The 72,089-nt window shown below is 46.8% G+C and overlaps 1 protein-coding gene across 4 annotated transcripts; it reads left to right on the top strand.

Moving 5' to 3' along the window:
* The first annotated feature begins 13,886 nt into the window (after nucleotides 1–13,886).
* Nucleotides 13,887–51,516, top strand: LOC109881793 (rho GTPase-activating protein 8). 4 transcript variants are annotated; one of them, XM_031815494.1, is made up of 13 exons: nucleotides 13,887–14,017; nucleotides 19,023–19,095; nucleotides 26,651–26,794; nucleotides 30,800–30,887; nucleotides 34,566–34,697; nucleotides 34,828–34,914; nucleotides 40,543–40,641; nucleotides 42,646–42,756; nucleotides 42,885–42,958; nucleotides 43,306–43,383; nucleotides 45,159–45,287; nucleotides 46,058–46,161; nucleotides 51,203–51,516. In XM_031815494.1, the coding sequence occupies exons 2-13, from the start codon at nucleotides 19,056–19,058 to the stop codon at nucleotides 51,398–51,400; spliced, it is 1,284 nt and encodes a 427-aa protein (XP_031671354.1). In that variant the 5' UTR covers nucleotides 13,887–14,017; nucleotides 19,023–19,055; the 3' UTR covers nucleotides 51,401–51,516. The 4 variants fall into 4 exon arrangements, with proteins under 4 accessions (XP_031671354.1, XP_031671357.1, XP_031671355.1 ...); XM_031815495.1 differs by having other exon boundaries at nucleotides 13,905–14,017; nucleotides 19,032–19,095; XM_031815497.1 differs by lacking the exon at nucleotides 26,651–26,794.
* The last annotated feature ends 20,573 nt before the right edge of the window (nucleotides 51,517–72,089 follow it).

The raw sequence follows: 72,089 nt of genomic DNA on the forward strand, positions 1-72,089 counted from the left end.
ACAATGCAGACTGAGAAGACAACTACACAATGCAGACTGGGTTAAAGTTTAATCAGGTCTACAGTTGAGACAACTACACAATGCAGACTGAGAAACCAACTACACAATGCAGACTGAGGAGACAACTACACAATGCAGACTGAGGTAATGTGTAATCAGGTCTATAGTTGAGACAACTACACAATGCAGACTGAGGAGACAACTACACAATGCAGACTGAGGTAATGTGTAATCTGGTCTATAGTTGAGACAACTACACAATGCAGACTGAGAGGACAACTACACAATGCAGACTGAAGTCATGTTTAATCAGGTCTATAGTTGAGACATCTAAACACTACAGACTGAGGTATATAATATAATATATATATAATCATTGTGTTATACTAGTCAGAACAGTAATCATTGTGTTATATACTAGTCAGAACATTAATCATTGTGTTATATACTGGTCAGAACAGTAATAATTGTGTTATACTAGTCAGAACAGTAATAATTGTGTTATACTAGTCAGAACAGTAATCATTGTGTTATATACTAGTCAGAACAGTAATCATTGTGTTATATACTAGTCAGAACAGTAATCATTGTGTTATATACTAGTCAGAACAGTAATCATTGTCTTATATACTAGTCAGAACAGTAATCATTGTGTTATATACTAGTCAGAACAGTAATCATTGTGTTATATACTAGTCAGAACAGTAATCATTGTGTTATATACTAGTCAGAACAGTAATAATTGTTATATACTAGTCAGAACAGTAATCATTGTGTTATACTAGTCAGAACAGTAATCATTGTGTTATATATAATCATTGTGTTATATACTAGTCAGAACAGTAATCATTGTGTTATATACTAGTCAGAACAGTAATCATTGTCTTATATACTAGTCAGAACAGTAATCATTGTGTTATACTAGTCAGAACAGTAATCATTGTGTTATATACTAGTCAGAACAGTAATCATTGTGTTATATATAATCATTGTGTTATATACTAGTCAGAACAGTAATCATTGTGTTATATATAATCATTGTGTTATATACTAGTTAGAACAGTAATCATTGTGTTATATATAATCATTGTCTTATATACTAGTCAGAACAGTAATCATTGTGTTATACTAGTCAGAACAGTAATCATTGTCTTATATACTAGTCAGAACAGTAATCATTGTCTTATATACTAGTCAGAACAATAATCATTGTGTCATCTGCAAAATTGTAATTATTTGCCTACCTCCTCATGCCTTTTGCACACATTGTATATAGACCCCCCCCTTTGTTTTCTACTGTGTTATTGACTTGTTAATTGTTTACTCCATGTGTAACTCTTTGTTGTATGCTCACACTGCTATGCTTTATCTTGGCCAGGTCGCAGTTGCAAATGAGAACTTGTTCTCAACTAGCCTACCTGGTTAAATAAAGGTGAAATAAAAAAATAAAAAAATATATATAATCATTGTGTTATATACTAGTCAGAACAGTAATCATTGTGTTATACTAGTCAGAACAGTAATCATTGTGTTATACTAGTCAGAACAGTAATCATTGTGTTATACTAGTCAGAACAGTAATCATTGTGTTATACTAGTCAGAACAGTAATCATTGTGTTATACTAGTCAGAACAGTAATCATTGTGTTATACTAGTCAGAACAGTAATCATTGTGTTATACTAGTCAGAACAGTAATCATTGTGTTATACTAGTCAGAACAGTAATCATTGTGTTATACTAGTCAGAACAGTAATCATTGTGTTATACTAGTCAGAACAGTAATCATTGTGTTATACTAGTCAGAACAGTAATCATTGTGTTATATACTAGTCAGAACAGTAATCATTGTGTTATACTAGTCAGAACAGTAATCATTGTGTTATACTAGTCAGAACAGTAATCATTGTGTTATACTAGTCAGAACAGTAATCATTGTGTTATACTAGTCAGAACAGTAATCATTGTGTTATACTAGTCAGAACAGTAATCATTGTGTTATATACTAGTCAGAACAGTAATCATTGTGTTATACTAGTCAGAACAGTAATCATTGTGTTATACTAGTCAGAACAGTAATCATTGTGTTATACTAGTCAGAACAGTAATCATTGTGTTATACTAGTCAGAACAGTAATCATTGTGTTATATACTAGTCAGAACAGTAATCATTGTGTTATACTAGTCAGAACAGTAATCATTGTGTTATACTAGTCAGAACAGTAATCATTGTGTTATACTAGTCAGAACAGTAATCATTGTCTTATATACTAGTCAGAACAGTAATCATTGTGTTATACTAGTCAGAACAGTAATCATTGTCTTATATACTAGTCAGAACAGTAATCATTGTGTTATACTAGTCAGAACAGTAATCATTGTCTTATACTAGACTAGAACAGACTAGTCTATTATCATCTCTATTCTCTCTTCTTATCTTTAATCCAACCCTCTCTCTCCCTCCATCTCTTTTATCCAACCCTCTCTCTCCCTCTCTCTCTTTAATCCAACCCTCTCTCTCCCTCTCTCTCTTTAATCCAACCCTCTCTCTCTTTAATCCAACCCTCTCTCTCTCTCTCTGTGTTCTAACCCTTTCTCTCTTCTTCTCTTTAATACAACCCTTTCTCTCTTCTTCTCTTTAATCCAACCCTCTCTCGCATCTCTTTATTCCAACCCTCTCTCTCTTTAATCCATCCTTCTCTCTCTCTCTTTATTCCAACCCTCTCTCTCTCTCTTATCTTTAATCCAACCCTCTCTCTCTCTCTTTATTCCAACCCTCTCTCTCTCCCTGTCCCTCTTTAATCCAACCCTCTCTCTCCCTCTCTCTCTTTAATCCAACCCTCTCTCTCCCTCTCTCTCTTTATTCCAACCCTCTCTCTCTCCCTGTCCCTCTTTAATCCAACCCTCTCTCTCCCTCTCTCTCTTTAATCCAACCCTCTCTCTCCCTCTCTCTCTTTAATCCAACCCTCTCTCTCCCTCTCTCTCTTTAATCCAACCCTCTCTCTCCCTCTCTCTCTTTAATCCAACCCTCTCTCTCCCTCTCTCTCTTTAATCCAACCCTCTCTCTCCCTCTCTCTCTTTAATCCAACCCTCTCTCTCCCTCTCTCTCTTTAATCCAACCCTCTCTCTCCCTTCCCAGCCTGTGCTGCTGTAGTACAGATGATCAGAGCAGATAAAAGACAAAGCTCCTGTCTCTCTGTAACGTCTCCCCGTTGATGTGAACAAGGCAGCAGTCTTGCATGTTTATATCATAATGTGTTTGTTTGTGGTTAAATCCTGCCCTCCAGGGTGGCGTGCTGCTCAGTACTCAGCCTTGCAGCTCCACAGTACGTCTGCATACAAAATGGCACCCTATTCCCTACATAGTGCACTACTCTCAACCCGAGCCCTATGGGTAAAGGGAACAGGGCACCATTTGGGACGCAGTTGGAGCCATTAGAAGCAGCAGCTGTTTGACACAGAGTTTGATAGCAACTCATGCATATTCATTTCTGGCTTATTGAGAGGATCAGGGAGGCGGAGTCAGACACAAAGACACATTCTGGAAGGTGCTGGTTGTACCCTCTCTCTCTCTGTGTCTGTCTCTCTCACTCTACCTCTCCCTCTCTGTCTCTCTCTCTCTGTGTCTGTCTCTCTCACTCTCCATCTCTTTCTACCTCTCTCTCTGTCTCTCTCTGTCTCTCTCTCTGTGTCTGTGTCTCTCTCTCTCACTCTCTCTCACTCTGTCTCTCTCTCTGTGTCTGTGTCTCTCTCTCTCACTCTCTCTCCCTCTGACTCTCTCTCTCTCTCTCTGTGTGTCCCTCTCTGTCGCTCTCTCTCTCTCTCTCTCCCTCTGACTCTCTCTCTCTGTCTGTTTCTCTATCTCTGTCTCTCTCTCTGTGTCTCTCTCTGTCTCTCTCTCTCTCTCTCTCTGTCTCTCTCTCTCTCTCTCTCTCTCTCTGTCTATCTATCTCTCTCTCTCTCCCCCCCATTCTGCTTTAAGCCAGGGCTGAATCCAACACACGCTCTGTTTCAGCTGGATGTCTCCAGACATCAGAAGGGAGAGCTTAGCCATGGTGCAGGTGTGTGTCGGCACGAAGCAGGCGTTGTCAATGGGCTTAGAGCTCTGCGTCTTGCTGTGCTGCGATTGGTCAGCGGACAGTCATGTGGAGCAGGTCTCTGATGTCACTGCATCCTCAGGAGCTCAGTACCAATCAGAGAGTGTGGAGGGGAGGGGGGTAGCGAGAATTATAGTTTGGCGTGACTGGTATGAGGTGTCATGGGTGTTTGTGTTGAGCTAGTGCTGATGGTTTTGGAGAACAGTCCCCAGGCTAGGTGGTAAGCCAATATGGAGCCAGCCATTCAAACCCACTACTGAGCACTGTGCTGTTCCTCATCGCGCCACCAGGTGTCAGGCTTTCTCTACATTTTTACCCCAGCCAGCTCTGAGGAGCATCAGAATGTCATGCTGAACAACGTATTCCTGTCATGTAGTATTCTGAAGAGGACAGAGAACGGTCAGACGACAGGCTGCCCTTGAACAGGATGTGATTCAGGGGGAAAGGGGCCGTGTCAGGGAGTGTAAAGACAAAACACACGTGAATTCACCATGTGATAATCCTTGAGCATCAATGTTTTCATCAGGTCTCTACTACACTACATTGGTTATGAGAAGTGTCAGATGAAGGTTTTAGGGGTCTCTACTACTCTACATTGGTTATGAGAAGTGTCTGATGACAGCTCATCTGTCTGTCTGACTGACTCACCTCTGCATCCCAAATGTCCCTATTCCGTATATAGTACACTACCTTAGACCAGAGCCCTATTCCCTATATAGTGTACTACTTTAGACCAGGGCCCTATTCCCTATATAGTACACTACTATAGACCAGGGCCCTATTCCCTATATAGTACACTACTATAGACCAGAGCCCTATTCCCTATATAGTACACTACTATAGACCAGGGCCCTATTCCCTATATAGTACACTACTTTAGACCAGAGCCGTATCCCCTATATAGTACACTACTTTAGACCAGGGCCCTATTCCCTATATAGTGCACTACTTTAGACCAGAGCCCTAGTCTCACTGCTGGGTGATAGGGGGAGACAGGCCAGACTCTCTCATGGCTGGGTGATAGGGGGAGACAGGCCAGACTGTCTGCCAGACCTGAAGACAGTCTCACTGCTGGGTGATAGGGGGAGACAGGCCAGACTGTCTCACTGCTGGGTGATAGGGGGAGACAGGCCAGACTGTCTCACTGCTGGGTGATAGGGGGAGACAGGCCAGACTGTCTCTGATGGGTGATAGGGGGAGACAGGCCAGACTGTCTCACTGCTGGGTGATAGGGGGATACAGGCCAGACTGTCTCACTGCTGGGTGATAGGGGGAGACAGGCCAGACTGTCTCACTGCTGGTTGATAGGGGGAGACAGGCCAGACTGTCTCACTGCTGGGTGATAGGGGGAGACAGGCCAGACTGTCTCACTGCTGGGTGATAGGGGGAGACAGACCAGACTGTCTCACTGCTGGGTGATAGGGGGAGACAGGCCAGACTGTCTCACTGCTGGGTGATAGGGGGAGACAGACCAGACTGTCTCACTGCTGGGTGATAGGGGGAGACAGGCCAGACTCTCTCTGATGGGTGATAGGGGGAGACAGGCCAGACTGTCTCACTGCTGGGTGATAGGGGGAGACAGGCCAGACTGTCTCACTGCTGGGTGATAGGGGGAGACAGGCCAGACTGTCTGCCAGACCTGAAGACAGTCTCACTGCTGGGTGATAGGGGGAGACAGGCCAGACTGTCTCACTGCTGGGTGATAAGGGAAGTCAGGCCAGACTGTCTGTCTGACCTGAAGAACGTCTCACTGCTGGGTGATAGGGGGAGACAAGCCAGACTGTCTCACTGCTGGGTGATAGGGGGAGACAGACCAGACTGTCTCACTGCTGGGTGATAGGGGGAGACAGGCCAGACTCTCTCTGATGGGTGATAGGGGGAGACAGGCCAGACTGTCTCACTGCTGGGTGATAGGGGGAGACAGGCCAGACTGTCTCACTGCTGGGTGATAGGGGGAGACAGGCCAGACTGTCTGCCAGACCTGAAGACAGTCTCACTGCTGGGTGATAGGGGGAGACAGGCCAGACTGTCTCACTGCTGGGTGATAAGGGAAGACAGGCCAGACTGTCTGTCTGACCTGAAGAACGTCTCACTGCTGGGTGATAGGGGGAGACAAGCCAGACTCTCTCACTGCTGGGTGATAGGGGGAGACAGGCCAGACTGTCTCACTGCTGGGTGATAGGGGGAGACAGGCCAGACTGTCTGCCAGACCTGAAGACAGTCTCACTGCTGGGTGATAGGGGGAGACAGGCCAGACTGTCTCACTGCTGGGTGATAGGGGAAGACAGGCCAGACTGTCTGCCAGACCTGAAGACAGTCTCACTGCTGGGTGATAGGGGGAGACAGGCCAGACTGTCTCACTGCTGGGTGATAGGGGAAGACAGGCCAGACTGTCTGTCTGACCTGAAGAACGTCTCACTGCTGGGTGATAGGGGGAGACAGGCCAGACTGTCTGTCTGACCTGAAGAACGTCTCACTGCTGGGTGATAGGGGGAGACAGGCCAGACTGTCTCACTGCTGGGTGATAGGGGGAGACAGGCCAGACTGTCTCACTGCTGGGTGATAGGGGGAGACAGGCCAGACTGTCTGTCTGACCTGAAGAATGTCTCACTGCTCACTGTATTGATCCTATACAAAGGAGAACAGAGGTAGAGGTATGGTATTGATCCTATACAATGGAGAACAGAGGTAGAGTTATGGTATTGATCCTAAACAACAGAGGTAGAGTTATGGTATTGATCCTATACAATGGAGAACAGAGGTAGAGGTATGGTATTGATCCTATACAATGGAGAACAGAGGTAGAGTTATGGTATTGATCCTAAACAACAGAGGTAGAGTTATGGTATTGATCCTATACAATGGAGAACAGAGGTAGAGGTATGGTATTGATCCTATACAAAGGAGAACAGAGGTAGAGTTATGGTATTGATCCTATACAACGGAGGTAGAGTTATGGTATTGATCCTATACAATGGAGAACAGAGGTAGAGGTATGGTGTTGATCCTATACAATGGAGAACAGAGGTAGAGTTATGGTATTGATCCTATACAACAGAGGTAGAGTTATGGTATTGATCCTATACAATGGAGAACAGAGGTAGAGGTTTGGTATTGATCCTATACAATGGAGAACAGAGGTAGAGTTATGGTATTGATCCTATACAACGGAGAACAGAGGTAGAATTATGGTATTGATCCTATACAATGGAGAACAGAGGTAGAGTTATGGTATTGATCCTATACAACGGAGAACAGAGGTAGAGTTATGGTATTGATCCTATACAATGGAGAACAGAGGTAGAGTTATGGTATTGATCCTATACAAAGGAGAACAGAGGTAGAGTTATGGTATTGATCCTATACAACAGAGGTAGAGTTATGGTATTGATCCTATACAATGGAGAACAGAGGTAGAGTTATGGTATTGATCCTATACAATGGAGAACAGAGGTAGAGTTATGGTATTGATCCTATACAATGGAGAACAGAGGTAGAGTTATGGTATTGATCCTAAACAACAGAGGTAGAGTTATGGTATTGATCCTATACAACAGAGGTAGGGTTATGGTATTAATCCTATATAATGGAGAACAGAGGTAGATTTATGGTATTGATCCTATACAACAGAGGTAGAGTTATGGTATTGATCCTATATAATGGAGAAAAGAGGTAGATTTATGGTATTGATCCTATACAATGGAGAACAGAGGTAGAGGTATGGTATTGATCCTATACAATGGAGAACAGAGGTAGAGTTATGGTATTGATCCTATACAATGGAGAACAGAGGTAGAGGTATGGTATTGATCCTATACAACAGAGGTAGAGTTATGGTATTGATCCTATACAACAGAGAACAGAGGTAGAGGTATGGTATTGATCCTATACAATGGAGAACAGAGGTAGAGTTATGGTATTGATCCTATACAATGGAGAACAGAGGTAGAGTTATGGTATTGATCCTAAACAACAGAGGTAGAGTTATGGTATTGATCCTATACAACAGAGGTAGGGTTATGGTATTAATCCTATATAATGGAGAACAGAGGTAGATTTATGGTATTGATCCTATACAACAGAGGTAGAGTTATGGTATTGATCCTATACAACAGAGAACAGAGGTAGAGGTATGGTATTGATCCTATACAACAGAGATAGAGTTATGGTATTGATCCTATACAATGGAGAACAGAGGTAGAGGTATGGTATTGATCCTATACAACAGAGGTAGAGTTATGGTATTGATCCTATACAACAGAGAACAGAGGTAGAGTTATGGTATTGATCCTATACAACAGAGGTAGAGTTATGGTATTGATCCTATACAATGGAGAACAGAGGTAGGAGTTATGGTATTGATCCTATACAACAGAGGTAGGAGTTATGGTATTGATCCTATACAACAGAGGTAGGAGTTATGGTATTGATCCTATACAATGGAGAACAGAGGTAGGAGTTATGGTATTGATCCTAAACAATGGAGAACAGAGGTATTGATCCTAGTGCGGCACAAACACAGAGTTACGCAAACAAACGTACAGTCAATAACACAATAGAAAACAAATAGAACAGAAAGATAAAAATGTCATCATGAAATACACTGGAGCCTATTGAGGCCCTAATCATCATTAGTCATAGAACACTTCCTGCTGGAGCCTATTGAGGCCCTACTCATCATTAGTCATAGAACACTTCCTGCTGGAGCCTATTGAGGCCCTACTCATCATTAGTCATAGAACACTTCCTGCTGGAGCCTATTGAGGCCCTACTCATCATTAGTCATAGAACACTTCCTGCTGGAGCCTATTGAGGCCCTACTCATCATTAGTCATAGAACACTTCCTGCTGGAGCCTATTGAGGCCCTACTCATCATTAGTCATAGAACACTTCCTGCTGGAGCCTATTGAGGCCCTACTCATCATTAGTCATAGAACACTTCCTGCTGGAGCCTATTGAGGCCCTACTCATCATTAGTCATAGAACACTTCCTGCTGGAGCCTATTGAGGCCCTACTCATCATTAGTCATAGAACACTTCCTGCTGCAGCCTATTGAGGCCCTACTCATCATTAGTCATAGAACACTTCCTGCTGGAGCCTATTGAGGCCCTACTCATCATTAGTCATAGAACACTTCCTGCTGGAGCCTATTGAGGCCCTACTCATCATTAGTCATAGAACACTTCCTGCTGGAGCCTATTGAGGCCCTACTCATCATTAGTCATAGAACACTTCCTGCTGGAGCCTATTGAGGCCCTACTCATCATTAGTCATAGAACACTTCCTGCTGGAGCCTATTGAGGCCCTACTCATCATTAGTCATAGAACACTTCCTGCTGGAGCCTATTGAGGCCCTACTCATCATTAGTCATAGAACACTTCCTGCTGGAGCCTATTGAGGCCCTACTCATCATTAGTCATAGAACACTTCCTGCTGCAGCCTATTGAGGCCCTACTCATCATTAGTCATAGAACACTTCCTGCTGGAGCCTATTGAGGCCCTACTCATCATTAGTCATAGAACACTTCCTGCTGGAGCCTATTGAGGCCCTACTCATCATTAGTCATAGAACACTTCCTGCTGGAGCCTATTGAGGCCCTACTCATCATTAGTCATAGAACACTTCCTGCTGCAGCCTATTGAGGCCCTACTCATCATTAGTCATAGAACACTTCCTGCTGGAGCCTATTGAGGCCCTACTCATCATTAGTCATAGAACACTTCCTGCTGGAGCCTATTGAGGCCCTACTCATCATTATTCATAGAACACTTCCTGCTGGAGCCTATTGAGGCCCTACTCATCATTAGTCATAGAACACTTCCTGCTGGAGCCTATTGAGGCCCTACTCATCATTAGTCATAGAACACTTCCTGCTGGAGCCTATTGAGGCCCTACTCATCATTAGTCATAGAACACTTCCTGCTGGAGCCTATTGAGGCCCTACTCATCATTAGTCATAGAACACTTCTTGCTGCAGCCTATTGAGGCCCTACTCATCATTAGTCATAGAACACTTCCTGCTGGAGCCTATTGAGGCCCTACTCATCATTAGTCATAGAACACTTCCTGCTGGAGCCTATTGAGGCCCTACTCATCATTAGTCATAGAACACTTCCTGCTGGAGCCTATTGAGGCCCTACTCATCATTAGTCATAGAACACTTCCTGCTGCAGCCTATTGAGGCCCTACTCATCATTAGTCATAGAACACTTCCTGCTGGAGCCTATTGAGGCCCTACTCATCATTAGTCATAGAACACTTCCTGCTGGAGCCTATTGAGGCCCTACTCATCATTAGTCATAGAACACTTCCTGCTGGAGCCTATTGAGGCCCTACTCATCATTAGTCATAGAACACTTCCTGCTGCAGCCTATTGAGGCCCTACTCATCATTAGTCATAGAACACTTCCTGCTGGAGCCTATTGAGGCCCTACTCATCATTAGTCATAGAACACTTCCTGCTGGAGCCTATTGAGGCCCTACTCATCATTATTCATAGAACACTTCCTGCTGGAGCCTATTGAGGCCCTACTCATCATTAGTCATAGAACACTTCCTGCTGGAGCCTATTGAGGCCCTACTCATCATTAGTCATAGAACACTTCCTGCTGGAGCCTATTGAGGCCCTACTCATCATTAGTCATAGAACACTTCCTGCTGGAGCCTATTGAGGCCCTACTCATCATTAGTCATAGAACACTTCTTGCTGCAGCCTATTGAGGCCCTACTCATCATTAGTCATAGAACACTTCCTGCTGGAGCCTATTGAGGCCCTACTCATCATTAGTCATAGAACACTTCCTGCTGGAGCCTATTGAGGCCCTACTCATCATTAGTCATAGAACACTTCCTGCTGGAGCCTATTGAGGCCCTACTCATCATTAGTCATAGAACACTTCCTGCTCTAGCCTATTGAGGCCCTACTCATCATTAGTCATAGAACACTTCCTGCTGGAGCCTATTGAGGCCCTACTCATCATTAGTCATAGAACACTTCCTGCTGGAGCCTATTGAGGCCCTACTCATCATTAGTCATAGAACACTTCCTGCTGGAGCCTATTGAGGCCCTACTCATCATTAGTCATAGAACACTTCCTGCTGCAGCCTATTGAGGCCCTACTCATCATTAGTCATAGAACACTTCCTGCTGGAGCCTATTGAGGCCCTACTCATCATTAGTCATAGAACACTTCCTGCTGGAGCCTATTGAGGCCCTACTCATCATTAGTCATAGAACACTTCCTGCTGGAGCCTATTGAGGCCCTACTCATCATTAGTCATAGAACACTTCCTGCTGGAGCCTATTGAGTCCCTACTCATCATTAGTCATAGAACACTTCCTGCTGGAGCCTATTGAGGCCCTACTCATCATTAGTCATAGAACACTTCCTGCTGGAGCCTATTGAGGCCCTACTCATCATTAGTCATAGAACACTTCCTGCTGGAGCCTATTGAGGCCCTACTCATCATTAGTCATAGAACACTTCCTGCTGGAGCCTATTGAGGCCCTACTCATCATTAGTCATAGAACACTTCCTGCTGGAGCCTATTGAGGCCCTACTCATCATTAGTCATAGAACACTTCCTGCTGGAGCCTATTGAGGCCCTACTCATCATTAGTCATAGAACACTTCCTGCTGCAGCCTATTGAGGCCCTACTCATCATTAGTCATAGAACACTTCCTGCTGGAGCCTATTGAGGCCCTACTCATCATTAGTCATAGAACACTTCCTGCTGGAGCCTATTGAGGCCCTACTCATCATTAGTCATAGAACACTTCCTGCTGGAGCCTATTGAGGCCCTACTCATCATTAGTCATAGAACACTTCCTGCTGGAGCCTATTGAGGCCCTACTCATCATTAGTCATAGAACACTTCCTGCTGGAGCCTATTGAGGCCCTACTCATCATTAGTCATAGAACACTTCCTGCTGGAGCCTATTGAGGCCCTACTCATCATTAGTCATAGAACACTTCCTGCTGCAGCCTATTGAGGCCCTACTCATCATTAGTCATAGAACACTTCCTGCTGGAGCCTATTGAGGCCCTACTCATCATTAGTCATAGAACACTTCCTGCTGGAGCCTATTGAGGCCCTACTCATCATTAGTCATAGAACACTTCCTGCTGGAGCCTATTGAGGCCCTACTCATCATTAGTCATAGAACACTTCCTGCTCTAGCCTATTGAGGCCCTACTCATCATTAGTCATAGAACACTTCCTGCTGGAGCCTATTGAGGCCCTACTCATCATTAGTCATAGAACACTTCCTGCTGGAGCCTATTGAGGCCCTACTCATCATTAGTCATAGAACACTTCCTGCTGGAGCCTATTGAGGCCCTACTCATCATTAGTCATAGAACACTTCCTGCTGCAGCCTATTGAGGCCCTACTCATCATTAGTCATAGAACACTTCCTGCTGGAGCCTATTGAGGCCCTACTCATCATTAGTCATAGAACACTTCCTGCTGCAGCCTATTGAGGCCCTACTCATCATTAGTCATAGAACACTTCCTGCTGGAGCCTATTGAGGCCCTACTCATCATTAGTCATAGAACACTTCCTGCTGGAGCCTATTGAGGCCCTACTCATCATTAGTCATAGAACACTTCCTGCTGGAGCCTATTGAGGCCCTACTCATCATTAGTCATAGAACACTTCCTGCTGCAGCCTATTGAGGCCCTACTCATCATTAGTCATAGAACACTTCCTGCTGGAGCCTATTGAGGCCCTACTCATCATTAGTCATAGAACACTTCCTGCTGGAGCCTATTGAGGCCCTACTCATCATTAGTCATAGAACACTTCCTGCTGGAGCCTATTGAGGCCCTACTCATCATTAGTCATAGAACACTTCCTGCTGGAGCCTATTGAGGCCCTACTCATCATTAGTCATAGAACACTTCCTGCTGGAGCCTATTGAGGCCCTACTCATCATTAGTCATAGAACACTTCCTGCTGGAGCCTATTGAGGCCCTACTCATCATTAGTCATAGAACACTTCCTGCTGCAGCCTATTGAGGCCCTACTCATCATTAGTCATAGAACACTTCCTGCTGGAGCCTATTGAGGCCCTACTCATCATTAGTCATAGAACACTTCCTGCTGGAGCCTATTGAGGCCCTACTCATCATTAGTCATAGAACACTTCCTGCTGGAGCCTATTGAGGCCCTACTCATCATTAGTCATAGAACACTTCCTGCTCTAGCCTATTGAGGCCCTACTCATCATTAGTCATAGAACACTTCCTGCTGGAGCCTATTGAGGCCCTACTCATCATTAGTCATAGAACACTTCCTGCTGGAGCCTATTGAGGCCCTACTCATCATTAGTCATAGAACACTTCCTGCTGGAGCCTATTGAGGCCCTACTCATCATTAGTCATAGAACACTTCCTGCTGCAGCCTATTGAGGCCCTACTCATCATTAGTCATAGAACACTTCCTGCTGGAGCCTATTGAGGCCCTACTCATCATTAGTCATAGAACACTTCCTGCTTTCATCAACAAACGCTTTTAGCACAAATATAATCATTCGGGAAACCTGAAGTCATGCTGAGCAAGTTGTCCCTTGAGACAGCATATAACTGCAACACATGGAGATTTCAGATCTAAATGACCCCTTCTTGTTTCCTGAGTATAGATTGACATATGTTCTGTCTTTTACACATTCACTTCCTTGTAATCGGGGGAGGAGAAGGATATGACGGAGGACTTACTTTCGTTTACTTACTATTTTAATCCCTACATTTTGTTTTCATGTCGGACTACTGGTTTGATTGAATGCCGCAGGAGGACTCTGTTTGAGCATGCGCAGTACCCTGTCAGCATGGAGTTGAGGAAGTTTTGTGCCAGAGGCACCTGAGCGTAAATTGTCTCTTTTTCAAACCGCTTACGGGAACGTTTCTACACCTGGTAAGGTTCATATGTCATTGTTCGTAGTAGGATCATGTCATTGTTCATGTTGTGTTTCGGTCAAAATAAGTTATAAAAAAGTCTCTAACTCAAACGAACGTTATTTGATCAGCTATCAAGGAATTGTGTCCAGGTGAGTTGAGAATCAATCGCACGGAATGTTCACGCCTTTCCGTCGTCTCGTCCGTTTTACCGGATTTAATAAAGGACGCATCAGTTCCAGTTCTGTACCCGTCTAGTTTTATAAATGATTAACAACCTGTAGTAGACTGTGGATGTTAAACTAAACGGAAAGAACAGTAGCAGATGTAAAATATGATCTGCGTGTGTTGCTTAGGTCACGTGTAGTTATTCTGTGTTATGAGAAAACATTGGAAAACTTTTGCACCGAAGTAAAGTTGGTTTTATATTCACACATTCAGACATTCGCCGAAAAGCCATTTTTAATATGTAAAAATCAATAACTAATTCACCTTTAGTCACAGAATCATTAAGCTGATTTATTTGATAAATGTCTAGTATACTTTTACAACTTGTTTTGTTTTGAGTAGAGATTCCAGTTTTGACTTGATAGAAATACATGCAATCTATAAAATGCCATTTTAAAGCGGAATAAATCAATAACTAATTGGCTGTTTGTCACAGAGATGGTTGATTTATTTGATAAATGTCTAGTATACTTTTACAACTTGTTTTGTTTTGAGTAGAGATTGCATGTATTTCTATCAAGTCAAAACTGGAATCTATAAAATGCCATTTTAAAGCGGAATAAATCAATAACTAATTGGCTGTTTGTCACAGAGATGGTTCCATTTAGCTGCGGATGACAACGAAGGTCTTCAACAAAGCCAACATAGAAAATGATTGGAAAAGGGGCCTCTTTGCTGTTAAATTAGAGACTTATAAATAAATTACCATTGTGCCTTGTAACTACTTTAAAATGCAGAACTGTTGCACTAAAAATACAAACATGGATTTGGGAGTCCTGCCCTATAGGAGGGTCTCAACAATTTAAGATGGTAAATGTTGTAACATTTTATGTAAACATCTAATTTCCTATAGAACAAATTGCACTTGAAATTAACATTCGTTTTTAAAGCTATTGCAAATAAATGCAGGTTTTAACCTCAACCCTGTTCCCGGAGAGATACCCTCCTATAGGGCAGGGCTCCTCAACCCTGTTCCCGGAGAGATACCCTCCTATAGGGCAGGGCTCCTCAACCCTGTTCCCGTAGAGATACCCTCCTATAGGGCAGGGCTCTTCAAACCTGTTCCCGTAGAGATACCCTCCTATAGGGCAGGGCTCCTCAAACCTGTTCCTGTAGAGATACCCTCCTATAGGGCAGGGTTCCTCAACCCTGTTCCTGTAGAGATACCCTCCTATAGGGCAGGGCTCCTCAACCCTGTTCCTGTAGAGATACCCTCCTATAGGGCAGGGCTCCTCAAACCTGTTCCTGTAGAGATACCCTCCTATAGGGCGGGGCTCCTCAACCCTGTTCCTGTAGAGATACCCTCCTATAGGGCAGGGCTCCTCAACCCTGTTCCTGTAGAGATACCCTCCTGTAGGTTTGAACTCCAACCCTGTTCCTGGAGAGATACCCTCCTATAGGGCAGGGCTCCTCAACCCTGTTCCCGGAGAGATACCCTCCTATAGGGCAGGGCTCCTCAACCCTGTTCCCGGAGAGATACCCTCCTATAGGGCAGGGCTCCTCAACCCTGTTCCCAGAGAGATACCCTCCTATAGGGCAGGGCTCCTCAACCCTGTTCCCGGAGAGATGCCCTCCTATAGGGCAGGGCTCCTCAACCCTGTTCCCGGAGAGATACCCTCCTATAGGGCAGGGCTCCTCAACCCTGTTCCCGGAGAGATACCCTCCTATAGGGCAGGGCTCCTCATCCCTCTTCCTGGAGAGATACCCTGCTATATGTATGGAGGTCTATGGAGGTCTAAGGTCTATGGAGGTCTATGGTCTAAGGAGGTCTAAGGAGGTCTAAGGTCGATGGAGGTCTATGGAGGTCTAAGGTCTATGGAGGTCTATGGAGGTCTAAGGTCTATGGAGGTCTAAGGTCTATGGAGGTCTAAGGTCTATGGAGGTCTAAGGTCTATGGAGGTCTAAGGTCTATGGAGGTCTAAGGTCTATGGAGGTCTATGGAGGTCTAAGGTATATGGAGGGGTGTCTATGTGTCTATGGAGGTCTAAGGTCTATGGAGGGGTGTATATGTGTCTATGGAGGTCTAAGGTCTATCGAGGGGTGTATATGTGTCTATGGAGGTCTAAGGTATATGGAGGGGTGTATATGTGTCTATGGAGGTCTAAGGTCTATGGAGGTCTAAGGTCTATGGAGGTCTATGGTCTATGGAGGGGTGTATATGTGTCTATGGAGGTCTAAGGTCTATGGAGGGGTGTATATGTGTCTATGGAGGTCTAAGGTCTATGGAGGGGTGTATATGTGTCTATGGAGGGGTGTATATGTGTCTATGCAGGTCTAAGGTCTATGGAGGGGTGTATTTGTGTCTATGGAGGTCTAAGGTCTATGGAGGGGTGTATATGTGTCTATGGAGGTCCAAGGACTATGGAGGGGTGTATATGTGTCTATGGAGGTCTATGGTCTATGGAGGGGTGTATATGTGTCTATGGAGGTCTATGGTCTATGGAGGGGTGTATATGTGTCTATGGAGGTCCAAGGACTATGGAGGGGTGTATATGTGTCTATGGAGGTCTATGGTCTATGGAGGGGTGTATATGTGCAGGTTAATAAATGGAATGATTTAGAAAACGAAATGCCTTTCTCCCAGTCTTCCTTGATAAAATAACATTGTTTTCATTGGTTAATCAGTATGCTTTAATTGTTATGCGTTGTTATTAATGATTATTGTTATTGTTATTGTTCTGAAAAACTGAATTCCCCTCCTGGCCATATTCTTAATTTCACACAAGCAAATTGTTTCCATCAACCAGGTGTTCTATTGGTCTGTACTTCAGAAAAGGTACAATATACAATATAGCATCACTAATGTGTTAACTGGTAATGAGACAGTGTTTCAGAGCTAGTGGTAATGAGACAGGGTCTACAATGTTTCAGAGCTAGTGGTAATGAGACAGGGTCTACAGGGTTTCAGAGCTAGTGGTAATGAGACAGGGTCTACAGTGTTTCAGAGCTAGTGGTAATGAGACAGGGTCTACAGGGTTTCAGAGCTAGTGGTAATGAGACAGGGTCTACAGTGTTTCAGAGCTAGTGGTAATGAGACAGGGTCTACAGTGTTTCAGAGCTGGTGGTAATGAGACAGGGTCTACAGTGTTTCAGAGCTGGTGGTAATGAGACAGGGTCTACAGTGTTTCAGAGCTGGTGGTAATGAGACAGGGTCTACAGTGTTTCAGAGCTAGTGGTAATGAGACAGGGTCTACAGTGTTTCAGAGCTAGTGGTAATGAGACAGGGTCTACAGTGTTTCAGAGCTAGTAGTACTGAGACAGGGTCTACAGTGTTTCAGAGCTAGTGGTAATGAGACAGGGTCTACAGTGTTTCAGAGCTAGTGGTAATGAGACAGGGTCTACAGTGTTTCAGAGCTGGTGGTAATGAGACAGGGTCTACAGTGTTTCAGAGCTGGTGGTAATGAGACAGGGTCTACAGTGTTTCAGAGCTGGTGGTAATGAGACAGGGTCTACAGTGTTTCAGAGCTAGTGGTAATGAGACAGGGTCTACAGTGTTTCAGAGCTAGTGGTAATGAGACAGGGTCTACAGTGTTTCAGAGCTAGTAGTACTGAGACAGGGTCTACAGTGTTTCAGAGCTAGTGGTAATGAGACAGGGTCTACAGTGTTTCAGAGCTAGTGGTAATGAGACAGGGTCTACAGTGTTTCAGAGCTAGTGGTAATGAGACAGGGTCTACAGTGTTTCAGAGCTAGTGGTAATGAGACAGGGTCTACCGTGTTTCAGAGCTAGTGGTAATGAGACAGGGTCTACAGTGTTTCAGAGCTAGTGGTAATGAGACAGGGTCTACAGTGTTTCAGAGCTGGTGGTAATGAGACAGGGTCTACAGTGTTTCAGAGCTAGTGGTAATGAGACAGGGTCTACAGTGGTTCAGAGCTAGTAGTACTGAGACAGGGTCTACAGTGTTTCAGAGCTAGTGGTAATGAGACAGGGTCTACAGTGTTTCAGAGCTGGTGGTAATGAGACAGGGTCTACAGTGTTTCAGAGCTAGTGGTAATGAGACAGGGTCTACAGTGGTTCAGAGCTAGTAGTACTGAGACAGGGTCTACAGTGTTTCAGAGCTAGTGGTAATGAGACAGGGTCTACAGTGGTTCAGAGCTAGTAGTACTGAGACAGGGTCTACAGTGTTTCAGAGCTAGTGGTAATGAGACAGGGTCTACAGTGTTTCAGAGCTAGTGGTAATGAGACAGGGTCTACAGTGTTTCAGAGCAGGTGGTAATGTGACAGGGTCTACAGTGTTTCAGAGCTAGTGGTAATGAGACAGGGTCTACAGTGGTTCAGAGCTAGTAGTACTGAGACAGGGTCTACAGTGTTTCAGAGCTAGTGGTAATGAGACAGGGTCTACAGTGTTTCAGAGCTAGTGGTAATGAGACAGGGTCTACAGTGTTTCAGAGCAGGTGGTAATGAGACAGGGTCTACAGTGTTTCAGAGCTAGTGGTAATGAGACAGGGTCTACAGTGTTTCAGAGCTAGTGGTAATGAGACAGGGTCTACAGTGTTTCAGAGCTAGTGGTAATGAGACAGGGTCTACAGTGTTTCAGAGCTAGTGGTAATGAGACAGGGTCTACAGTGTTTCAGAGCTAGTGGTAATGAGACAGGGTCTACAGTGTTTCAGATATAGTGGTAATGAGACAGGGTCTACAGTGTTTCAGAGCTAGTGGTAATGAGACAGGGTCTACAGTGTTTCAGAGCTGGTGGTAATGAGACAGGGTCTACAGTGTTTCAGAGCTAGTGGTAATGAGACAGGGTCTACAGTGTTTCAGAGCCGGTGTTTACATAATAATGTAATATGTGTTTTCAGTGTTGACAGTGGAAGTTGAAAGTGAAAACAGCGATGATCTCATCTACTGATCTGGAGCAGCTGGCTGAAATAGGTGAGACACACACACACACACACACTACTATTTAATAGGTGAGACACACACACACACACACACTACTATTTAATAGGTGAGACACACACATACACACACACTACTATTTTATAGGTGAGATTGTAACACTATTCATCCTATCCATGAAACACATGAAATGTACATGGTCTTTCTACCTTCTCTTCCTCTAAAGGGTACTGGGTCAGTGGTGTCCTCTCTAAAGAGTACTGGGTCAGTGGTGTTCTCTCTAAAGCATACTGGGTCAGTGGTGTCCTCTCTAAAGAGTACTGGGTCAGTGGTGTTAGATGTTCTCTCTAAAGAGTACTGGGTCAGTGGTGTTCTCTCTAAAGCATACTGGGTCAGTGGTGTTCTCTCTAAAGCATACTGGGTCAGTGGTGTTCTCTCTAAAGCATACTGGGTCAGTGGTGTTCTCTCTAAAGCATACTGGGTCAGTGGTGTTCTCTCTAAAGCATACTGGGTCAGTGGTGTTCTCTCTAAAGCATACTGGGTCAGTGGTGTTCTCTCTAAAGCATACTGGGTCAGTGGTGTTCTCTCTAAAGGGTACTGGGTCAGTGGTGTTCTCTCTAAAGCGTACTGGGTCAGTGGTGTTCTCTCTAAAGCGTACTGGGTCAGTGGTGTTCTCTCTAAAGCGTACTGGGTCAGTGGTGTTCTCTCTAAAGAGTACTGGGTCAGTGGTGTTCTCTCTAAAGGGTACTGGGTCAGTGGTGTTCTCTCTAAAGAGTACTGGGTCAGTGGTGTTCTCTCTAAAGGGTACTGGGTCAGTGGTGTTAGATGTTCTCTCTAAAGAGTACTGGGTCAGTGGTGTTCTCTCTAAAGGGTACTGGGTCAGTGGTGTTAGATGTTCTCTCTAAAGAGTACTGGGTCAGTGGTGTTCTCTCTAAAGCGTACTGGGTCAGTGGTGTTAGATGTTCTCTCTAAAGTGTACTGGGTCAGTGGTGTTAATGTTCTCTCTAAAGCGTACTGGGTCAGTGGTGTTCTCTCTAAAGCTTACTGGGTCAGTGGTGTTCTCTCTAAAGCGTACTGGGTCAGTGGTGTTCTCTCTAAAGCGTACTGGGTCAGTGGTGTTCTCTCTAAAGCGTACTGGGTCAGTGGTGTTAGATGTTCTCTCTAAAGCGTACTGGGCCAGTGGTGTTCTCTCTAAAGTGTACTGGGTCAGTGGTGTTAGATGTTCTCTCTAAAGCATACTGGGTCAGTGGTGTTCTCTCTAAAGCGTACTGGGTCAGTGATGTTCTCTCTAAAGCGTACTGAGTCAGTGATGTTAAATGTTCTCTCTAAAGCGTACTGGGTCAGTGGTGTTCTCTCTAAAGCATACTGGGTCAGTGGTGCTCTCTCTAAAGCGTACTGGGTCAGTGGTGTTCTCTCTAAAGCGTACTGGGTCAGTGGTGTTCTCTCTAAAGCGTACTGGGTCAGTGGTGTTCTCTCTAAAGCGTACTGGGTCAGTGGTGTTCTCTCTAAAGCGTACTGGGTCAGTGGTGTTAGGTGTTCTCTCTAAAGCGTACTGGGTCAGTGGTGTTAGATGTTCTCTCTAAAGCGTACTGGGTCAGTGGTTTTAGATGTTCTCTCTAAAGCGTACTGGGTCAGTGATGTTCTCTCTACTGGGTCAGTGGTCTCTCTAAAGTGTACTGGGTCAGTGGTGTTCTCTAAAGCGTACTGGGTCAGTGGTGTTCTCTCTAAAGCGTACTGGGTCAGGGAAATAGCATACTGGGTCAGTGATGTTAAATGTTCTCTCTAAAGCGTACTGGATCAGTGGTGTTCTCTCTAAAGCGTACTGGGTCAGTGATGTTCTCTCTAAAGCATACTGGGTCAGTGATGTTAAATGTTCTCTCTAAAGCGTACTGGGTCAGTGGTGTTCTCTCTAAAGCGTACTGGGTCAGTGATGTTCCCTCTAAAGCGTACTGGGTCAGTGGTGTTCTCTCTAAAGCGTACTGGGTCAGTGGTGTTCTCTCTAAAGCGTACTGGGTCAGTGATGTTCTCTCTAAAGCGTACTGGGTCAGTGGTGTTCTCTCTAAAGCGTACTGGGTCAGTGGTGTTCTCTCTAAAGCGTACTGGGTCAGTGGTGTTCTCTCTAAAGCGTACTGGGTCAGTGGTGTTCTCTCTAAAGCGTACTGGTTCAGTGGTGTTCTCTCTAAAGCATACTGGGTCAGTGGTGTTCTCTCTAAAGCGTACTGGGTCAGTGGTGTTCTCTCTAAAGCATACTGGGTCAGTGGTGTTCTCTCTAAAGCGTACTGGGTCAGTGGTGTTCTCTCTAAAGCGTACTGGGTCAGTGGTGTTCTCTCTAAAGCGTACTGGGTCAGTGGTGTTCTCTCTAAAGCGTACTGGGTCAGTGGTGTTAGATGTTCTCTCTAAAGCGTACTGGGTCAGTGGTGTTAGATGTTCTCTCTATAGCGTACTGGGTCAGTGGTGTTCTCTCTAAAGCGTACTGGGTCAGTAGTGTTCTCTCTAAAGCGTACTGGGTCAGTGGTGTTCTCTCTAAAGCGTACTGGGTCAGTGGTGGTCTCACTAAAGCATACTGGGTCAATGGTGTTCTCTCTAAAGCGTACTGGGTCAGTGGTGTTCTCTCTAAAGCGTACTGGGTCAGTGGTGTTCTCTCTAAAGCGTACTGGGTCAGTGGTGTTCTCTCTAAAGCGTACTGGGTCAGTGGTGTTCTCTCTAAAGCGTACTGGGTCAGTGGTGTTAGATGTTCTCTCTAAAGCGTACTGGGTCAGTGGTGTTCTCTCTAAAGCGTACTGGGTCAGTAGTGTTCTCTCTAAAGCGTACTGGGTCAGTGGTGTTCTCTCTAAAGCGTACTGGGTCAGTGGTGGTCTCACTAAAGCATACTGGGTCAGTGGTGTTCTCTCTAAAGCGTACTGGGTTAGTGGTGTTCTCTCTGAAGCGTACTGGGTCAGTGGTGTTCTCTCTAAAGCGTACTGGGTCAGTGGTTTTAAATGTTCTCTCTAAGCATACTGGGTCAGTGGTGGTCTCTAAAGCGTACTGGGTCAGTGGTGTTAGATGTTCTCTCTAAAGCGTACTGGGTCAGTGGTGTTCTCTCTAAAGGGTACTGGGTCAGTGATGTTCTCTCTAAAGCCTACTGGGTCAGTGATGTTCTCTCTAAAGCGTACTGGGTCAGTGGTGTTCTCTCTAAAGCGTACTGGGTCAGTGGTGTTCTCTCTAGATCGTACTGGGCCAGTGATGTTCTCTCTAAAGCGTACTGGGTCAGTGGTGTTCTCTCTAAAGTGTACTGGGCCAGTGATGTTCTCTCTAAAGCGTACTGGGTCAGTGATGTTCTCTCTAAAGCGTACTGGGTCAGTGGTGTTAAATGTTCTCTCTAAAGCGTACTAGGTCAGTGGTGTTCTCTCTAAAGCGTACTGGGTCAGTGGTGTTCACTGTCATTGACCACGTAGCTAAGATCTTTCTGACCCCCCCCCCTCTGACTGGTCTCAGAACAGAGGATATGATTCAGTCAGGGGACCCAAACACAAACAGGCTTAGTTTCCTCCCAACCACATGTTAGATTACACGCTGCCCGTTCTAAAAATAGCTTTGTATGCAATCTGAGAAGAAGGAGAAGAAGGAGGAGAGGGATGTGGAGGAGGACGGGTCATCTTGCTGATAAGAGGCCCAGCTCATAATTGTATCTGGAGGGGCTTGGGGAGGGAGAGGAGGAGGGGAGCTGGAAATTAGCATATCTGGGCAGGGCTCACATTCCCTCTGCTCTGAGTCAGTCTTAGTGCCAGCTCCTCTCTACCTTCTACCTCCTCTCTCCCTTCATCCTCCTCTCTCCTCTCTCCCTTCTACCTCATCTCCCCCTTCATCCTCCTCTCCCCCTTCATCCTCCTCTCCCCCTTCATCCTCCTCTCTGCCCTCATCCTCCTCTCTGCCCTCATCCTCCTCTCTGCCTTCATCCTCCTCTCCGCCTTCATCCTCCTCTCCGCCTTCATCCTCCTCTCCGCCTTCATCCTCCTCTCCGCCATCATCCTCCTCTCCGCCTTCATCCTCCTCTCCGCCTTCATCCTCCTCTCTGCCTTCATCCTCCTCTCTGCCTTCATCCTCCTCTCTGCCTTCATCCTCCTCTCTGCCTTCATCCTCCTCTCCGCCTTCATCCTCCTCTCCCCCTTCATCCTCCTCTCCCCCTTCATCCTCCTCTCCCCCTTCATCCTCCTCTCTGCCAGGCCAAGGACTGGGAGGTCATCCGCTCAACATTCCGTCACACCACTTCAAGGAAAACCACGCAGCTGGAAAGTACCTAGAATATCAACAGGTCTTTGTTTTTGTGACCACAGCTGACTGTGTTCTCCTTCCAATGTCTTTTCCTGGAAGGAGGATTGTAAAAATATCCTTCCCCATTCCACAGTTAGTCCATTTGACTGAGCAGTAGTGTCCCCATTCCACAGTTAGTAAATTAGTCTGACTGAGCAGTAGTGTTGGAACTATCCCAGTAGACATTATGAGAGAGGCAGTAGTGTTGGAACTATCCCAGTAGACATTATGAGAGAGGCAGTAGTGTTGGAACTATCCCAGTAGACATTATGAGAGAGGCAGTAGTGTTATAACTATCCCAGTAGACATTATGAGAGAGGCAGTAGTGTTATAACTATCCCAGTAGACATTATGAGAGAGGCAGTAGTGTTATAACTATCCCAGTAGACATTATGAGAGAGGCAGTAGTGTTGGAACTATCCCAGTAGACATTATGAGAGAGGCAGTAGAAACTAGAAGGGTAAATGTTCTCATTGTCCCCCAGCTTGTCTTTCTCCACTATATCTGGGTCCCTCCCAACCGGATCCCTATATAGTGCACTACACTTGACAGGGGCTGTTAGGGCTCTAATTAGTCTACTCTATAGGGAATAGGGAGTCATTTGGGACACAGTATTTCTGGTTTCCTTCCCTCTGGACCGCTGGGCAGAGCAGGGTAAATACTGATCTAGATTAGGACACAGTTTCCAGACCCTGTTGTTTTCTGTGGATTATCAGTTTTTTGGGGCGGAAACAGCAACGGACAGGAAGACCCGACATGAACCAGGAAATGGATGTGAATTTATAGAGGAGATGTTCAGTTATTCTCAATTATCAACATGTTTAGAAAGGAATGGGCCCATAACCTAGTCAGTAGTAGTAGTCTTTTACAGGACTAGTTATGGGCCCATAACCTAGTCAGTAGTAGTAGTCTGTTACAGGACTAGTTATGTGTCATAACCTAGTCAGTAGTAGTAGTAGTCTGTTACAGGACTAGTTATGTGTCATAACCTAGTCAGTAGTAGTAGTCTGTTACAGGACTAGTTATGTGTCATAACCTAGTCAGTAGTAGTAGTCTGTTACAGGACTAGTTATGTGTCATAACCTAGTCAGTAGTAGTCTGTTACAGGACTAGTTATGTGTCATAACCTAGTCAGTAGTAGTAGTCTGTTACAGGACTAGTTATGTGCCATTACCTAGTCAGTAGTAGTAGTAGTCTGTTACAGGATTAGTTATGTGTCATAACCTAGTCAGTAGTAGTCTGTTACAGGACTAGTTATGTGCCATTACCTAGTCAGTAGTAGTAGTAGTCTGTTACAGGACTAGTTATGTGCCATAACCTAGTCAGTAGTAGTAGTCTGTTACAGGACTAGTTATGTGTCATTGAAGGGACGTCATGAAAGAGTATTTTCAAAGATCAGCATGTCATCAACCTCCTCAGTGTGCTACAGAGCAACATAACCTAGTCAGTAGTAGTAGTCTGTTACAGGACTAGTTATGTGTCATAACCTAGTCAGTAGTAGTAGTCTGTTACAGGACTAGTTATGTACAAAGATCAGCATGTCATCAACCTCCTCAGTGTGCTACAGAGCAACACTGTTTAATCAAAGATTAGTGCTATCTGGGATCCTTGGGATGTCCATACCCTAAATCCTAACCTCTAAATCCTAATCTCTAAATCCTAACCTCTAAATCCTAACCCCTAATCCTAATCTCTAAATCCTAATCTCTAAATCCTAACCTCTAAATCCTAACCCCTAAATCCTAACCCCTAAATCCTAAACCCTAACTCCTAAGTTCCTAAGTTCAATACATTTATTTGATTCCCTACTGAGTTCAATACATTTAGTTGATTCCCTACTAAGTTCAATACATTTAGTTGATTCCCTACTGAGTTCAATACATTTAGTTGATTCCCTACTGAGTTCAATACATTTAGTTGATTCCCTACTGAGTTCAATACATTTAGTTGATTCCCTACTGAGTTCAATAAACCCTGTTCCCTATAAATCCTGTTCCCTATAAATCCTGTTCCCTATACACCCTGTTCCCTATACACCCTGTTCCAACCCTAACCATTTTAAATATCAACTTCAATGGGTTAGGGACGTCCCGAGGATCCCAGATAGCACAGTAAATCAAATGTATTTATATAGCCCTTCGTACATCAGCTGATATCTCAAAGTGCTGTACAGAAACCCAGCCTAAAACCCCAAACAGCAAGCAATGCAGGTGTAGAAGCACAGTGGCTAGGAAAAACTCCCTAGAAAGGCCAAAACCTAGGAAGAAACCTAGAAAGGAACCAGGCTATGAGGGGTGGCCAGTCCTCTTCTGGCTGTGCCGGGTAGAGAGGAACCAGGCTATGAGGGGTGGCCAGTCCTCTTCTGGCTGTGCCGGGTAGAGAGGAACCAGGCTATGAGGGGTGGAGATTATAAACCTAGAGAGGAACCAGGCTCTGAGGGGTGGCCAGTCCTCTTCTGGCTGTGCCGGGTAGAGAGGAACCAGGCTATGAGGGGTGGAGATTATAAACCTAGAGAGGAACCAGGCTATGAGGGGTGGCCAGTCCTCTTCTGGCTGTGCAGGGTGGAGATTATAACAGAACATGGCCAAGATGTTCAAATGTTCATAAATGACCAGCAGGATCAAATAATAATAATCACAGTAGTTGTCGAGGGTGTAACAAGTCAGCACCTCAGTAGGATCCCATCAACCGCTGTAGTCTACAGAGTGGGCCTGACACTGGGGCGGCCGAGCGGGCCTGACACTGGGGCGGCCGAGCGGGCCTGACACTGGGGCGGCCGAGCGGGCCTGACACTGGGGCGGCCGAGCGGGCCTGACACTGGGGCGGCCGAGCGGGCCTGACACTGGGGCGGCCGAGCGGGCCTGACACTGGGGCGGCCGAGCGGGCCTGACACTGGGGCGGCCGAGCGGGCCTGACACTGGGGCGGCCGAGCGGGCCTGACACTGGGGCGGCCGAGCGGGCCTGACACTGGGGCGGCCGAGCGGGCCTGACACTGGGGCGGCCGAGCGGGCCTGACACTGGGGCGGCCGAGCGGGCCTGACACTGGGGCGGCCGAGCGGGCCTGACACTGGGGCGGCCGAGCGGGCCTGACACTGGGGCGGCCGAGCGGGCCTGACACTGGGGCGGCCGAGCGGGCCTGACACTGGGGGCGAGCGGGCCTGACACTGGGGCGGCCGAGCGGGCCTGACACTGGGCGGCCGAGCGGGCCTGACACTGGGGCGGCCGAGTGGGCCTGACACTGGAACTGCAACATTGACAGTTTTGGTGTAACATGGCGACCCTCTATTTGTCTCCTCAGAGCTGCAGAAGGAGGAAGATGAGGAACAGGGTCGTCATGGGTACCGTCCGGATCGCCCTCCAGCCCCACGTAGAGTCAGCTTCAGCCAGGACACCTCTCACCCCTACTACGATGTGGCTCGACACGGGATCCTACAGGTCACAGGTAACCAGGACACCTCTCACCCCTACTAAGATGTGGCTCGACACGGGATCCTACAGGTCACAGGTAACCAGGACACCTCTCACCCCTACTAAGATGTGGCTCGACACGGGATCCTACAGGTAACCAGCACACCTCTCACCCCTACTACGATGTGGCTCGACACGGGATCCTACAGGTCACAGGTAACCAGGACACCTCTCACCTCCTACTACGATGTGGCTCGACACGGGATCCTACAGGTCACAGGTAACCAGGACACCTCTCACCCCTATTACGATGTGGCTCGACATGGGATCCTACAGGTCACAGGTAACCAGGACACCTCTCACCCCTACTATGATGTGGCTCGACACGGGATCCTACAGGTCACAGGTAACCAGGACACCTCTCACCTCCTACTACGATGTGGCTCGACACGGGATCCTACAGGTCACAGGTAACCAGGACACCTCTCACCTCCTACTACGATGTGGCTCGACACGGGATCCTACAGGTCACAGGTAACCAGGACACCTCTCACCTCCTACTACGATGTGGCTCGACACGGGATCCTACAGGTCACAGGTAACCAGGACACCTCTCACCTCCTACTACGATGTGGCTCGACACGGGATCCTACAGGTCACAGGTAACCAGGACACCTCTCACCTCCTACGATGTGGCTCGACACAGGATCCTACAGGTAACCAGGACACCTCTCACCTCCTACTACGATGTGGCTCGACACGGGATCCTACAGGTCACAGGTATCCTACAGGCCACAGGGATCCTACAGGCCACAGGGATCCTACAGGCCACAGGGATCCTACAGGCCACAGGGATCCTACAGGCCACAGGGATCCTACAGGGATCCTACAGGGATCCTACAGGGATCCTACAGGGATCCGACAGGCCACAGGGATCCTACAGGCCACAGGGATCCTACAGGCCACAGGGATCCTACAGGGATCCTACAGGGATCCTACAGGCCACAGGGATCCTACAGGCCACAGGGATCCTACAGGCCGCAGGGATCCTACAGGCCACAGGGATCCTACAGGGATCCGACAGGCCGCAGGGATCCGACAGGCCGCAGGGATCCGACAGGCCGCAGGGATCCGACAGGCCGCAGGGATCCGACAGGCCGCAGGGATCCGACAGGTCACACCTCCTAACCCTAACCCTTGACGTACCTGTATTTGGGGAGTTTCTCCAGTTCTTCTCTGCAGATCCTCTCAAGCTCTGTCAGGTTGGAGGTGGAGCGTCGCTGCACAGCTATTTTCAGGTCTCTCCAGACATTTTAGACTGTGTTCAAGTCCGGGCTCTGGCAGGGCCACTCAAGGACATTCAGAGACTTGTCCCAAAGCCACTCCTGTGTTGTCTTGGCTGTGTGCTTAGGGTCGTTGTCCTGTTTGAAGGTGAACTTTTGCCCCAGTCTGAGGTTCTGAGCGCTCTTCATCAAAGATCTCTCTGTACTTTGCTCCGTTCATCTTCCCTCAATCCTGACTAGTCTCCCAGTCCCTGCCGCTGAAAAACATCCCCACAGCATGATGCTGCCACCACCATGCTTCACTGTAGGTGGTAGATGGTGCCAGGTTTCCTCCAGACGTGACCCTTGGCCTGCAATCTTGGTTTCATCAGACCAGAGTATCTTGTCTCTCATGGTCTACGAGTCCTTTAGGTGCCTTTTGGAAAACTCAAAGCAGGCTGTCGTGCCTTTTTACTGAGGAGTGGCTTCCGTCTGGCCATTCTACCATAAAGGCCTGATTGGTGGAGTGCTGCAGAAATGGTTGTCCTTCTGGAAGGTTCTCCCATCTCCGCTCTGGAGCTCTGTCAGAGTGACCACCGTCACCTCCCTGACCAAGGCCCTTCTCCCCAGATTACTCAGTTTGGCCGGGCAGCCAGCACTAGGAAGTGTCTTGGTGGTTCCAGACTTCTTCCATTTAAGAGTGATGGAGGCCACTGTGCTCTTGGAGACCTTCAACGCTGCAGAAGTGTTTCGGTACCCTTCCCCAGATCTGTGCCTCTACACCATCCTGTCTCGGAGCTCAATCAATCAAATGTATAATGCAAATGTATTTATAAAGCCCTTTTTAATTTAGCTGATGTCACAGAGTGCTCTTTGGCCAATTCCTTCGACCTCATGGCTTGGTTTTTGCTCTGACATGCACTGTCAACTGTGGGACCTTATATAGACAGGTGTGTGCCTTTCCAAATCATGTCCAATCAATTGAATTTACCACAGGTGGACTCCAAGTCGTATAAACATCTCAAAGATGATCAATGGAAACAGGATGCACCTGAGCTCAACTTCGAGACTCATAGCAAAGGGTCTGAATTCTTTTGTAAATAAGGTATCTGTGTTCTTATTTTTATAGATTTTCAAAAAAATCTATTTTTGCTTTGGCATTTTGTGGTGACGAAAATATGTATTTAATCGATTTTAGAGAAAGGCTGTAACGTAACAAAATGTGGGAAAAGGTGAAAGGGTCTGAATACTTCCTGAATGCCCTGTATCCTGTTGGGTCACCTTGTCCTAAAGGTGAAAGGGTCTGAATACTTCCTGAATGCTCTGTATCCTGTTAGGCCAACTTGTCCTAAAGGTGCGAGAGAAATATTCCAGACATCGTCTGGGACAGTTGTGGGATGCGATAGATCCCAAATGAATACAACCACTAGCATCAAAACACCTTTTAAAAGCAATGAAGCTGATGAACCAGATCAGAACGTTTTGGCTTGAAAATCTTCCCAAAATGGCAGCAATCTGGCACCTGGGAGGAGGCTATGAGCACCAATGCACCTGGCAGGAGGCTATGAGCACCAATGCACCTGGCAGGAGGCTATGAGCACCAATGCACCTGGCAGGAGGCTATGAGCAGCAATGCACCTGGCAGGAGGCTATGAGCAGCAATGCACCTGGCAGGAGGCTATGAGCACCAAAGCACCTGGCAGGAGGCTATGAGCACCAATGCACCTGGCAGGAGGCTATGAGCACCAATGCACCTGGCAGGAGGCTATGAGCACGATGTTCCTAAATGGCAGCAATGCACCTGGCAGGAGGCTATGAGCACGATGTTCCTAAATGGCAGCAATGCACCTGGCAGGAGGCTATGAGCACGATGTTCCTAAATGGCAGCAATGCACCTGGCAGGAGGCCATGAGCACGATGTTCCTAAATGGCAGCAATTCACCTGGCAGGAGGCTATGAGCACGATGTTCCTAAATGGCAGCAATTCACCTGGCAGGAGGCTATGAGCACGATGTTCCTAAATGGCAGTAATTCACCTGGCAGGAGGCTATGAGCACCAATGTTCCTAAATGCAATTAATTAGCGGGAAAACACCAATCTCAAAAGTTATTCTCTGTGTAAAGCTTTATTATAAAGGTGCCTTTTTATAGTGAAAAATGATCTTCCCCACAAACTGTAAACTGACACACTGTCTATGTATTCCAGTTAGGCTCTACACCCATTCTAAAGCAGATTAATGTGCTGATGTGTTCTCTCTCTCCTCCTCTTCTCTCTGTTCTCTCCTCCTGTTCTCTCTGTTCTCTCCTCCTGTTCTCTCCTCCTGTTCTCTTTTCTCCTGTTCTCTCTCCTCCTCTTCTCTCTGTTCTCTCCTTCTGTTCTCCTTCTGTTCTCTCTGTTCTCCTTCTGTTCTCTCTGTTCTCTCCTTCTGTTCTCCTTCTGTTCTCTCTGTTCTCCTTCTGTTCTCCTTCTGTTCTCTCTGTTCTCTCTCCTGTTCCCTGTTCTCTCTCCTCCTGTTCTCTCTGTTCTCTCCTTCTGTTCTCTCTCCTCCTGTTCTCTTTTCTCCTGTTCTCTCCTTCTGTTCTCATTCTGTTCTCTCTCCTCCTGTTCTCGTTCTGTTCTCTCTCCTTCTGTTCTCGTTCTGTTCTCTCTCCTTCTGTTCTCGTTCTGTTCTCTCTCCTTCTGTTCTCTCTTCCTGTTCTCTCTTCCTGTTCTCTCCTTCTGTTCTCTCTCTCCTGTTCTCTCTGTTCTCTCTCTCCTGTTCTCTCTGTTCTCTCCAGGTGATGATAACTATGGCAGGAAGCTAGTGATCTTCAGTAGCTGCCTGATGCCCCCCTCCCATCAGCTCAACCACCACCACCTACTGCAGTGAGTCAGGACAACCATCATACGATATGTGTTGTTTATGTACACTTGACCCTAAGTAGCTCTATGTAGTCCATATCTACCTCTATGGTCTGTTCTGCTCTATGTAGTCTATATCTACCTCTATGGTCTGTTCTGCTCTATGTAGTCTATATCTGCCTCTATGGTCTGTTCTGCTCTATGTAGTCCATATCTACCTCAGAGCAGAACAGACCATAGAGGACATTCTACTGGCAGAGACAGTGAGACAGAACTGGCAGAGACAGTGAGACAGACCTGGCAGAGACAGTGAGACAGACCTGGCAGAGACAGTGAGACAGACCTGGCAGAGACAGTGAGACAGACCTGGCAGAGACAGTGAGACAGACCTGGCAGAGACAGTGAGACAGAACTGGTCTATGCTGTTGGTGGTACTCATGGACTGGAGTTTAGACCCACTGGTCTATGCTGTTGGTGGTACTCTATGCTGTTGGTGGTACTCAAGGACTGGAGTTTAGACCCACTGGTCTATGCTGTTGGTGGTACTCTATGCTGTTGGTGGTACTCTATGCTGTTGGTGGTACTCTATGCTGTTGGTGGTACTCTATGCTGTTGGTGGTACTCTATGCTGTTGGTGGTACTCAAGGACTGGAGTTTAGAACCACTGGTCTATGCTGTTGGTGGCAATGATGACGGCACGTGTTTCCTTGCAGGTAACCATGGTTGACAGAGGAAGAACAGTGATTCCAAGCACCACCCTCCTTTTGAAGCTTCCAGTCTGTTATTCGAACTCAATCAGCATGACAGAGTGATCTCCAGCCTTGTCCTCATCAACACTCACACCTGTGTTAACGAGAGAATCACTGACATGATGTCAGCTGGTCCTTTTGTGGCAGGGCTGAAATGCCGTGGAAATGTTTTTTGGGGGATTCCATTCATTTGCATGGCAAAGAGGGACTTGGCAGTTAATTCATCTCGTCACTCTTCATAACATTCTGGAGTATATGCAAATTGCCATCATACAAACTGAGGCAGCAGACTGTGAAAATGAATATTTGTGTCATTCTAAAAAACCTTTGGCCACAAATGTAGACTAGAATAACTGTTTCTGAATCATATCAATGTCACACAGGCCATTTTCAATGGGACTCGTTTATTTTTAAAGGCAGTCGCTCTTTAAGAGCTTTGTTCACCTTTATACAATATTTTTGCGTAGTTATTTAAAAAAAAATATCTTCAGGCTCTGTCAACTTGGTTGTTGATCATTTGCTAGACAGACATTTCCAAGTCTTGCCCTAGATTTTCAAGATGATATAAGTCAAAACTGTAACTAGGCCCCTCAGGAACATTCAATGTCTTCTTGGTAAGCACCTCCAGTGTATATTTGGCCTTGTGTTTTAGGTTATTGTCCTGCTGTAGGGTACATTTGTCTCCCAGAGTCTGTTGGAAAGCAGACTGAACCAGGCTTTCCTCTTTTTTTCTCTTTTTCCCTGTGCTTAGCTCTGTTGTTTCTTTTTGATCCTGAAAAACTCCCCAGTCCTTTATCAATTACAAGCATACCCATAACATGATGCAGCCACCCGTATGCTTGAAAATATGAAGAGTGGTACTCAGTCATGTGTTGTATTGGATTTGCCCCAAACATAACACTTTGTATTCAGGACAAAATGTTAGTTGCTTTGCCACATTTTTTGCAGTTTTACTTTAGTGTCTTGTTGTAAACAGGAAGCATGTTTTGGAAAATGTGTATTTTGTGCAGGCTTCATACTTTTCACTCTGTCATTTAGGTTAGTATTGTGGAGTACCTACAATGTAAATCTAAAAACATATTGAATCAATTTGTCGCCGCTCCAGAACCTCCCGTAAGTGTTGAGATCTGGTGACTGAGACGGCCATGGGATGGGTTTTCCTGCTCATCAGACCAGTTGTGAGACGGCCATGGGATGGGTTTTCCTGCTCATCACTGAGACGGCCATGGGATGGGTTTTCCTGCTCATCAGACCAGTTGAGATCTGGTGACTGAGACGGCCATGGGATGGGTTTTCCTGCTCATCAGACCAGTTGAGATCTGGTGACTGAGACGGCCATGGGATGGGTTTTCCTGCTCATCAGACCAGTTGAGATCTGGTGACTGAGACGGCCATGGGATGGGTTTTCCTGCTCATCAGACCAGTTGTGAGACTGCCATGGGATGGGTTTTCCTGCTCATCACTGAGACGGCCATGGGATGGGTTTTCCTGCTCATCAGACCAGTTGAGATCTGATGACTGAGACGGCCATGGGATGGGTTTTCCTGCTCATCAGACCAGTTGTGAGACGGCCATGGGATGGGTTTTCCTGCTCATCAGACCAGTTGTGATCTGGTGACTGTGACGGCCATGGGATGGGTTTTCCTGCTCATCAGACCATTCCGTGACCACCCCTCCTGCCTTGTGGATGGGGGCATTGTCATCTTATGGGGCCATACCCATGGTACCCAAAATAATGGCCTGCCCTGCATTTTTATACAAGACCCTAAAGCATGATGGGATGTTAATTGCTTAATGAACTCAGGAATCACACCTGTGTGGAAGCACATCAAATCAAATCAAATTTATTTATATAGCCCTTCGTACATCAGCTGATATCTCAAAGTGCTGTACAGAAACCCAGCCTAAAACCCCAAACAGCAAGCAATGCAGGTGTAGAAGCACGGTGGCTAGGAAAAACTCCCTAGAAAGGCCAATACCTAGGAAGAAACCTAGAGAGGAACCAGGCTATGTGGGGTGGCCAGTCCTCTTCTGGCTGTGCCGGGTGGAGATTATAACAGAACATGGTCAAGATGTTCAATGTTCATAAATGACCAGCATGGTCGAATAATAATAAGGCAGAACAGTTGAAACTAGAGCAGCAGCACAGTCAGGTGGAAGTTGAAACTGGAGCAGCAGCATGGCCAGGTAGACTGGGGACAGCAAGGAGTCATCATGTCAGGTAGTCCTGGGGCATGGTCCTAGGGCTCAGGTCAGTTGAAACTGGAACAGCAGCATGGCCAGGTGGACTGGGGACAGCAAGGAGTCATCATGTCAGGTAGTCCTGGGGCATGGTCCTAGGGCTCAGGTCCTCCGAGAGAGAGAAAGAAAGAGAGAAGGAGAGAATTAGAGAACGCACACTTAGATTCACACAGGACACCGAATAGGACAGGAGAAGTACTCCAGATATAACAAACTGACCCCAGCCCCCCGACACATAAACTACTGCAGCATAAATACTGGAGGCTGAGACAGGAGGGGTCAGGAGACACTGTGGCCCCATCCGAGGACACCCCCGGACAGGGCCAAACAGGAAGGATATAACCCAACCCACTTTGCCAAAGCACAGCCCCCACACCACTAGAGGGATATCTTCAACCACCAACTTACCATCCTGAGACAAGGCTGAGTATAGCCCACAAAGATCTCCGCCACGGCACAACCCAAGGGGGGGGGGGGGGGGCGCCAACCCAGACAGGATGACCACAACAGTGAATCAACCCACTCAGGTGACGCACCCCCTCCAGGGACGGCATGAGAGAGCCCCAGCAAGCCAGTGACTCAGCCCCTGTAATAGGGTTAGAGAAAGCACATGCTTTCAATATACTCTGTTATCCCTCATTTATTCAAGAGTTTTCCCATTATTTTTGGATTGTTACCTGAGTGCTCTGTTCTCTCCTCTGCCTGGCTGTAGGTATCTGATGTATACCCTGGACCAGTATGTAGAGAGTGACTATACGGTAGTGTACTTCCACCATGGTCTCCGCAGCTGCAACAAGCCCTCGCTACACTGGCTACGAAACGCCTACAGAGAATTTGACAGGAAGTAAGTCCCCCTGACCTCTATAACCTACGACTTTTCAAGCCCTCTCAATCAAAATATAACTCGATGAGCCAGTTTTTCCAGAATTATGTTTACATTGTGTGTGTGTGTGTGTCAATGTATTTCCTGATAGGTACAAGAAGAACCTGAAAGCCCTCTATGTCGTCCATCCTACTAACTTTATCAGAATCATCTGGAATATATTCCAACCACTCATCAGGTACGGTGCCCAGTCATCTTTCTACAGTAATAATCTAGAATACAGTATATTCCAACCACTCATCAGGTACGGTGCCCAGTCATCTCTCTACAGTAATAATCTAGAATACAGTATATTCCAACCACTCATCAGGTAAGGTGCCCAGTCATCTTTCTACAGTAATAATCTAGAATACAGTATATTCCAACCACTCATCAGGTACGGTGCCCAGTCATCTTTCTACAGTAATAATCTAGAATACAGTATATTCCAACCACTCATCGGGTACGGTGCCCAGTCATCTTTCTACAGTAATAATCTAGAATACAGTATATTCCAACCACTCATCAGGTATGGTGCCCAGTCATCATTCTACAGTAATAATCTAGAATACAGTATATTCCAACCACTCATCAGGTACGGTGCCCAGTCATCTCTCTACAGTAATAATCTAGAATACAGTATATTCCAACCACTCATCAGGTACGGTGCCCAGTCATCATTCTACAGTAATAATCTAGAATACAGTATATTCCAACCACTCATCAGGTACGGTGCCCAGTCATCTCTCTACAGTAATAATCTAGAATACAGTATATTCCAACCACTCATCAGGTATGGTGCCCAGTCATCTCTCTACAGTAATAATCTAGAATACAGTATATTCCAACCACTCATCAGGTATGGTGCCCAGTCATCTTTCTACAGTAATAATCTAGAATACAGTATATTCCAACCACTCATCAGGTATGGTGCCCAGTCATCTCTCTACAGTAATAATCTAGAATACAGTATATTCCAACCACTCATCAGGTATGGTGCCCAGTCATCTCTCTACAGTAATAATCTAGAATACAGTATATTCCAACCACTCATCAGGTATGGTGCCCAGTCATCTTTCTACAGTAATAATCTAGAATACAGTATATTCCAACCACTCATCAGGTACGGTGCCCAGTCATCTTTCTACAGTAATAATCTAGAATACAGTATATTCCAACCACTCATCAGGTATGGTGCCCAGTCATCTTTCTACAGTAATAATCTAGAATACAGTATATTCCAACCACTCATCAGGTACGGTGCCCAGTCATCTTTCTACAGTAATAATCTAGAATACAGTATATTCCAACCACTCATCAGGTATGGTGCCCAGTCATCTTTCTACAGTAATAATCTAGAATACAGTATATTCCAACCACTCATCAGGTATGGTGCCCAGTCATCTTTCTACAGTAATAATCTAGAATACAGTATATTCCAACCACTCATCAGGTATGGTGCCCAGTCATCTTTCTACAGTAATAATCTAGAATACAGTATATTCCAACCACTCATCAGGTACGGTGCCCAGTCATCTTTCTACAGTAATAATCTAGAATACAGTATATTCCAACCACTCATCAGGTATGGTGCCCAGTCATCTTTCTACAGTAATAATCTAGAATACAGTATATTCCAACCACTCATCAGGTATGGTGCCCAGTCATATTTCTACAGTAATAATCTAGAATACAGTATATTCCAACCACTCATCAGGTATGGTGCCCAGTCATCTTTCTACAGTAATAATCTAGAATACAGTATATTCCAACCACTCATCAGGTATGATGCCCAGTCATCTTTCTACAGTAATAATCTAGAATACAGTATATTCCAACCACTCATCAGGTATGGTGCCCAGTCATCTTTCTACAGTAATAATCTAGAATACAGTATAGTCCAACCACTCATCAGGTATGGTGCCCAGTCATCTTTCTACAGTAATAATCTAGAATACAGTATATTCCAACCACTCATCAGGTATGGTGCCCAGTCATCTTTCTACAGTAATAATCTAGAATACAGTATATTCCAACCACTCATCGGGTACGGTGCCCAGTCATCTCTCTACAGTAATAATCTAGAATACAATATATTCCAACCACTCATCAGGTATGGTGCCCAGTCATCTTTCTACAGTAATAATCTAGAATACAGTATATTCCAACCACTCATCAGGTATGGTGCCCAGTCATCTTTCTACAGTAATAATCTAGAATACAGTATATTCCAACCACTCATCAGGTATGGTGCCCAGTCATCTCTCTACAGTAATAATCTAGAATACAGTATATTCCAACCACTCATCGGGTACGGTGCCCAGTCATCATTCTACAGTAATAATCTAGAATACAGTATATTCCAACCACTCATCAGGTATGGTGCCCAGTCATCTCTCTACAGTAATAATCTAGAATACAGTATATTCCAACCACTCATCAGGTATGGTGCCCAGTCATCTTTCTACAGTAATAATCTAGAATACAGTATATTCCAACCACTCATCAGGTACGGTGCCCAGTCATCTTTCTACAGTAATAATCTAGAATACAGTATATTCCAACCACTCATCAGGTATGGTGCCCAGTCATCTTTCTACAGTAATAATCTAGAATACAGTATATTCCAACCACTCATCAGGTATGGTGCCCAGTCATCTTTCTACAGTAATAATCTAAAATACAGTATATTCCAACCACTCATCAGGTATGGTGCCCAGTCATCTTTCTACAGTAATAATCTAGAATACAGTATATTCCAACCACTCATCGGGTACGGTGCCCAGTCATCTTTCTACAGTAATAATCTAGAATACAGTATATTCCAACCACTCATCGGGTACGGTGCCCAGTCATCTCTCTACAGTAATAATCTAGAATACAGTATATTCCAACCACTCATCAGGTATGGTGCCCAGTCATCTTTCTACAGTAATAATCTAGAATACAGTATATTCCAACCACTCATCAGGTATGGTGCCCAGTCATCTTTCTACAGTAATAATCTAGAATACAGTATATTCCAACCACTCATCAGGTACGGTGCCCAGTCATCTCTCTACAGTAATAATCTAGAATACAGTATATTCCAACCACTCATCGGGTACGGTGCCCAGTCATCATTCTACAGTAATAATCTAGAATACAGTATATTCCAACCACTCATCAGGTATGGTGCCCAGTCATCTCTCTACAGTAATAATCTAGAATACAGTATATTCCAACCACTCATCAGGTATGGTGCCCAGTCATCTCTCTACAGTAATAATCTAGAATACAGTATATTCCAACCACTCATCAGGTATGGTGCCCAGTCATCTTTCTACAGTAATAATCTAGAATACAGTATATTCCAACCACTCATCAGGTATGGTGCCCAGTCATCTTTCTACAGTAATAATCTAGAATACAGTATATTCCAACCACTCATCAGGTATGGTGCCCAGTCATCTTTCTACAGTAATAATCTAGAATACAGTATATTCCAACCACTCATCGGGTACGGTGCCCAGTCATCTTTCTACAGTAATAATCTAGAATACAGTATATTCCAACCACTCATCAGGTATGGTGCCCAGTCATCTTTCTACAGTAATAATCTAGAATACAGTATATTCCAACCACTCATCAGGTACGGTGCCCAGTCATCTCTCTACAGTAATAATCTAGAATACAGTATATTCCAACCACTCATCGGGTACGGTGCCCAGTCATCATTCTACAGTAATAATCTAGAATACAGTATATTCCAACCACTCATCAGGTATGGTGCCCAGTCATCTCTCTACAGTAATAATCTAGAATACAGTATATTCCAACCACTCATCAGGTATGGTGCCCAGTCATCTCTCTACAGTAATAATCTAGAATACAGTATATTCCAACCACTCATCAGGTATGGTGCCCAGTCATCTTTCTACAGTAATAATCTAGAATACAGTATATTCCAACCACTCATCAGGTATGGTGCCCAGTCATCTTTCTACAGTAATAATCTAGAATACAGTATATTCCAACCACTCATCAGGTATGGTGCCCAGTCATCTTTCTACAGTAATAATCTAGAATACAGTATATTCCAACCACTCATCGGGTACGGTGCCCAGTCATCTTTCTACAGTAATAATCTAGAATACAGTATATTCCAACCACTCATCGGGTACGGTGCCCAGTCATCTTTCTACAGTAATAATCTAGAATACAGTATATTCCAACCACTCATCGGGTACGGTGCCCAGTCATCTTTCTACAGTAATAATCTAGAATACAGTATATTCCAACCACTCATCGGGTACGGTGCCCAGTCATCATTCTACAGTAATAATCTAGAATACAGTATATTCCAACCACTCATCGGGTACGGTGCCCAGTCATCATTCTACAGTAATAATCTAGAATACAGTATATTCCAACCACTCATCAGGTATGGTGCCCAGTCATCTTTCTACAGTAATAATCTAGAATACAGTATATTCCAACCACTCATCAGGTATGGTGCCCAGTCGTCTTTCTACAGTAATAATCTAGAATACAGTATATTCCAACCACTCATCAGGTATGGTGCCCAGTCATCTTTCTACAGTAATAATCTAGAATACAGTATATTCCAACCACTCATCAGGTATGGTGCCCAGTCATCTTTCTACAGTAATAATCTAGAATACAGTATATTCCAACCACTCATCAGGTATGGTGCCCAGTCATCTTTCTACAGTAATAATCTAGAATACAGTATATTCCAACCACTCATCAGGTACGGTGCCCAGTCATCTTTCTACAGTAATAATCTAGAATACAGTATATTCCAACCACTCATCAGGTATGGTGCCCAGTCATCTTTCTACAGTAATAATCTAGAATACAGTATATTCCAACCACTCATCAGGTATGGTGCCCAGTCATCTCTCTACAGTAATAATCTAGAATACAGTATATTCCAACCACTCATCAGGTACGGTGCCCAGTCATCTCTCTACAGTAATAATCTAGAATACAGTATATTCCAACCACTCATCGGGTATGGTGCCCAGTCATCTTTCTACAGTAATAATCTAGAATACAGTATATTCCAACCACTCATCGGGTATGGTGCCCAGTCATCTCTCTACAGTAATAATCTAGAATACAGTATATTCCAACCACTCATCGGGTATGGTGCCCAGTCATCTTTCTACAGTAATAATCTAGAATACAGTATATTCCAACCACTCATCGGGTACGGTGCCCAGTCATCATTCTACAGTAATAATCTAGAATACAGTATATTCCAACCACTCATCAGGTATGGTGCCCAGTCATCTTTCTACAGTAATAATCTAGAATACAGTATATTCCAACCACTCATCAGGTATGGTGCCCAGTCATCTTTCTACAGTAATAATCTAGAATACAGTATATTCCAACCACTCATCAGGTATGGTGCCCAGTCGTCTTTCTACAGTAATAATCTAGAATACAGTATATTCCAACCACTCATCAGGTATGGTGCCCAGTCATCTTTCTACAGTAATAATCTAGAATACAGTATATTCCAACCACTCATCAGGTATGGTGCCCAGTCATCTCTCTACAGTAATAATCTAGAATACAGTATATTCCAACCACTCATCAGGTATGGTGCCCAGTCGTCTTTCTACAGTAATAATCTAGAATACAGTATATTCCAACCACTCATCAGGTATGGTGCCCAGTCATCTCTCTACAGTAAAGATGCCATTCAGGTCTGTACTGTACATGTTTAAGTCTGGTCTCCACAACAGTATTCATGACTATGAAAGACATTTGGCATATTGACTGACCTTTCTAACACTCTGTTCTTCCTGTTTAGTCACAAGTTTGGTAAGAAGCTGACCTATGTAAACTACCTGTCTGAGCTCAGAGATCACCTGAGCTGGGATCAGCTCATCATCCCACCTGATGTCCTCAGGTAGGTTACACCTCTACACCACTACCTTACCCTGACCCCTGACCTTAACCCTAACTGCCTGGCTGAGCTCAGAGATCACCTGAGCTGGGATCAACCAGCCCCTGTGGTGTTGTGTCCAACCAGCCCCCGGGGGTGGTGTGTCCAACCAGCCCCCGGGGGTGGTGTGTCCAACCATCCCCCGGGGGTGGTGTGTCCAACCAGCCCCCGGGGGTGGTGTGTCCAACCAGCCCCCGGGGGTGGTGTGTCCAACCAGCCCCCGGGGGTGGTGTGTCCAACCAGCCCCCGGGGGTGGTGTGTCCAACCAGCCCCCGGGGGTGGTGTGTCCAACCAGCCCCCGGGGTTGGTGTGCCCAACCAGCCCCCGGGGTTGGTGTGCCCAACCAGCCCCCGGGGTTGGTGTGCCCAACCAGCCCCTGGGGTGGCTGATACATTTAAACTCAGTTTTTCACAATTTCTGACATTTAATCCTAGTAAAAATGAGGATAGGATCACCACTTTATTTTAAGAATGTGAAAATGTCCGAAAAATAGGAGTGATTTTATTTCAGCTTTTATTTCTTTCATCACATTCCCAGTGGGTCAGAAGTTTACATACAGTCAATGAGTATTTGGTAGCATTGCCTTTAAATTGTTTAACTTGGGTCAAACGTTTTGGGTAGCCTTCCACAAGCTTCCCACAATAAGTTGGGTGAATTTGGCCCATTCCTCCTGACAGAGCTGGTGCGCAACTGAGTCAGGTTTGAAGGCCTCCTTGCTAGCACATGCTTTTTCAGTTCTGCCCACAAATGTTCCACAGGATTGAGGTCAGAGCTTTGTGATGGCCACTCCAATACCTTGACTTAGTTGTCCGTAAGCCATTTTGCCACAACTTTGGAAGTATGCTTGCGGTCATTGTCCATTTGGAAGACCCATTTGCGACCAAGCTTTAACATCCTGACTGATATCGTCAGATGTTGCTTCAATATATCCATATAATTTTCTTTCCTCATGATGCCATCTATTTTGTCAGGTGCACCAGTCTCTCCTGCAGCAAAGCACCCCCACAACATGATGCTGCCACCTCCGTGCTTCACGTTCGGGATAGTGTTCTTCGGCTTGCAAGCCTCCCCCTTTTCCTCCAAACATAACGATGGTCATTATGGCCAAACAGTTATATTTTTGTTTAGTCAGACCAGAGGACATTTCTCTAAAAAGTACAATCTTTGTCCCCATGTGCAGTTGCAAACCGTAGTCTGCCTTTTTTATGGCGGTTTTGGAGCAGTGGCTTCTTCCTTGCTGAGCAGCCTTTCAGGTTATGTCGATATAGGACTCGTTTTACTGTGGATATAGATACTTTGTACCTGTTTCCTCCAGCATCTTCACAAGGTCCTTTGCTGTTGTTCTGGGATTGATTTGCACTTTTCGCACCAAAGTACGTTCATCTGTAGGAGACAGAACGCGTCTCCTTCCTGAGCGGTATGACGGCTGCATGGTCCCATGGTGTTTATACTTACGTACTATTGTTTGTACAGATGAACGTGGTACCTTCAGGCGTTTGGAAATTGCTCCCAAGGATGAACCAGACTTGTGGAGGTCTACAATATTTTTTCTGAGGTCTTGGCTGATTTATTTTGATTTTCCCATGATGTCAAGCAAAGAGGCACTGAGTTTGAAGGTAGGCCTTGAAATACATCCACAGGTACACCTCCAATTGACTCAAATAATGTCAATTAGCCTATCAGAAGCTTCTAAAGCCATGACATCATTTTCTGGAATTTTCCAAGCTGTTTAAAGGCACAGTCAACTTAGTGTATGTAAACTTCTGATCCACTGGATTTGTGATACAGTGAATGATAAGTGATATAATCTGTAAACAATTGTTGGAATAATGACTTGTCATTTACAAGGTAATGTCCTAACAGCCTTACCAAAACTATAGTTTGTTAACAAGAACTTTGTTCATGGCTCCAATCTAAGAGTATGTAAACTTCTGACTTCAACTGTACATGACCATGTATTTACTACAGGCATGACGAGAGGCTGCAGGCGGCCCAGAAGGGAGGTCTACACCCCTCATCTAAGACTCCTCCCCCCAGACCTCCTCTGCCCACTCAGCAGTTTGGAGTCAGCCTGCAATAGTGAGCATTTTAGCTGAGTCCCCTTTATTCGCCCCCCCCTAGCCGCTCCATATTTCCACCGTGGTTATGCCAACTAATATGATGTACCATACTGCAAGCCAACTGAACTAGACGTGTTCTGTTCCCAGTATTGCTGAGAAGAACCAGGGAGTTATGATCCCTCCTGTGATGTCCCAGACTGTGGCTTATCTCAAAGACAATGGTAAGAAGATAGGAGCTGTCTGAAAGGACCTTGGATCAGGTACAGGACCTCTACAGTAATAGTTGTCAAGGTAGGAGCTGTCTGATGGGACCTTGGCTCAGGTACAGGACCTCTACAGTAATAGTTGTCAAGGTAGGAGCTGTCTGATGGGACCTTGGATCAGGTACAGGACCTCTACAGTAATAGTTGTCAAGGTAGGAGCTGTCTGATGGGACCTTGGCTCAGGTACAGGACCTCTACAGTAATAGATGTCAAGGTAGGAGCTGTCTGATGGGACCTTGGATCAGGTACAGGACCTCTACAGTAATAGTTGTTGAAGCTTTTCACTCCCTCCCACCTCTCCTCAGGCCTCCAGACAGAAGGTATCTTCAGGAGGTCCGCTCGTGTTCAGCTCATCAAGGACGTCCAGAAGCTCTACAACCAGGGTGAGATGGAACCTATATAACCTCCATAATAACCTCTATAACCTCCATAATAACCTTTATAACCTCCATAATACCCTCTATAACCTCCATAATAACCTCCATAATAACCTCTATAACCTCCATAATACCCTCTATAACCTCCATAATAACCTCTATAACCTCCATAATACCCTCTATAACCTCCATAATAACCTCCATAATAACCTCTATAACCTCCATAATACCCTCTATAACCTCCATAATAACCTCTATAACCTCCATAATAACCTCTATAACCTCCATAATAACCTCTATAACCTCCATAATACCCTCTATAACCTCCATAATAACCTTTATAACCTCCATAATAACCTCTATAACCTCTATTAGCTCTACAACCAGGGTGAGATGGAACCTTTATAACCTCCATATTAACTTGTATAACCTCCTTAATAACCTTTAGAACCTCCATAATAACCTTTAGATCTCCATAATACCCTCATAATAACCTTTATAACCTCCATAATACCATCTATAACCTCCATAATAACCTTTATAACCTCCATAATAACCTTTAACCTCCTATAAGCTCTTTAACCAGGGTGAGATGGAACCCCTATAACCCCCATAATACCCTCTATAACCTCCATAATAACCTCCATGTTAACTTTTATAACCTCCATAATAACCCCCATAATAACCTGTATAACCTCCTATAAGCTCTTTAACCAGGGTGAGATGGAACCCCTATAACCCCCATAATACCCTCTATAACCTCCATAATAACCTCCATGTTAACTTTTATAACCTCCATAATAACCTTTATAACCTCCATAATAACTTTTATAACCTCCATAATAACTTTATAACCTCCTATAAGCTCTTTAACCAGGGTGAGATGGAACCCCTATAACCTCCATAATAACCTTTATAACCTCCTATAAGCTCTTTAACCAGGGTGAGATGGAACCTCTATAACCTCCATAATAACCTCTATAACCTCCATAATAACCTTTATAACCTCCTATAAGCCCTTTAACCAGAGGTAGAGGAGCTGGAACTCTGAGCCGAGGCTGGGGTCTCCCGGGGCCGGAGGCGGGGCTTTTATCTCTCACTACCAGGAAGCAGAGATCAATAATAATCCAGATCAACCTCTATCTCCTCTGTCTCAGATGACATCACACCATAGCCCCATGCCCCCCCCCCCAGACTTCTGTTGACTGCAGCAGGCCAGCAGACTGAGTTTCCATGAGTCAAACCACGTACTGTCAGAACCACACACTAGATACAGTACAGAGAGATATTTGTAGAAAACATGACAATTATAATAATCTATGATTCCATTTCAGTAGTTTGAATGTAGCGTTTGCATCAGGGTTGTCCATATGAATGGTTTTACTCTGGACTCGGATAGCCGTCCGGTGTGCTCAGTATTGATAAAGAAGTCCAATGGCCGCCATCAGTCAGAGGATGAATCTGTGGTCCAGGTTTTTAGGTCTCTCCTCCTCAGGGAAGCTCAGTCTGTTATCAGGTCTCTCTCTCCTCCTCAGGGAAGCTCAGTCTGTTATCAGGTCTGTGTCTCCCCTCCTCAGGGAAGCTCAGTCTGTTATCAGGTCTGTGTCTCCCCTCCTCAGGGAAGCTCAGTCTGTTATCAGGTCTGTGTCTCCCCTCCTCAGGGAAGCTCAGTCTGTTATCAGGTCTCTCTCTCCTCCTCAATGAAGCTCAGTCTGTTATCAGGTCTCTCTCTCCTCCTCAGGGAAGCTCAGTCTGTTATCAGGTCTCTCTCTCCTCCTCAGGGAAGCCAGTGATGTTCGAGCAGTACGGAGACATCCACGTGCCTGCTGTCATCCTGAAGACCTTCCTCAGAGAGCTTCCTGAACCTCTGCTCACCTTCCCCCTCTACCACCAGATACAGGACGTAGTCCGTAAGTACATGTGCCGAGGCTTTAGCTCAGCAGGCTAACACACTGTTGTGACACGTAGGTCCACGGGTCCAATACAATGTGTTTTTCCTATGGAGTTCTCTGTCGGCATCGTTCACACGCCCTCTTAAGCCTTAGCTCCACCCATCTCTTTAAAATGTCACATTCCGGGTTGGATGCGCGCTGTGTTAAGAAGCAGTGCGGCTTGGTTGGGTTGTGTATCGGAGGACGCATGACTTTCAACCTTCGTCTCTCTCGAGCCCGTACGGGAGTTGTAGCGATGAGACAAGATAGTAGCTACTAACAATTGGATACCACGAAAAAGGGGTAAAATTCAACAACAACAAAATTAATTAACAGCTCTACTGTGAAGTAGGAACCTGCATCAATATACTAATTTAACGACTCTACTGTGAAGTAGGAACCTGCATCAATATACTAATTTAACGACTCTACTGTGAAGTAGGAACCTGCATCAATATACTAATTTAACGACTCTACTGTGAAGTATGAACCTGCATCAATATACTAATTTAACGACTCTACTGTGAAGTATGAACCTGCATCAATATACTAATTTAACGACTCTACTGTGAAGTAGGAACCTGCATCAATATACTAATTTAACGACTCTACTGTGAAGTAGGAACCTGTATAAATTGCCGAACTTCCTGAAGTGGGTCACATATGAAACAGACCGTGGTGACCCGGTGTATCTGAACTGGAAAGAGAACCTCAACGTGTGATGTGTGACGTACAGCTTGTTGTTCCAGGAGTGGAGAGCAGTCTACGAGTGACCACCTGTAAACACATCCTAGAGAGACTACCAGAACACAACTACATGGTGTTGAAGTACCTGCTCTGCTTCCTGAACATGGTAACAACACCGCACGGCAACACACAACACCGCAGGGCAACACACAACACCGCAGGGCAACATGACACAACACCGCAGGGCAACATGACACAACACCGCAGGGCAACATGACACAACACCGCAGGGCAACATGACACAACACCGCAGGGCAACATGACACAACACCGCAGGGCAACATGACACAACACCGCAGGGCAACATGACACAACACCGCAGGGCAACATGACACAACACCGCAGGGCAACATGACACAACACCGCAGGGCAACATGACACAACACCGCAGGGCAACATGACACAACACCGCAGGGCAACATGACACAACACCGCAGGGCAACATGACACAACACCGCAGGGCAACATGACACAACACCGCAGGGCAACATGACACAACACCGCAGGGCAACATGACACAACACCGCAGGGCAACATGACACAGCACCGCACGGCAACATGACACAGCACCGCACGGCAACATGACACAGCACCGCACGGCAACACACGACACAACACCGCAGGGCAACATGACACAACACCGCAGGGCAACATGACACAACACCGCAGGGCAACATGACACAACACCGCAGGGCAACATGACACAACACCGCAGGGCAACATGACACAACACCGCAGGGCAACATGACACAACACCGCAGGGCAACATGACACAACACCGCAGGGCAACATGACACAACACCGCAGGGCAACATGACACAACACCGCAGGGCAACATGACACAACACCGCAGGGCAACATGACACAACACCGCAGGGCAACATGACACAACACCGCAGGGCAACATGACACAGCACCGCAGGGCAACATGACACAGCACCGCACGGCAACATGACACAGCACCGCACGGCAACATGACACAGCACCGCACGGCAACACACGACACAACACCGCAGGGCAACATGACACAACACCGCAGGGCAACATGACACAACACCGCAGGGCAACATGACACAACACCGCAGGGCAACATGACACAACACCGCAGGGCAACATGACACAACACCGCAGGGCAACATGACACAACACCGCAGGGCAACATGACACAACACCGCAGGGCAACATGACACAACACCGCAGGGCAACATGACACAACACCGCAGGGCAACATGACACAACACCGCAGGGCAACATGACACAACACCGCAGGGCAACATGACACAACACCGCAGGGCAACATGACACAACACCGCAGGGCAACATGACACAGCACCGCAGGGCAACATGACACAGCACCGCACGGCAACATGACACAGCACCGCACGGCAACACACGACACAACACCGCAGGGCAACATGACACAACACCGCAGGGCAACATGACACAACACCGCAGGGCAACATGACACAACACCGCAGGGCAACATGACACAACACCGCAGGGCAACATGACACAACACCGCAGGGCAACATGACACAACACCGCAGGGCAACATGACACAACACCGCAGGGCAACATGACACAACACCGCAGGGCAACATGACACAACACCGCAGGGCAACATGACACAACACCGCAGGGCAACATGACACAGCACCGCAGGGCAACATGACACAGCACCGCACGGCAACATGACACAGCACCGCACGGCAACATGACACAGCACCGCACGGCAACATGACACAGCACCGCACGGCAACATGACACAGCACCGCACGGCAACACACGACACAGCACCGCACGGCAACATGACACCGCACGGCACCGCACGCCAACGCACCGCACGGCAACGCACCGCACGGCAATGCAACGCAACGCACCGCAACGCACGGCAACGCACCGCACCGCACGGCAACGCACCGCACGGCAACGCACCGCACGGCAACGCACCGCACCGCACAGCAACACAACACACCACACCGCACGGCAACACACCACACCGCACGGCAACACACCACACCGCACGGCAACACACCGCACCGCACGGCAACACACCACACCGCACGGCAACACACCACACCGCACGGCAACACACCGCACCGCACGGCAACACACCGCACCGCACGGCAACACACCACACCGCACGGCAACACACCACACCGCACGGCAACACACCACACCGCACGGCAACACACCACACCGCACGGCAACACACCACACCGCACGGCAACACACCACACCGCACGGCAACACAACACACCGCACGGCAACACACAACACAACACCACACCGCACGGCAACACACCACACCGCACGGCAACACACCACACCGCACGGCAACACACCACACCGCACGGCAACACACAACACAACACCACACCGCACGGCAACACACCACACCGCACGGCAACACACCACACCGCACGGCAACACACCACACCGCACGGCAACACACAACACAACACAACACCACACCGCACGGCAACACACCACACCGCACGGCAACACACAACACCGCACGGCAACGCACCGCACGGCACCGCACCGCACAGCAACACACAACACCGCACGGCAACGCACCGCACGGCACCGCACCGCACAGGAACACACAACACCGCACGGCAACGCACCGCACGGCACGGCACCGCACAGCAACACACAACACAACATGACACAACACAACACCACACCGCACGGCAACACACAACACAACATGACACAACACGACACGACACAACCGCCATAACTTCTCAAAGGGCTTCGTTCTTCATATGGAGACAGACAGACTTTACACAATGTAATGTCCTTAAGATGAGACATCTCAAAGCCCACTGAATAAATATTGCTGAAAATGACAGTTTTGTTTTTGTCTGTTAAACCAAATGCACAGCTATATGAATGCCGTGTAGACATTTTAGAAAAGGCCTGACCAACAGAAAACAGACCACTACAATAATAGTCCACTGTTGAGAGAAATCAAACCCACTTCCCCCTTTATCTCCCATGTCAAATGCTGAGGTTTCAATGTAGAGAAAACCCCTCTCTCTCCGTTCACACTGACCTTTAACTAACCAACCTTAGCCAGAACTAACCCACAAGGCCTCAGACAGGACGGCTGGAGATGTGTCCCTAACAGCACCCTGGCCCCTATATAGTGCACTGCCTTTGACCAGGGCCCCATAGGGAATAGGGAGCCATTTGGGATGAGGCTCAGACAGGACGGCTGGAGATGTGTCCCTAACAGCACCCTGGCCCCTATATAGTGCACTGCCTTTGACCAGGGCCCCATAGGGAATAGGGGAGCCATTTGGGATGAGGGCTCTGATCCAGATCGTAAGGACTCCCAGAGCTATGTATCTCCAGGAGACAGACTAATGCTGAGCTTCACTCTCTTGAGACTTTACCTTCACTTCCCACGCTGATGTTAATATAATGCTGCTTGTCTGGAACGTCGCAGGTTCATATGGTGACACTGTATTAGACTGTATCATCTAGTCAGATCTCTCCTGGGTTCCGTTAGACACATTATCACACCGGGCCGAGAGGAGACTGGTTATCAGACCGGGGGACTGGTTATCAGACTGGGCCGACGGGGGACTGGTTATCACACCGGGCCGAGAGGGGACTGGTTATCAGACCGGGGGACTGGTTATCAGACTGGGCCGACGGGGGACTGGTTATCACACCGGGCCGAGAGGGGACTGGTTATCAGACCTGGCCGACGGGGGACTGGTTATCAGACCGGGCCGAGAGGGGACTGGTTATCAGACCGGGCCGACGGGGGACTGGTTATCGGACCGGGCCGACGGGGGACTGGTTATCGGACCGGGCCGACGGGGGACTGGTTATCGGACCGGGCCGACGGGGGACTGGTTATCGGACCGGGCCGACGGGGGACTGGTTATCGGACCGGGCCGACGGGGGACTGGTTATCGGACCGGGCCGACGGGGGACTGGTTATCGGACCGGGCCGACGGGGGACTGGTTATCGGACCGGGCCGACGGGGGACTGGTTATCGGACCGGGCCGACGGGGGACTGGTTATCGGACCGGGCCGACGGGGGACTGGTTATCGGACCGGGCCGACGGGGGACTGGTTATCAGACCGGGGGACTGGTTATCAGACCGGGGGACTGGTTATCAGACCGGGGGACTGGTTATCAGACCGGGGGACTGGTTATCAGACCGGGGGACTGGTTATCAGACCGGGGGACTGGTTATCAGACCGGGGGACTGGTTATCAGACCGGGGGACTGGTTATCAGACCGGGGGACTGGTTATCAGACCGGGGGACTGGTTATCAGACCGGGGGACTGGTTATCAGACCGGGGGACTGGTTATCAGACCGGGGGACTGGTTATCTGACCGGGAGACTGGTTATCAGACCGGGGGACTGGTTATCAGACCGGGGGACTGGTTATCAGACTGGGGGACTGGTTATCAGACCGGGGGACTGGTTATCAGACTGGGGGACTGGTTATCAGACCGGGGGACTGGTTATCAGACCGGGGGACTGGTTATCAGACCGGGGGACTGGTTATCAGACCGGGGGACTGGTTATCAGACCGGGGGACTGGTTATCAGACCGGGGGACTGGTTATCAGACCGGGGGACTGGTTATCAGACCGGGGGACTGGTTATCAGACTGGGGGACTGGTTATCAGACCGGGGGACTGGTTATCAGACTGGGGGACTGGTTATCAGACCGGGCCGACAGGTTTATTAAAGTATTTTTTTGTGGATTAGCAGGCTTCTGTTCCGCCATGTAGTCTGTCAAACCAATAGGAGTAAATTACATTCCTGGAATAGTCTTCTGTTGTCATACAGATCATTAGGATGTTGCCATTTTATATGTGGACTAGGTTGAATGGCAGGCAGCCTGTTTAGTCAGGATCGTACTCTGACAGGTTGAATAGCAGGCAGTCTGTTTAGTCAGGATCGTTCTCTATGATCCTTCTGACAGGTTGAATAGCAGGCAGTCTGTTTAGTCAGGATCGTTCTCTATGATCCTTCTGACAGGTTGAATAGCAGGCAGTCTGTTTAGTCAGGATCGTACTCTGACAGGTTGAATGGCAGGCGGTCTGTTTTGTTAGGATCAAATGTAAACACTTTCTCTCTCCCTCTTCCCCTCCCTCCTCCTCTTCCAGGTCTCTCAGCAGAGTATCATCAACAAGATGTCTCCCTCCAACCTGGCTTGTGTGTTTGGTGTTAATCTATCCTGGCCTTCTCAGGGCTCTGTCTCTCTGACATCTCTAACACCACTCAACATCTTCACTGAGATCCTTATAGAACATTACCATACAGTCTTCAGCTCCCGCTGCCCACAAGCAGAGGTACTGCCCTGATACCAGCCCCGAAACCACCTGATACCAGCCCCGATACCACCTGATACCAGCCCCGATACCACCTGATACCAGCCCTGATACCAGCCCCGATACCACCTGATACCAGCCCCGATACCACCTGATACCAGCCCCGATACCACCAGATGCAAGCCCCGATACCAGCCCCGATACCACCTGATACCAGCCCCGATACCAGCCCCGATACCACCTGATACCAGCCCCGATACCACCTGATACCAGCCCCGATACCAGCCCCGATACCACCTGATACCAGCCCCGATACCAGCCCCGATACCACCTGATACCAGCCCCGATACCACCTGATACCAGCCCCGATACCAGCCCCGATACCACCTGATACCAGCCCCGATACCAGCCCCGATACCACCTGATACCAGCCCCAATACCACCTGATACCAGCCCCGGTACCAGCCCCGATACCACCTGATACCAGCCCCGGTACCAGCCCCGATACCACCTGATACCAGCCCCGGTACCATCCCCGGTACCAGCCCCGATACCACCTGATACCAGCCCCGATACCACCTGATGCCAGCCCCGGTACCAGCCCCGATACCACCTGATACCAGCCCTGGTACCAGCCCCGATACCACCTGATACCAGCCCCGGTACCAGCCCCGATACCACCTGATACCAGCCCCGGTACCAGCCCCGATACCACCTGATACCAGCCCCGATACCACCTGATACCAGCCCCGATACCAGCCCCGATACCACCTGATACTAGCCCCGATACCACCTGATACCAGCCCCGATACCAGCCCCGATACCACCTGATACCAGCCCCGATACCACCTGATACCAGCCCCGATACCAGCCCCAATACCACCTGATACCAGCCCCGATACCACCTGATACCAGCCCCGGTACCAGCCCCGATACCACCTGATACCAGCCCCGGTACCAGCCCCGATACCACCTGATACCAGCCCCGGTACCAGCCCCGATACCACCTGATACCAGCCCCGATACCAGCCCCGATACCACCTGATACCAGCCCCGATACCACCTGATACCAGCCCCGGTACCAGCCCCGGTACCAGCCCCGATACCACCTGATACCAGCCCCGATACCACCTGATACCAGCCCCGGTACCAGCCCCGATACCACCTGATACCAGCCCCGGTACCAGCCCCGATACCACCTGATACCAGCCCCGATACCAGCCCCGATACCGCCTGATACCAGCCCCGATACCAGCCCCGATACCACCTGATACCAGCCCCGGTACCATCCCCGATACCACCTGATACCAGCCCCGGGAACCAGCCCCGATACCACCTGATACCATCCCCGGTACCAGCCCCGATACCACCTGATACCAGCCCCGGTACCAGCCCCGATACCACCTGATACCAGCCCCGGTACCAGCCCCGATACCACCTGATACCAGCCCCGGTACCAGCCCCGATACCACCTGATACCATCCCCGGTACCAGCCCCGGTACCACCTGATACCAGCCCCGATACCACCTGATACCAGCCCCGATACCACCTGATACCAGCCCCGATACCACCTGATACCTTGCCCCGATAACAGCTCCGGTACCACCCCCGATACCACCCGGTACCTTCCCCGATACCTGCCCCGATACCTTCCCCGATACCTGCCCCGGTACCACCTGATACCAGCCCCGGTACCAGCTCCGATACCTTCCCCCGTACCATCCCCGGTACCAACCGATACCAGCCCCGGTACCAGCCAATACCAGCCCCGGTACCAGCTCTGATACCATCCCCGGTACCAGCCCACCACCGTACGGACAGGCTCCACGGCACAGCCCAACACTCAGCAACTCAACCCAACAAAACAGACACGCTGTGATTGTCTACTGGGATGACCTGTTTTTGAAGAATGTCCCCAACCACCCGTTGCTGCTGAAACAAGATGGCTCCCAGAATCTGTTCCTTTTCTTTCTCCTGTGACATAATCCAGGTTGTTTTGGTACATGACTTACTGACTTTATTGTCCCCTTGGGGACATGTTGTTACAGGGTCATGTACACATTTAAAGTGGTGTTTAAATACAAAACAAAATGGACAATACAACTTTCATAACAGTTACATACCAATATATATTTTTTTATAATTGTAAGAAATAAAGAAATAAAACATACATTTTAAAAATATATATGTAAAAAACATTAGCCTGCTGGTCTTACTGAGTCTATAGGAACATTAGCCTGCTGGTCTTACTGAGTCTATAGGAACATTAGCCTGCTGGCCTTACTGAGTCTATAGGAACATTAGCCTGCTGGCCTTACTGAGTCTATAGGAACATTAGCCTGCTGGCCTTACTGAGTCTATAGGAACATTAGCCTGCTGGTCTTACTGAGTCTAAAGGAACATTAGCCTGCTGGTCTTACTGAGTCTATAGGAACATTAGCCTGCTGGTCTTACTGAGTCTATAGGAACATTAGCCTGCTGGCCTTACTGAGTCTATAGGAACATTAGCCTGCTGGCCTTACTGAGTCTATAGGAACATTAGCCTGCTGGTCTTACTGAGTCTATAGGAACATTAGCCTGCTGGTCTTACTGAGTCAATAGGAACATTAGCCTGCTGGTCTTACTGAGTCTATAGGAACATTAGCCTGCTGGTCTTACTGAGTCTATAGGAACATTAGCCTGCTGGTCTTACTGAGTCTATAGGAACATTAGCCTGCTGGTCTTACTGAGTCTATAGGAACATTAGCCTGCTGGCCTTACTGAGTCTATAGGAACATTAGCCTGCTGGCCTTACTGAGTCTATAGGAACATTAGCCTGCTGGCCTTACTGAGTCTATAGGAACATTAGCCTGCTGGTCTTACTGAGTCTAAAGGAACATTAGCCTGCTGGTCTTACTGAGTCTATAGGAACATTAGCCTGCTGGTCTTACTGAGTCTATAGGAACATTAGCCTGCTGGCCTTACTGAGTCTATAGGAACATTAGCCTGCTGGCCTTACTGAGTCTATAGGAACATTAGCCTGCTGGTCTTACTGAGTCTATAGGAACATTAGCCTGCTGGTCTTACTGAGTCAATAGGAACATTAGCCTGCTGGTCTTACTGAGTCTATAGGAACATTAGCCTGCTGGTCTTACTGAGTCTATAGGAACATTAGCCTGCTGGTCTTACTGAGTCTATAGGAACATTAGCCTGCTGGTCTTACTGAGTCTATAGGAACATTAGCCTGCTGGCCTTACTGAGTCTATAGGAACATTAGCCTGCTGGTCTTACTGAGTCTATAGGAACATTAGCCTGCTGGTCTTACTGAGTCTATAGGAACATTAGCCTGCTGGCCTTACTGAGTCTATAGGAACATTAGCCTGCTGGTCTTACTGAGTCTATAGGAACATTAGCCTGCTGGTCTTACTGAGTCTATAGGAACATTTGCCTGCTGGTCTTACTGAGTCAATAGGAACATTAGCCTGCTGGTCTTACTGAGTCAATAGGAACATTAGCCTGCTGGCCTTACTGAGTCTATAGGAACATTAGCCTGCTGGTCTTACTGAGTCTATAGGAACATTAGCCTGCTGGTCTTACTGAGTCTATAGGAACATTTGCCTGCTGGTCTTACTGAGTCAATAGGAACATTAGCCTGCTGGTCTTACTGAGTCAATAGGAACATTAGCCTGCTGGTCTTACTGAGTCAATAGGAACATTAGCCTGCTGGTCTTACTGAGTCAATAGGAACATTAGCCTGCTGGCCTTACTGAGTCTATAGGAACATTAGCCTGCTGTTCTTACTGAGTCTATAGGAACATTAGCCTGCTGGTCTTACTGAGTCTATAGGAACATTAGCCTGCTGGTCTTACTGAGTCTATAGGAACATTAGCCTGCTGGTCTTACTGAGTCAATAGGAACATTAGCCTGCTGGCCTTACTGAGTCTATAGGAACATTAGCCTGCTGGTCTTACTGAGTCTATAGGAACATTAGCCTGCTGGTCTTACTGAGTCTATAGGAACATTAGCCTGCTGGTCTTACTGAGTCAATAGGAACATTAGCCTGCTGGCCTTACTGGGTGGATAGGAACATTAGCCTGCTGGTCTTACTGAGTCAATAGGAACATTAGCCTGCTGGCCTTACTGAGTCTATAGGAACATTAGCCTGCTGGTCTTACTGAGTCTATTGGAACATTAGCCTGCTGGTCTTACTGAGTCAATAGGAACATTAGCCTGCTGGTCTTACTGAGTCTATAGGAACATTAGCCTGCTGGTCTTACTGAGTCTATAGGAACATTAGCCTGCTGGTCTTACTGAGTCTATAGGAACATTAGCCTGCTGTTCTTACTGAGTCAATAGGAACATTAGCCTGCTGGTCTTACTGAGTCTATAGGAACATTAGCCTGCTGGTCTTACTGAGTCTATAGGAACATTAGCCTGCTGGTCTTACTGAGTCTATAGGAACATTAGCCTGCTGGTCTTACTGAGTCTATAGGAACATTAGCCTGCTGGCCTTACTGAGTCTATAGGAACATTAGCCTGCTGGTCTTACTGAGTCTATAGGAACATTAGCCTGCTGGTCTTACTGAGTCTATAGGAACATTAGCCTGCTGGCCTTACTGAGTCTATAGGAACATTAGCCTGCTGGTCTTACTGAGTCTATAGGAACATTAGCCTGCTGGTCTTACTGAGTCTATAGGAACATTTGCCTGCTGGTCTTACTGAGTCAATAGGAACATTAGCCTGCTGGTCTTACTGAGTCTATAGGAACATTAGCCTGCTGGTCTTACTGAGTCAATAGGAACATTAGCCTGCTGGTCTTACTGAGTCTATAGGAACATTAGCCTGCTGTTCTTACTGAGTCTATAGGAACATTAGCCTGCTGGTCTTACTGAGTCTATAGGAACATTAGCCTGCTGGTCTTACTGAGTCTATAGGAACATTAGCCTGCTGGTCTTACTGAGTCAATAGGAACATTAGCCTGCTGGCCTTACTGAGTCTATAGGAACATTAGCCTGCTGGTCTTACTGAGTCTATAGGAACATTAGCCTGCTGGTCTTACTGAGTCTATAGGAACATTAGCCTGCTGGTCTTACTGAGTCAATAGGAACATTAGCCTGCTGGCCTTACTGGGTGGATAGGAACATTAGCCTGCTGGTCTTACTGAGTCAATAGGAACATTAGCCTGCTGGCCTTACTGAGTCTATAGGAACATTAGCCTGCTGGTCTTACTGAGTCTATTGGAACATTAGCCTGCTGGTCTTACTGAGTCAATAGGAACATTAGCCTGCTGGTCTTACTGGGTGGATAGGAACATTAGCCTGCTGGTCTTACTGAGTCTATAGGAACATTAGCCTGCTGGTCTTACTGGGTGGATAGGAACATTAGCCTGCTGGTCTTACTGAGTCTATAGGAACATTAGCCTGCTGGTCTTACTGAGTCTATAGGAACATTAGCCTGCTGGCCTTACTGAGTCTATAGGAACATTAGCCTGCTGTTCTTACTGAGTCTATAGGAACATTAGCCTGCTGGTCTTACTGAGTCTATAGGAACATTAGCCTGCTGGTCTTACTGAGTCTATAGGAACATTAGCCTGCTGGTCTTACTGAGTCAATAGGAACATTAGCCTGCTGGCCTTACTGAGTCTATAGGAACATTAGCCTGCTGGTCTTACTGAGTCTATAGGAACATTAGCCTGCTGGTCTTACTGAGTCAATAGGAACATTAGCCTGCTGGCCTTACTGGGTGGATAGGAACATTAGCCTGCTGGTCTTACTGGGTGGATAGGAACATTAGCCTGCTGGTCTTACTGAGTCTATAGGAACATTAGCCTGCTGGTCTTACTGAGTCTATTGGTAACATTAGCCTGCTGGTCTTACTGAGTCTATAGGAACATTAGCCTGCTGGTCTTACTGAGTCTATAGGAACATTAGCCTGCTGGTCTTACTGAGTCAATAGGAACATTAGCCTGCTGGTCTTACTGAGTCTATAGGAACATTAGCCTGCTGGTCTTACTGAGTCTATAGGAACATTAGCCTGCTGGTCTTACTGAGTCAATAGGAACATTAGCCTGCTGGCCTTACTGAGTCTATAGGAACATTAGCCTGCTGTTCTTACTGAGTCTATAGGAACATTAGCCTGCTGGTCTTACTGAGTCTATAGGAACATTAGCCTGCTGGTCTTACTGAGTCTATAGGAACATTAGCCTGCTGGTCTTACTGAGTCAATAGGAACATTAGCCTGCTGGCCTTACTGAGTCTATAGGAACATTAGCCTGCTGGTCTTACTGAGTCTATAGGAACATTAGCCTGCTGGTCTTACTGAGTCAATAGGAACATTAGCCTGCTGGCCTTACTGGGTGGATAGAAACATTAGCCTGCTGGTCTTACTGGGTGGATAGGAACATTAGCCTGCTGGTCTTACTGAGTCTATAGGAACATTAGCCTGCTGGTCTTACTGGGTGGATAGGAACATTAGCCTGCTGGTCTTACTGAGTCTATAGGAACATTAGCCTGCTGGTCTTACTGAGTCTATAGGAACATTAGCCTGCTGGTCTTACTGAGTCTATAGGAACATTAGCCTGCTGGTCTTACTGAGTCAATAGGAACATTAGCCTGCTGGCCTTACTGAGTCTATAGGAACATTAGCCTGCTGGTCTTACTGAGTCTATAGGAACATTAGCCTGCTGGCCTTACTGAGTCTATAGGAACATTAGCCTGCTGGTCTTACTGAGTCTATAGGAACATTAGCCTGCTGGTCTTACTGAGTCAATAGGAACATTAGCCTGCTGGACTTACTGGGTGGATAGGAACATTAGCCTGCTGGTCTTACTGGGTGGATAGGAACATTAGCCTGCTGGTCTTACTGAGTCTATAGGAACATTAGCCTGCTGGTCTTACTGGGTGGATAGGAACATTAGCCTGCTGGTCTTACTGAGTCTATAGGAACATTAGCCTGCTGTTCTTACTGAGTCTATAGGAACATTAGCCTGCTGGTCTTACTGAGTCTATAGGAACATTAGCCTGCTGGTCTTACTGAGTCTATAGGAACATTAGCCTGCTGGTCTTACTGAGTCAATAGGAACATTAGCCTGCTGGCCTTACTGAGTCTATAGGAACATTAGCCTGCTGGTCTTACTGAGTCTATAGGAACATTAGCCTGCTGGTCTTACTGAGTCTATAGGAACATTAGCCTGCTGGTCTTACTGAGTCAATAGGAACATTAGCCTGCTGGCCTTACTGGGTGGATAGGAACATTAGCCTGCTGGTCTTACTGAGTCAATAGGAACATTAGCCTGCTGGCCTTACTGAGTCTATAGGAACATTAGCCTGCTGGTCTTACTGAGTCTATTGGAACATTAGCCTGCTGGTCTTACTGAGTCAATAGGAACATTAGCCTGCTGGTCTTACTGAGTCTATAGGAACATTAGCCTGCTGGTCTTACTGAGTCTATAGGAACATTAGCCTGCTGGTCTTACTGAGTCTATAGGAACATTAGCCTGCTGTTCTTACTGAGTCAATAGGAACATTAGCCTGCTGGTCTTACTGAGTCTATAGGAACATTAGCCTGCTGGTCTTACTGAGTCTATAGGAACATTAGCCTGCTGGTCTTACTGAGTCTATAGGAACATTAGCCTGCTGGTCTTACTGAGTCTATAGGAACATTAGCCTGCTGGCCTTACTGAGTCTATAGGAACATTAGCCTGCTGGTCTTACTGAGTCTATAGGAACATTAGCCTGCTGGTCTTACTGAGTCTATAGGAACATTAGCCTGCTGGCCTTACTGAGTCTATAGGAACATTAGCCTGCTGGTCTTACTGAGTCTATAGGAACATTAGCCTGCTGGTCTTACTGAGTCTATAGGAACATTTGCCTGCTGGTCTTACTGAGTCAATAGGAACATTAGCCTGCTGGTCTTACTGAGTCTATAGGAACATTAGCCTGCTGGTCTTACTGAGTCAATAGGAACATTAGCCTGCTGGTCTTACTGAGTCTATAGGAACATTAGCCTGCTGTTCTTACTGAGTCTATAGGAACATTAGCCTGCTGGTCTTACTGAGTCTATAGGAACATTAGCCTGCTGGTCTTACTGAGTCTATAGGAACATTAGCCTGCTGGTCTTACTGAGTCAATAGGAACATTAGCCTGCTGGCCTTACTGAGTCTATAGGAACATTAGCCTGCTGGTCTTACTGAGTCTATAGGAACATTAGCCTGCTGGTCTTACTGAGTCTATAGGAACATTAGCCTGCTGGTCTTACTGAGTCAATAGGAACATTAGCCTGCTGGCCTTACTGGGTGGATAGGAACATTAGCCTGCTGGTCTTACTGAGTCAATAGGAACATTAGCCTGCTGGCCTTACTGAGTCTATAGGAACATTAGCCTGCTGGTCTTACTGAGTCTATTGGAACATTAGCCTGCTGGTCTTACTGAGTCAATAGGAACATTAGCCTGCTGGTCTTACTGGGTGGATAGGAACATTAGCCTGCTGGTCTTACTGAGTCTATAGGAACATTAGCCTGCTGGTCTTACTGGGTGGATAGGAACATTAGCCTGCTGGTCTTACTGAGTCTATAGGAACATTAGCCTGCTGGTCTTACTGAGTCTATAGGAACATTAGCCTGCTGGCCTTACTGAGTCTATAGGAACATTAGCCTGCTGTTCTTACTGAGTCTATAGGAACATTAGCCTGCTGGTCTTACTGAGTCTATAGGAACATTAGCCTGCTGGTCTTACTGAGTCTATAGGAACATTAGCCTGCTGGTCTTACTGAGTCAATAGGAACATTAGCCTGCTGGCCTTACTGAGTCTATAGGAACATTAGCCTGCTGGTCTTACTGAGTCTATAGGAACATTAGCCTGCTGGTCTTACTGAGTCAATAGGAACATTAGCCTGCTGGCCTTACTGGGTGGATAGGAACATTAGCCTGCTGGTCTTACTGGGTGGATAGGAACATTAGCCTGCTGGTCTTACTGAGTCTATAGGAACATTAGCCTGCTGGTCTTACTGAGTCTATTGGTAACATTAGCCTGCTGGTCTTACTGAGTCTATAGGAACATTAGCCTGCTGGTCTTACTGAGTCTATAGGAACATTAGCCTGCTGGTCTTACTGAGTCAATAGGAACATTAGCCTGCTGGTCTTACTGAGTCTATAGGAACATTAGCCTGCTGGTCTTACTGAGTCTATAGGAACATTAGCCTGCTGGTCTTACTGAGTCAATAGGAACATTAGCCTGCTGGCCTTACTGAGTCTATAGGAACATTAGCCTGCTGTTCTTACTGAGTCTATAGGAACATTAGCCTGCTGGTCTTACTGAGTCTATAGGAACATTAGCCTGCTGGTCTTACTGAGTCTATAGGAACATTAGCCTGCTGGTCTTACTGAGTCAATAGGAACATTAGCCTGCTGGCCTTACTGAGTCTATAGGAACATTAGCCTGCTGGTCTTACTGAGTCTATAGGAACATTAGCCTGCTGGTCTTACTGAGTCAATAGGAACATTAGCCTGCTGGCCTTACTGGGTGGATAGAAACATTAGCCTGCTGGTCTTACTGGGTGGATAGGAACATTAGCCTGCTGGTCTTACTGAGTCTATAGGAACATTAGCCTGCTGGTCTTACTGGGTGGATAGGAACATTAGCCTGCTGGTCTTACTGAGTCTATAGGAACATTAGCCTGCTGGTCTTACTGAGTCTATAGGAACATTAGCCTGCTGGTCTTACTGAGTCTATAGGAACATTAGCCTGCTGGTCTTACTGAGTCAATAGGAACATTAGCCTGCTGGCCTTACTGAGTCTATAGGAACATTAGCCTGCTGGTCTTACTGAGTCTATAGGAACATTAGCCTGCTGGCCTTACTGAGTCTATAGGAACATTAGCCTGCTGGTCTTACTGAGTCTATAGGAACATTAGCCTGCTGGTCTTACTGAGTCAATAGGAACATTAGCCTGCTGGACTTACTGGGTGGATAGGAACATTAGCCTGCTGGTCTTACTGGGTGGATAGGAACATTAGCCTGCTGGTCTTACTGAGTCTATAGGAACATTAGCCTGCTGGTCTTACTGGGTGGATAGGAACATTAGCCTGCTGGTCTTACTGAGTCTATAGGAACATTAGCCTGCTGGTCTTACTGAGTCTATAGGTACATTAGCCTGCTGGTCTTACTGAGTCTATAGGAACATTAGCCTGCTGGTCTTACTGAGTCAATAGGAACATTAGCCTGCTGGTCTTACTGAGTCTATAGGAACATTAGCCTGCTGGTCTTACTGGGTGGATAGGAACATTAGCCTGCTGGTCTTACTGGGTGGATAGGAACATTAGCCTGCTGGTCTTACTGGGTGGATAGGAACATTAGCCTGCTGGTCTTACTGGGTGGATAGGAACATTAGCCTGCTGGTCTTACTGAGTCTATAGGAACATTAGCCTGCTGGTCTTACTGGGTGGATAGGAACATTAGCCTGCTGGTCTTACTGGGTGGATAGGAACATTAGCCTGCTGGTCTTACTGGGTGGATAGGAACATTAGCCTGCTGGTCTTACTGAGTCTATAGGAACATTAGCCTGCTGGTCTTACTGGGTGGATAGGAACATTAGCCTGCTGGTCTTACTGGGTGGATAGGAACATTAGCCTGCTGGTCTTACTGAGTCTATAGGAACATTAGCCTGCTGGTCTTACTGGGTCTATAGGAACATTAGCCTGCTGGTCTTACTGAGTCTATAGGAACATTAGCCTGCTGGTCTTACTGGGTCTATAGGAACATTAGCCTGCTGGTCTTACTGGGTGGATAGGAACATTAGCCTGCTGGTCTTACTGGGTGGATAGGAACATTAGCCTGCTGGTCTTACTGGGTGGATAGGAACATTAGCCTGCTGGTCTTACTGAGTCTATAGGAACATTAGCCTGCTGGTCTTACTGGGTGGATAGGAACATTAGCCTGCTGGTCTTACTGGGTGGATAGGAACATTAGCCTGCTGGTCTTACTGAGTCTATAGGAACATTAGCCTGCTGGTCTTACTGGGTGGATAGGAACATTAGCCTGCTGGTCTTACTGGGTGGATAGGAACATTAGCCTGCTGGTCTTACTGAGTCTATAGGAACATTAGCCTGCTGGTCTTACTGAGTCTATAGGAACATTAGCCTGCTCGTCTTACTGAGTCTATAGGAACATTAGCCTGCTGGTCTTACTGAGTCTATAGGAACATTAGCCTGCTGGTCTTACTGAGTCTATAGGAACATTAGCCTGCTGGTCTTACTGAGTCTATAGGAACATTAGCCTGCTGGTTTTACTGAGTCTATAGGAACATTAGCCTGCTGGTCTTACTGGGTCTATAGGAACATTAGCCTGCTGGTCTTACTGAGTCTATAGGAACATTAGCCTGCTGGTCTTACTGAGTCTATAGGAACATTAGCCTGCTGGTCTTACTGAGTCTATAGGAACATTAGCCTGCTGGTCTTACTGAGTCAATAGGAACATTAGCCTGCTGGTCTTACTGAGTCTATAGGAACATTAGCCTGCTGGTCTTACTGAGTCTATAGGAACATTAGCCTGCTGGTCTTACTGAGTCAATAGGAACATTAGCCTGCTGGCCTTACTGAGTCTATAGGAACATTAGCCTGCTGGTCTTACTGAGTCTATAGGAACATTAGCCTGCTGGCCTTACTGAGTCTATAGGAACATTAGCCTGCTGGTCTTACTGAGTCTATAGGAACATTAGCCTGCTGGTCTTACTGAGTCAATAGGAACATTAGCCTGCTGGCCTTACTGGGTGGATAGGAACATTAGCCTGCTGGTCTTACTGGGTGGATAGGAACATTAGCCTGCTGGTCTTACTGAGTCTATAGGAACATTAGCCTGCTGGTATTACTGGGTGGATAGGAACATTAGCCTGCTGGTCTTACTGAGTCTATAGGAACATTAGCCTGCTGGCCTTACTGAGTCTATAGGAACATTAGCCTGCTGGCCTTACTGAGTCTATAGGAACATTAGCCTGCTGGTCTTACTGAGTCTATAGGAACATTAGCCTGCTGGTCTTACTGAGTCTATAGGAACATTAGCCTGCTGGTCTTACTGAGTCAATAGGAACATTAGCCTGCTGGTCTTACTGAGTCTATAGGAACATTAGCCTGCTGGTCTTACTGAGTCTATAGGAACATTAGCCTGCTGGTCTTACTGAGTCAATAGGAACATTAGCCTGCTGGTCTTACTGAGTCAATAGGAACATTAGCCTGCTGGTCTTACTGAGTCTATAGGAACATTAGCCTGCTGGTCTTACTGAGTCAATAGGAACATTAGCCTGCTGGTCTTACTGAGTCAATAGGAACATTAGCATGCTGGCCTTACTGAGTCTATAGGAACATTAGCCTGCTGTTCTTACTGAGTCTATAGGAACATTAGCCTGCTGGTCTTACTGAGTCTATAGGAACATTAGCCTGCTGGTCTTACTGAGTCTATAGGAACATTAGCCTGCTGGTCTTACTGAGTCAATAGGAACATTAGCCTGCTGGCCTTACTGGGTGGATAGGAACATTAGCCTGCTGGTCTTACTGGGTGGATAGGAACATTAGCCTGCTGGTCTTACTGAGTCTATAGGAACATTAGCCTGCTGGTCTTACTGAGTCAATAGGAACATTAGCCTGCTGGCCTTACTGAGTCTATAGGAACATTAGCCTGCTGGTCTTACTGAGTCAATAGGAACATTAGCCTGCTGGTCTTACTGGGTGGATAGGAACATTAGCCTGCTGGTCTTACTGAGTCTATAGGAACATTAGCCTGCTGGTCTTACTGGGTGGATAGGAACATTAGCCTGCTGGTCTTACTGAGTCTATAGGAACATTAGCCTGCTGGTCTTACTGAGTCTATAGGAACATTAGCCTGCTGGCCTTACTGAGTCTATAGGAACATTAGCCTGCTGTTCTTACTGAGTCTATAGGAACATTAGCCTGCTGGCCTTACTGGGTGGATAGGAACATTAGCCTGCTGGTCTTACTGGGTGGATAGGAACATTAGCCTGCTGGTCTTACTGAGTCTATAGGAACATTAGCCTGCTGGTCTTACTGAGTCTATAGGAACATTAGCCTGCTGGTCTTACTGAGTCTATAGGAACATTAGCCTGCTGGTCTTACTGAGTCAATAGGAACATTAGCCTGCTGGTCTTACTGAGTCTATAGGAACATTAGCCTGCTGGTCTTACTGAGTCTATAGGAACATTAGCCTGCTGGTCTTACTGAGTCAATAGGAACATTAGCCTGCTGGCCTTACTGAGTCTATAGGAACATTAGCCTGCTGGTCTTACTGAGTCTATAGGAACATTAGCCTGCTGGCCTTACTGAGTCTATAGGAACATTAGCCTGCTGGTCTTACTGAGTCTATAGGAACATTAGCCTGCTGGTCTTACTGAGTCAATAGGAACATTAGCCTGCTGGCCTTACTGGGTGGATAGGAACATTAGCCTGCTGGTCTTACTGGGTGGATAGGAACATTAGCCTGCTGGTCTTACTGAGTCTATAGGAACATTAGCCTGCTGGTATTACTGGGTGGATAGGAACATTAGCCTGCTGGTCTTACTGAGTCTATAGGAACATTAGCCTGCTGGCCTTACTGAGTCTATAGGAACATTAGCCTGCTGGCCTTACTGAGTCTATAGGAACATTAGCCTGCTGGTCTTACTGAGTCTATAGGAACATTAGCCTGCTGGTCTTACTGAGTCTATAGGAACATTAGCCTGCTGGTCTTACTGAGTCAATAGGAACATTAGCCTGCTGGTCTTACTGAGTCTATAGGAACATTAGCCTGCTGGTCTTACTGAGTCTATAGGAACATTAGCCTGCTGGTCTTACTGAGTCAATAGGAACATTAGCCTGCTGGTCTTACTGAGTCAATAGGAACATTAGCCTGCTGGTCTTACTGAGTCTATAGGAACATTAGCCTGCTGGTCTTACTGAGTCAATAGGAACATTAGCCTGCTGGTCTTACTGAGTCAATAGGAACATTAGCATGCTGGCCTTACTGAGTCTATAGGAACATTAGCCTGCTGTTCTTACTGAGTCTATAGGAACATTAGCCTGCTGGTCTTACTGAGTCTATAGGAACATTAGCCTGCTGGTCTTACTGAGTCTATAGGAACATTAGCCTGCTGGTCTTACTGAGTCAATAGGAACATTAGCCTGCTGGCCTTACTGAGTCTATAGGAACATTAGCCTGCTGGTCTTACTGAGTCTATAGGAACATTAGCCTGCTGGTCTTACTGAGTCTATAGGAACATTAGCCTGCTGGTCTTACTGAGTCAATAGGAACATTAGCCTGCTGGCCTTACTGGGTGGATAGGAACATTAGCCTGCTGGTCTTACTGGGTGGATAGGAACATTAGCCTGCTGGTCTTACTGAGTCTATAGGAACATTAGCCTGCTGGTCTTACTGAGTCAATAGGAACATTAGCCTGCTGGCCTTACTGAGTCTATAGGAACATTAGCCTGCTGGTCTTACTGAGTCAATAGGAACATTAGCCTGCTGGTCTTACTGGGTGGATAGGAACATTAGCCTGCTGGTCTTACTGAGTCTATAGGAACATTAGCCTGCTGGTCTTACTGGGTGGATAGGAACATTAGCCTGCTGGTCTTACTGAGTCTATAGGAACATTAGCCTGCTGGTCTTACTGAGTCTATAGGAACATTAGCCTGCTGGCCTTACTGAGTCTATAGGAACATTATCCTGCTGTTCTTACTGAGTCTATAGGAACATTAGCCTGCTGGCCTTACTGGGTGGATAGGAACATTAGCCTGCTGGTCTTACTGGGTGGATAGGAACATTAGCCTGCTGGTCTTACTGAGTCTATAGGAACATTAGCCTGCTGGTCTTACTGAGTCTATTGGTAACATTAGCCTGCTGGTCTTACTGAGTCTATAGGAACATTAGCCTGCTGGTCTTACTGAGTCTATAGGAACATTAGCCTGCTGGTCTTACTGAGTCAATAGGAACATTAGCCTGCTGGTCTTACTGAGTCTATAGGAACATTAGCCTGCTGGTCTTACTGAGTCTATAGGAACATTAGCCTGCTGGTCTTACTGAGTCTATAGGAACATTAGCCTGCTGGTCTTACTGAGTCAATAGGAACATTAGCCTGCTGGTCTTACTGAGTCTATAGGAACATTAGCCTGCTGGTCTTACTGAGTCTATAGGAACATTAGCCTGCTGGTCTTACTGAGTCAATAGGAACATTAGCCTGCTGGTCTTACTGAGTCTATAGGAACATTAGCCTGCTGGTCTTACTGAGTCTATAGGAACATTAGCCTGCTGGTCTTACTGAGTCTATAGGAACATTAGCCTGCTGGTCTTACTGAGTCAATAGGAACATTAGCCTGCTGGTCTTACTGAGTCTATAGGAACATTAGCCTGCTGGTCTTACTGAGTCTATAGGAACATTAGCCTGCTGGTCTTACTGAGTCAATAGGAACATTAGCCTGCTGGCCTTACTGAGTCTATAGGAACATTAGCCTGCTGTTCTTACTGAGTCTATAGGAACATTAGCCTGCTGGTCTTACTGAGTCTATAGGAACATTAGCCTGCTGGTCTTACTGAGTCTATAGGAACATTAGCCTGCTGGTCTTACTGAGTCAATAGGAACATTAGCCTGCTGGCCTTACTGAGTCTATAGGAACATTAGCCTGCTGGTCTTACTGAGTCTATAGGAACATTAGCCTGCTGGTCTTACTGAGTCAATAGGAACATTAGCCTGCTGGCCTTACTGGGTGGATAGGAACATTAGCCTGCTGGTCTTACTGGGTGGATAGGAACATTAGCCTGCTGGTCTTACTGAGTCTATAGGAACATTAGCCTGCTGGTCTTACTGGGTGGATAGGAACATTAGCCTGCTGGTCTTACTGAGTCTATAGGAACATTAGCCTGCTGGTCTTACTGGGTGGATAGGAACATTAGCCTGCTGGTCTTACTGAGTCTATAGGAACATTAGCCTGCTGGTCTTACTGAGTCTATAGGAACATTAGCCTGCTGGTCTTACTGAGTCTATAGGAACATTAGCCTGCTGGTCTTACTGGGTGGATAGGAACATTAGCCTGCTGGTCTTACTGAGTCTATAGGAACATTAGCCTGCTGGTCTTACTGAGTCTATAGGAACATTAGCCTGCTGGTCTTACTGGGTGGATAGGAACATTAGCCTGCTGGTCTTACTGAGTCTATAGGAACATTAGCCTGCTGGTCTTACTGGGTGGATAGGAACATTAGCCTGCTGGTCTTACTGAGTCTATAGAAACATTAGCCTGCTGGTCTTACTGAGTCTATAGGAACATTAGCCTGCTGGTCTTACTGAGTCTATAGGAACATTAGCCTGCTGGCCTTACTGGGTGGATAGGAACATTAGCCTGCTGGTCTTACTGAGTCTATAGGAACATTAGCCTGCTGGCCTTACTGGGTGGACAGGAACATTAGCCTGCTGGCCTTACTGAGTCTATGAAGATTAGCCTGCTGGTCTTACTGAGTCTATAGGAACATTAGCCTGCTGGTCTTACTGAGTCTATAGGAACATTAGCCTGCTGGCCTTACTGAGTCTATGAAGATTAGCCTGCTGGTCTTACTGGGTGGATAGGAACATTAGCCTGCTGGCCTTACTGAGTCTATAGGAACATTAGCCTGCTGGCCTTACTGGGTGGATAGGAACATTATCCTGCTGGCCTTACTGAGTCTATGAAGATTAGCCTGCTGGTCTTACTGAGTCTATGAAGATTAGCCTGCTGGTCTTACTGGGTCTATACTGCCCCCTATTGTAGTAACAGAAGAGGTCTATACTGCCCCCGAATGTAGTAACAGAGGTCTATACTGCCCCCGAATGTAGTAACAGTAGAGGTCTATACTGCCCCCTACTGTAGTAACAGCAGAGGTCTATACTGCCCCCTACTGTAGTAACAGCAGAGGTCTATACTGCCCCCTACTGTAGTAACAGCAGAGGTCTATACTGCCCCCTATTGTAGTAACAGAAGAGGTCTATACTGCCCCCTATTGTAGTAACAGCAGAGGTCTATACTGCCCCCTATTGTAGTAACAGCAGAGGTCTATACTGCCCCCTACTGTAGTAACAGCAGAGGTCTATACTGCCCCCTACTGTAGTAACAGCAGAGGTCTATACTGCCCCCTACTGGAGTAACAGCAGAGGTCTATACTGCCCCCTACTGTAGTAACAGCAGAGGTCTATACTGCCCCCTACTGTAGGAACAGCAGAGGTCTATACTGCCCCCTGCTGTAGTAACAGAGGTCTATACTGCCCCCTACTGTAGTAACAGAGGTCTATACTGCCCCCTACTGTAGTAACAGCAGAGGTCTATACTGCCCCCTATTGTAGTAACAGAGGTCTATACTGCCCCCTACTGTAGTAACAGAGGTCTATACTGCCCCCTACTGTAGTAACAGCAGAGGTCTATACTGCCCCCTACTGTAGTAACAGAGGTCTATACTGCCCCCTACTGTAGTAACAGCAGAGGTCTATACTGCCCCCTATTGTAGTAACAGCAGAGGTCTATACTGCCCCTTACTGTAGTAACAGCAGAGGTCCATACTGCCCCCTACTGTAGTAACAGAGGTCTATACTGCCCCCTACTGTAGTAACAGCAGAGGTCTATACTGCCCCCTACTGTAGTAACAGAGGTCTATACTGCCCCCTACTGTAGTAACAGAGGTCTATACTGCCCCCTACTGTAGTAACAGCAGAGGTCTATACTGCCCCCTACTGTAGTAACAGAGGTCTATACTGCCCCCTACTGTAGTAACAGCAGAGGTCTATACTGCCCCCTATTGTAGTAACAGCAGAGGTCTATACTGCCCCCTACTGTAGTAACAGCAGAGGTCCATACTGCCCCCTACTGTAGTAACAGAGGTCTATACTGCCCCCTACTGTAGTAACAGCAGAGGTCTATACTGCCCCCTACTGTAGTAACAGAGGTCTATACTGCCCCCTACTGTAGTAACAGAGGTCTATACTGCCCCCTACTGTAGTAACAGAGGTCTATACTGCCCCCTACTGTAGTAACAGCAGAGGTCTATACTGCCCCCTACTGTAGTAACAGCAGAGGTCTATACTGCCCCTACTGTAGTAACAGCAGAGGTCTATACTGCCCCCTACTGTAGTAACAGCAGAGGTCTATACTGCCCCCTACTGTAGTAACAGCAGAGGTCTATACTGCCCCCTACTGTAGTAACAGCAGAGGTCTATACTGCCCCTACTGTAGTAACAGCAGAGGTCTATACTGCCCCCTACTGTAGTAACAGCAGAGGTCTATACTGCCCCCTACTGTAGTAACAGCAGAGGTCTATACTGCCCCCTACTCTAGTAACAGCAGAGGTCTATACTGCCCCCTACTCTAGTAACAGCAGAGGTCTATACTGCCCCCTACTGTAGTAACAGCAGAGGTCTATACTGCCCCCTACTGTAGGAACAGCAGAGGTCTATACTGCCCCCTACTGTAGGAACAGCAGAGGTCTATACTGCCCCCTACTGTAGGAACAGCAGAGGTCTATACTGCCCCCTACTGTAGGAACAGCAGAAGTCTATACTGCCCCCTACTGTAGTAACAGCAGAGGTCTATACTGCCCCCTACTGTAGTAACAGCAGAGGTCTATACTGCCCCCTACTGTAGTAACAGCAGAGGTCTATACTGCCCCCTACTCTAGTAACAGCAGAGGTCTATACTGCCCCCTACTCTAGTAACAGCAGAGGTCTATACTGCCCCCTACTCTAGTAACAGCAGAGGTCTATACTGCCCCCTACTGTAGTAACAGCAGAGGTCTATACTGCCCCCTACTGTAGTAACAGCAGAGGTCTATACTGCCCCCTACTGTAGTAACAGCAGAGGTCTATACTGCCCCCTACTGTAGTAACAGCAGAGGTCTATACTGCCCCCTACTGTAGTAACACAAGAGGTCTATACTGCCCCCTACTGTAGTAACAGCAGAGGTCTATACTGCCCCCTACTGTAGTAACAGCAGAGGTCTATACTGCCCCCTACTGTAGTAACAGCAGAGGTCTATACTGCCCCCTACTGTAGTAACAGCAGAGGTCTATACTGCCCCCTACTGTAGTAACAGCAGAGGTCTATACTGCCCCCTACTGTAGTAACAGCAGAGGTCTATACTGCCCCCTACTGTAGTAACAGCAGAGGTCTATACTGCCCCCTACTGTAGTAACAGCAGAGGTCTATACTGCCCCCCTACTGTAGTAACAGCAGAGGTCTATACTGCCCCCTACTGTAGTAACAGCAGAGGTCTATACTGCCCCCTACTGTAGTAACAGCAGAGGTCTATACTGCCCCCTACTGTAGTAACAGCAGAGGTCTATACTGCCCCCTACTGTAGTAACAGCAGAGGTCTATACTGCCCCCTACTGTAGTAACAGCAGAGGTCTATACTGCCCCCTACTGTAGTAACAGCAGAGGTCTATACTGCCCCCTACTGTAGGAACAGCAGAGGTCTATACTGCCCCCTACTCTAGTAACAGCAGAGGTCTATACTGCCCCCTACTCTAGTAACAGCAGAGGTCTATACTGCCCCCTACTCTAGTAACAGCAGAGGTCTATACTGCCCCCTACTCTAGTAACAGCAGAGGTCTATACTGCCCCCTACTGTAGTAACAGCAGAGGTCTATACTGCCCCCTACTGTAGTAACAGCAGAGGTCTATACTGCCCCCTACTGTAGTAACAGCAGAGGTCTATACTGCCCCCTACTCTAGTAACAGGCAGAGGTCTATACTGCCCCCTACTCTAGTAACAGCAGAGGTCTATACTGCCCCTACTCTAGTAACAGCAGAGGTCTATACTGCCCCCTACTCTAGTAACAGCAGAGGTCTATACTGCCCCCTACTCTAGTAACAGCAGAGGTCTATACTGCCCCCTACTCTAGTAACAGCAGAGGTCTATACTGCCCCCTACTCTAGTAACAGCAGAGGTCTATACTGCCCCCTACTGTAGTAACAGCAGAGGTCTATACTGCCCCCTACTGTAGTAACAGCAGAGGTCTATACTGCCCCCTACTGTAGTAACAGCATAGGTCTATACTGCCCCCTACTGTAGTAACAGCAGATGTCTATACTGCCCCCTACTGTAGTAACAGCAGAGGTCTATACTGCCCCCTACTGTAGTAACAGCAGAGGTCTATACTGCCCCCTACTCTAGTAACAGCAGAGGTCTATACTGCCCCCTACTCTAGTAACAGCAGAGGTCTATACTGCCCCCTACTCTAGTAACAGCAGAAGTCTATACTGCCCCCTACTCTAGTAACAGCAGAGGTCTATACTGCCCCCTACTCTAGTAACAGCAGAGGTCTATACTGCCCCCTACTCTAGTAACAGCAGAGGTCTATACTGCCCCCTACTCTAGTAACAGCAGAGGTCTATACTGCCCCCTACTCTAGTAACAGCAGAGGTCTATACTGCCCCCTACTCTAGTAACAGCAGAGGTCTATACTGCCCCCTACTCTAGTAACAGCAGAGGTCTATACTGCCCCCTACTCTAGTAACAGCAGAGGTCTATACTGCCCCCTACTCTAGTAACAGCAGAGGTCTATACTGCCCCCTACTCTAGTAACAGCAGAGGTCTATACTGCCCCCTACTCTAGTAACAGCAGAGGTCTATACTGCCCCTACTCTAGTAACAGCAGAGGTCTATACTGCCCCCTACTCTAGTAACAGCAGAGGTCTATACTGCCCCCTACTGTAGTAACAGCAGAAGTCTATACTGCCCCCTACTCT

The sequence above is a fragment of the Oncorhynchus kisutch genome, unplaced genomic scaffold (assembly GCF_002021735.2).
Source record: "Oncorhynchus kisutch isolate 150728-3 unplaced genomic scaffold, Okis_V2 Okis09a-Okis19a_hom, whole genome shotgun sequence".
NCBI lineage: Eukaryota > Metazoa > Chordata > Actinopteri > Salmoniformes > Salmonidae > Oncorhynchus > Oncorhynchus kisutch.

What these genes read in the sequence shown, in the direction of transcription:
- LOC109881793 (XM_031815494.1), top strand. Translation starts at nt 19,056, where the DNA reads ATGATCTCATCTACTGATCTGGAGCAGCTGGCTGAAATAG. An exon ending in ATCCCACCTGATGTCCTCAG is followed by an intron (nt 40,642 to 42,645) that starts GTAGGTTACACC and finishes TATTTACTACAG; the next exon opens with GCATGACGAGAGGCTGCAGG. An exon ending in CCAGATACAGGACGTAGTCC is followed by an intron (nt 45,288 to 46,057) that starts GTAAGTACATGT and finishes TTGTTGTTCCAG; the next exon opens with GAGTGGAGAGCAGTCTACGA.